At 38.5% G+C, this 72,089-nt stretch overlaps 1 protein-coding gene and 1 non-coding gene across 2 annotated transcripts; both read left to right on the forward strand.

Annotated features, from left to right (window-relative positions):
• Positions 1-26,950: 26,950 nt before the first annotated feature.
• Positions 26,951-29,325, forward strand: LOC127101531 (ubiquitin-conjugating enzyme E2-23 kDa). The gene is made up of 6 exons (XM_051038973.1): positions 26,951-27,136; positions 27,241-27,320; positions 27,674-27,788; positions 27,946-27,998; positions 28,139-28,267; positions 28,969-29,325. The coding sequence occupies exons 1-6, from the start codon at positions 27,093-27,095 to the stop codon at positions 29,100-29,102; spliced, it is 555 nt and encodes a 184-aa protein (XP_050894930.1). The 5' UTR covers positions 26,951-27,092; the 3' UTR covers positions 29,103-29,325.
• Positions 29,326-35,293: 5,968 nt separating this feature from the next.
• On the forward strand, positions 35,294-35,365 carry TRNAT-UGU (transfer RNA threonine (anticodon UGU)). Its single transcript has one exon. It is a non-coding gene; the product is annotated as a tRNA-Thr (tRNA).
• The last annotated feature ends 36,724 nt before the right edge of the window (positions 35,366-72,089 follow it).

A 72,089-nucleotide genomic window follows, 5' to 3' on the forward strand; every position in this document is an offset into this window, starting at 1 on the left:
GTCGACTCTCCACCAAAAGCTCAAGTATGTCTGGAACGACCAAATTGTGACCGTGTGTGGCGAAGAAGAGATTCTGGTGAGTCACCTTTCCTCGTTCAAGTATGTCGAGGTGGATGGCGAGATCCACGAAACCTTGTGCCAAGCGTTTCAGACTGTGGCTCTTGAAGGGGTGGCATGCGCTGATCAGAGGAAGCCGGGTGCTTCGATTGCTTCGTACAAGCAAGCCAAGGAGGTCGTTGATTCCAGCAAAACTGAGGGCTGGGGCAAGATGGTAGACTTGCCTGTCAAGGAGGACAAATTTGGCATTGGTTATGAGCCTCTCCAAGCAGAGCAGAGTGTGCAGACGGGTCCGAGTACCTTTACCAGCGTCGGGCTGATGAATCATGGTGACGTCTTTGCAACTGGTAGTGAAGGCTGTGACAGCGACTGTGATTTAGACATCTGGGTTCGCCCGTGTGCACCAGGGGAGTCTATCAACAACTGGACGCCTGAAGAAGTGGTCCAAGTTACTCTTCAAACAGAGTAATTTTCCTTTGTTTTTTCATTTTGCATGAAAACCCTACGTTCTGCCCAAGGCGTAGCGGTTCATTGTAGGGCCTCATCATGTTTTAATGATTATCATAAATAAAGGACGTTTTGCAATCAAATTTTGTGATCCCTGTCTTTCTATTTTTTGTTTTCACTTTTTCTAAAAAACAATAAAAATGGCAATGTTTTTATTTTTTTGTGACTTTTTTTGAACTCTTTTTCTAAAACAAGGCATTAACATGCAAAAGTGATCTCATGGAATCCACTGTGAACAATTCTGTTATGGCTCAGTATGATTTTGATAATCCCATCTACCAAGCCGAAGAGGAGAATGAGGAAGACTGTGAACTCCCCGCAGAATTGGTCAGATTGCTGAAGCAGGAAGAAAAGGTCATCCAACCTCATCAGGAGGAGTTGGAGATTGTTAATCTGGGTACTGAGGACGCCAGAAGAGAGATCAAGATTGGGGCTGCTTTAGAGGACACTGTCAAGAGGAGGCTGATTGAGATGCTGAGAGAATATGTGGAGATATTCGCCTGGTCATATCAAGATATGCCTGGGTTGGATACAGACATTGTGGTGCATCGACTACCCCTTAGAGAAGAGTGTTCGTCGGTCAAGCAGAAGCTTCGCAGAACTAGTCCTGATATGGCTGTCAAGATCAAGGAAGAGGTTCAAAAGCAGTGGGATGCAGGTTTTCTGGCTGTTACCAGTTATCCACCGTGGGTAGCCAACATCGTTCCTGTGCCGAAGAAGGATGGCAAAGTCAGAATGTGTGTCGATTACCGGGATTTGAACAGAGCGAGTCCAAAAGATGATTTCCCATTACCTCACATCGATGTATTGGTTGATAATACGGCTCAATCCTCGGTATTCTCTTTCATGGACGGTTTCTCGGGCTATAATCAGATCAAGATGGCGCCAGAGGACATGGAAAAGACGACATTCATTAGACCTTGGGGCACATTCTGCTATAAGGTGATGCCATTTGGGCTGAAGAATGCCGGTGCTACCTATCAAAGGGCAATGCCGACTCTCTTTCATGACATGATGCACAAAGAGATTGAAGTGTACGTAGATGATATGATTGTGAAGTCACGGACAGAAGAGGAGCACCTGGTTAATTTGCAGAAGCTGTTTGACAGATTGGTCAAGTTCAAACTGAGGCTGAATCCAAACAAATGTACGTTTGGTGTGCGATCCGGGAAGCTGTTAGGCTTCATTGTCAGTGAAAAAGGAATTGAGGTTGATCCAGCAAAAGTCAAAGCTATTCAAGAGATGCCTGAACCAAGAACGGAAAAGCAAGTCCGTGGGTTTTTAGGGAGGTTGAACTACATTGCAAGGTTCATATCTCACTTAACTGCCACATGCGAACCAATTTTCAAATTGCTCAGAAAGAATCAAGCAATCAGGTGGAATGATGATTGTCAGAAAGCTTTTGACAAGATAAAAGAGTATTTACAGAAACCTCCAATCCTGATTCCTCCAGTTCCAGGGAGACCATTGATAATGTACCTATCAGTGACTGAGAACTCGATGGGGTGTGTATTGGGACAGCATGACGAGTCTGGTCGAAAAGAGCATGCCATATACTACCTTAGCAAAAAGTTTACCGACTGTGAAACAAGATATTCACTGCTCGAGAAAACTTGCTGTGCTTTGGCCTGGGCTGCTCGCCGACTGAGGCAGTATATGTTGAACCATACTACCCTATTGATTTCTAAGATGGATCCAGTAAAGTACATCTTTGAGAAGCCGGCTCTCACCGGGCGCGTTGTTCGATGGCAGATGATTTTAACAGAATATGACATTCAGTACACGTCACAGAAGGCCATCAAGGGTAGTATTCTGTCAGACTACCTCGCCGAGCAACCAATTGATGATTATCAGCCGATGATGTTTGAATTCTCTGATGAGGACATCATGTATCTTAAGATGAAAGATTGCGAAGAGCCTCTTGTCGATGAGGGACCGGATCCGGATGACAAGTGGACACTGATGTTTGATGGGGCTGTGAATATGAATGGCAACGGTGTTGGGGCAGTATTGATTAATCCCAAAGGTGCACATATACCTTTTTCTTCCAGATTGACTTTTGACGTCACCAACAATGAAGCTGAGTATGAGGCTTGTATCATGGGGATCGAAGAAGCCATTGATTTGAGAATCAAGACTCTAGACATTTATGGAGATTCCGCTCTAGTGATCAATCAGGTCAATGGAGATTGGAATACGAACCAGCCGCATTTGATTCCGTATAGAGATTACACCAGAAGAATACTGACGTTCTTCAAGAAGGTGAAGCTGTATCATGTCCCCCGGGATGAGAATCAGATGGCTGATGCTTTGGCTACTTTGTCGTCCATGATCAAAGTTCATTGGTGGAATCATGTGCCACATGTTGCGGTGAATCGACTCGAGAGGCCTGCGTATGTGTTTGCAGCCGAGTCTGTTGTGATTGATGAGAAGCCGTGGTATGATGACATCAAGAACTTCCTCAAGACTCAGGAGTATCCTGAAGGTGCGTCAAAGAATGACAAGAAAACCTTGAGAAGGCTAGCTGGAAGTTTTTATCTGAATCAGGATGACGTGTTGTATAAGAGGAATTTTGACATGGTTCTGCTCAGATGCGTGGATAGACACGAAGCAAACATGTTGATGCAGGAAGTGCATGAAGGTTCATTTGGTACCCATGTTGGTGGTCATGCAATGTCCAAGAAACTATTGAGAGTCGGTTATTACTGGATGACTATGGAATCCGATTGTTTCAAGTATGCTCGGAAGTGCCATAAATGCCAGATCTATGCTGATAAGGTGCATGTACCACCAAGCCCGTTGAATGTCATGAACTCGCCTTGGCCGTTCGCCATGTGGAGCATTGACATGATTGGGAAGATTGAACCTACTGCTTCCAATGGACATCGCTTCATCTTGGTTGCGATTGATAACTTCACCAAGTGGGTGGAAGCAGCTTCCTATGCTAATGTTACCAACCAAGTGGTTGCCCGGTTCATCAAGAAGGAGATCATCTGTCGTTATGGAATTCCTGAGAGAATCATCACTGACAATGGTTCGAATCTCAATAACAAGATGATGAAAGAGCTTTACAAAGATTTCAAGATTGAACATCACAATTCTTCTCCTTACAGACCAAAGATGAATGGTGCTGTAGAGGCGGCAAACAAGAATATCAAGAAGATTGTGCAAAAGATGGTCGTTACGTACAAGGATTGGCATGAAATGTTGCCTTTCGCTTTGCATGGGTACCGTACTTCAGTGCGTACGTCGACCGGGGAAACCCCATACTCCCTTGTGTATGGTATGGAAGCAGTCCTACCAGTTGAAGTGGAGATCCCTTCTCTGAGGGTATTGTTGGATGTCAAGCTGGACGAAGCCGAGTGGATTCGGACAAGGTTTAATGAGTTAAGCCTTATCGAAGAGAGACGACTAGCAGCTGTGTGCCATGGGCAGTTATATCAGAGAAGGATGAAGCGAGCCTTTGATTAGAAAGTGCGTCCTCAGAGCTATCAGGATGGTGATCTAGTTCTGAAGAGGATCCTTCCTCCCGGTGCAGATAACAGGGGCAAGTGGACTCCCAATTATGAAGGTCCATATGTTGTGAAGAAGGTCTTCTCCGGTGGAGCCTTGATGCTTACAACTATGGATGGTGAAGATTTCCCGTCCCCTGTTAACTCAGATGTAGTCAAAAAATACTTCGCATAAATTGACCCGCTGGACAAAAAGAATAAAAGAGTCCAGGCAAAAAAGGGCATCCCGGCGAACCAAAAACAGAAAGAAAAGGTTCGGGCAAAAATTAGGGATAAAATGAAAAGAATTTGTACACCCGGTAAGTCGAAAACCCGCAAGGGCGGCTTAGGCAAAAATGGGTATCCCGGTGGATTGAAAACCCGAAAGGGCGATCCAGCCAAAAGAGGGATTAAAGAGAAGACTACAGTCTGAGTTATCTGTACCTCATCGCGCTTCATTATCTGCCATCTCGAAAGATGTGATCAGTCCAGTCATTCTTCTCAGAAAACAAGGGAGTTGGGAGAAAAACTGATGATCTGTGAGCTATAACAGAATTGGGAACTAGTGGATGTCGTGTTCACATTGCCATTAGGATAGTTTATTTTCCTTTTGTGCGCAATTACCTCTTTCTAGGAATTGCTTCCCAATGTATTCACCTTTTCAGGCACATTTTCAATCAATAAAAGTCGTTACTCAGATAAATAGCTCTTTGTTTTTATTTTTACTGTTTTGTTTGCAAAAACGTCTGAATTTTTGATAAGCATTGCATATAAGAACATGAAGGCTAAACAATAACGTGCAAAAGATCAAAACATTTGAAAATCATTTTGAATGTTGAGGACACTTGAGCGTATCTTGTCCATGTTTCCCCTGGGGCATCTGTTGTGCAATTGCAGGTCGTCATCTGTGAGCATTCCCCAGCAGTTATTTCCCTGAGCCTGTATGGAAGCTATCGGAGCTATGTTCCCCTGCGGCGACGTCTGTGGATAGTGCCTTCTACTCCCCAACAGATCTAAGGGTTGCCTATCCCCAGCAGGCATGTATTTGCCGATTTCCTCCCCGAGTGGAGCGAGTTCAATGAAGTTTTTCTCTAGCTATTCTCCTAGCTGTGGATTTGTTTGGGTCGTCCCCAACGGAGTGTTTTATTTCCCAGAGCGGAGTTTATCCTGCTTGTGGATTGGTTGGGCTCTCCCCAGTGAAGTCGCCGGTTTGTCCCTAGCAAGTCGCTTCATTACTCCCCGGTGAGTTGCCTTGTTTTCCCCTAGCGGAGTTGTATTGATGTTTTCTCAGCGCAGTCGTCCTGTGTATTCCCCGGCGGAGTGTTCATCCTTTGCATTATGCATATAGTGATCATTGCATCTTCAAACTACATAGCATTCCCATTCCATATGGAGCATTACGCCATAGAAAAATTCAAGCATATGCATTCATGTGTTAACCCCATCAGACCATATCCCCGGCAGAGGCGGATCATTTTGTTCAACATTAGTACATCATGTCTGCTACAGTTGCTCCTGACAGCATTCAAGACTGACTCTCCCAGAGAGGTGTATTTCCTCACCCGTCCGCGAACGGAAAGCTTGTTTCTCCCCAGCGAGACCCCAGCAAGTGGTCAGCCTTGCCTTGACGTACTTAAGATGTCATTCTTTTGATACCGGTAAGTGTCATGTCAGCACCCGCGTGTGTTCTTTCTTCGGATGTCGGTAAACATCGAGTCCCACCCCAGTTATCGGTAAATGTCTGGTCGTTTTTTCGGATGTCGGTAAACATCATCTTTCGATGTCGGTAAACATCGAGTCTCATCCCAGTCATCGGTAAATGTCTGGTCGCCTTTGTTTGATGTCGGTAAACATCATCTTTCGATGTCGGTAAACGTTGAGTTTTTTCCAGTCATCAGTAAATGTCTGGTAGTTCCCCAGCTAGAGATCCCCAGTAGAGTCGTCGGTAAACGTCCTGTCTGGTTTCCTGTTACAAGTATTTGTTTTTCCTTCCCCGGTAAAGTGTTCACATCATCTTTCGATGTCGGTAAACATCGAGTCTCACCCCAGTCATCGGTAAATGTCTGGTCATTTTTCGGATGTCGGTAAACATCATCTTTCGATGTCGGTAAACATCGAGTCTCATCCCAGTCATCGGTAAATGTCTGGTCGCCTTTGTTTGATGTCGGTAAACATCGAGTCTCATCCCAGTCATCGGTAAATGTCTGGTCGTGCGTTATTTTCTTGTTGATAAAATCGAGATCCCCAAGAGTCGTCGGTAAACGTCTTGTCTAATTCCATTACAAATATATCCTTTTCCTCCCCTAGTGGAGACACCATCGGTAAATGGCTCCGTTTTCTTCGATATCGGTAAATATCGAGTCCCCAGTTGTAGCAGACATCGGTAAATGGTCTTGTTGAAGTTGATATCGGTAAATATCAAGTTGCTTCGAAGCCACCATCGGTAAATGGTCTTGCTTCCTTTTAACATCAAGTTGTTTCCTAGCCGCCATCGGTACATGGTCTCGCTGAAGTTGATATCGGTAAATATCAAGTTTACAGTCTTTAGCCATCGGTAAATGGTTTCGCTTTTCTGAAGTTGTCGTGCAGCCGTCATCGGCAAATGACTTGGTTTTTCTTGTATCATATCCCACAGAGTGCAAATTTTTACGGTTCTTTGGTATTCAATCCCTGTGTACCTTGAAAGTCTGACAGCCGTTGCTCTCATCCGTTCAGGTTCCCAGCTGATTGAATAGGGGCAGCTGTAGCACCTCAAATTTGCACCTACCTTTTGTACATACATTCTCATATTAGGTCATTAACATAACATAGTCCATTGCATAGCATTGCATTGTCCTTTGCCAGAGTGCAAGTCCTCTTACAAGATTAGGTCAACTGATTAGGAGAATCAGTCAAACAAGCAAGCAAGGGCATTTATCAAGGAAGCAAGGCCCTAGGGTTGGTCCAACATGTTCACATGACCTAGGGGTCCTTTTGAAGTGGTATGGTCAAGGATTGGGTGCTCAGAAGTCATCAGTCATTGTTCAATCCACCAGAAACCCTAGAAAGTCAACTGAAGTCAACTGTGGTCAACTATGCTTGAAATCAAGGATTTGAAGGTGGGAGATGGTTTGAAAGGCTTCATTCATGTCCATGCAAGTCTCATTTGACTTTTCAAATATCAAGATTGGAGAAAATAAAGTCAGACAAAAAGTTTCCTAAAATAGCAGGTGACCTGTAATTGGAAACTGCCAAAAATGGAAAGTTTTTCTCCTCAAATTTACTTCATCATACAAGATTCAAGTGAATTTTTGTCCAACATGAAAGTTGAAGATCTTGCTCTCACCTTTCCAAAAAGTCCAAGAACACTCATTTCTCATTTGTGATTGGCAAGTTATGATCAAATCATTTCTAGAAAACGTTGAACTTCAAAGGACCATATCTCACAAACCATTTGGCCAAATTGAGTGAGGTTTTTTGCTACAAGTCACATTTGACATGCTCTATCCAAATCCTTCATCACATTTCACCAAAAATCATCCAATCAAAATGGCCTTTTTCAAGTGGTTTGAATTTAAAAAGGGAGAGGTGAAAAATTGACTTTCAAATTAATCATCGTCTACACTTTCTACCAATTGCAAATGATCAAAAACCACATTTGGAGTGTGCCTAAGCCCATTTTCGTGCACTGTAGCATGCACCCCCATGCATAATGAGTTGATTTATCAATTTGCACATAATGCTCATTTTCACTAATTACCAAGGCTTGGCTTAAGTTTGATTAACAAAATGCATTAACAGTTGGTACATATAGTTAATGGTAACAGAAAACACACTTAACATTCACCACAAACTCAGATCTAGATCTAGAAAGAAAACTCTCTCATTTTCTTCATCTTGATTTTTCTGAAAAATCTCCAAAGAACTCGTGCCCTTGTTCATTGATTCATCACCTACTATCATTTTGGAAGCTTTTGCAAGCATGAATCCACAACTGTAGAGTAAAAAACCAGCACTGTTCCATTGAACCTCTTCCATGGCAGTTGAACTTTTGAGCACGATTGAGCAGATTTGAGCCACGATTCTCCTTCCATTCACCTCCTGGAGCATCATTGAGCTACTGTTTCTACATTCCAAGGCCAAATAACCACGAAATCAACACTGTTCTTCAAATCAGGTGAAGTTTCGAACCTTGCCAATAGTGAAATCATGATATGCTTATTATAGATCTTGCCATGCTGAGTTCAATGAACTTTAAATCGTGAAATATTGTTGAGTATTAAGGGAGATACACTGATTTAAAGTTTGGTTGTCACATGTTATTTTGCTTATTTCTTCCATGATAGTTTGAATTAGGGTTAATGAGTGTTGGATTATTGATGTACACTGTGAGATGAGTTGAATGGTGTATCCATTTCCAAAATCTGGGACAAAAAGTTCATCACGATGATGAACATGATGAAGGTCGTATGAACCCTAAATTCTCCAACCCAGAATCGTGTTTGATCGTTTGGAAATTCCTTCTGCATGCTTTCCGCGTTTTTCCCCCATGTGACCAACCAGGCTGTGACACGCCCTTAAGTGAAACGCGGCGTTTCACTTAAGTGGCCAGTTAATTACCAAAATGCCATTGTCCGTGTTATATTTCATTTAATTAATTTCTTCATTTCAATTTTTATTTCATTTGGCATGGTGATCTTAGAAAATTCATAACTTTTCCAATACTTGTCCAAATAATATGGGATTTTTTGTGAAATGCTCCTCATGATCTCTAGTTTATTATGGTGATTTTTCCAGAATTTTTGCACGTGGGGATTTTTAAATGGGCTAGGGTTTGTTCATGTGTGTCCATTTTGTGTATGCCTTGCCATTTTGCTTGTGAAATGATGATACTTAATCCAATGCCTCTCAAATGTTTTGTGCTTAAACTAGACATGTTCATGGTGATTCTGGTATAGAGTTTATGATTTTATCATTGCTGGTTGATGAGATATGATTTTTTGAATAGAGGTGTGACAATTTGTGTCACACCATTCATGTCCAACTTTCTGATTTTTGTTACCATGCTTATTAAACTCAAAATGGTCTGGATTTTTACATGAAGATACTTGTGAATGTTGAGAATGCTTGTGAATTTTCCTGGAATTGTTGAATGCATTTTCTATTTGTTTGATAATTTCTCCCCTGTTTGACCAAATGTGAACTTCTTGTGAGACATGATTTCGTTTGATTTGTGAAATTCTAATGCTTAATTGGATGGACTTGAAATTGGATATGTGAATTGTAGACATCTTAAAGTTTGTCATGGTTTTAGTCCCATTCATTTATCATGTGTTGTTTCTGTTTTATGATTAATTGAAGTTGGTGCATGTTTTGATGCTTTGTATGAGTTTGCTTGAACTTGCTTTGACTTTCTGATTTTCATTGACCTACTTCCCTTGATCCAAATGAGCTGAAATTTGATGTGCTTATAATGTTATGGATGATGTTTGATCATGAATTTTCTTAGGATTTTTTGAAATGTTTGTGATTGGATTTGGTTTGAATCATTCTGTTGACTTCTGTGAGCTCCTATTTGCATGCTTTGTGCTATTTTGATCATGAAATGATAATGATGAATGATATGAACATGAGACCAATTGGATTTGATTTTTAATTGTTTGATCTTGATTTTGGATAAGTTCCATGTTCTGTTTTGATGATTTGATCTCATTTTGACCCTAGTCTTGAACTAGTGGTTTGTGCTCTCACTTTTGAGTTGTGTTTCAGGTTAATAGCACAAATGCTTATGCTTGATGATATGCCTCCATTGGAGTGGACTTGTGACTTGTCTATGGCTAACTTTGACTTTGTTTTGCAGGGTTTGATACTTGAGTTTGAGCCTTAGTGGCTTGCACCTTTGTGCATTGGCTTGTGTTTGTCTGTGTATAGTTAATTGTTAACCATCTGCTGTGTAATGTTGGTTTGTCTGAGTACTGATTGTATTTGATTGATTTCAGGTACATTAGTTGCTTTAGTTCCATTGAGAACTTGCTTTGCTTTGCTTAAGAGCATTTGCATTGAGGTATAACATCCTAACTCCATGTAGTCTGGAAGACCTGGCCTGTTACTTGGCCAGGCACCTGTCTGAAGTCCTCCTTAAGAGGCAATGTTTGTGTTTGTTTACATTTGTCCCTGTACATATTCAAAGACCTCCTAAGAGAAGAGGCATTGGCAGATACAAGGGATGTGCAATCCATCCCCTGCTATTCTGTGTGTCATCTGCTTTGCTCACACCACTGTGTTGATGCATTGCAGATATTAACCCAAGATCATTGTACATTGAGTCAATGTCATATGTGTAGAAGGGTTCCTACCTTCTGAACCCACACATTCTTGTCTTAAGCTCTCCCAGGCCAGGGATAAGAGCTGTGAAGTCTCATCTTCACTCACCTTTCATCAGCTTCACCCTAACTCTCAATGTTAGGGTTAAGAGCTAACATTACCCTGTTACAGTGGTTTGTTTGTTGAGGTTGATATGACCCCTCGACTAAAACCTAACCTTGATTGAGCCCATTGATTGCATATAGTGTGTTCTATTTGTGCTTGTGTGTTTGCTTTAGCTTGCTTCCTGTGCAAGTTAGGTTTAGTTTGGCTTGCTTCCTGTGCAAGTCATGTTTATGATAGCTTGCTCCCTGTGAAAGTTAGCTAGAAACCTTAACTTAGGGATGATTTTGCATGATAACATCTAGGCTCGAGTCGTAGTCTCCCTAGTTGTGTCTCCCTCTGTTATCTGGTTAGGCTAGTCTTTTATCCCTTCGTAGGGGAACTACGTCGCCCTGATCCTCATACCAGATGAGGTACGTAGGCAGGAGATGAGCTGATCTCTCCGGGCGCCCTTTTTGTTTTGTCTTTTGTGTGTGTTAGGAGATGGATGTAAGCCCAGCGATTGGCATTTCGTATCCTATTGCTTGTTGTGTGCTTGGAGTCCGGTATAAGTCCATCAAGTGGCATCTGGTTTCCAGTGTGGGTGTTTTGGTTCGGAATCTGATGTAAGTCCAGCGATTGGCATTCGGATTCCACGTTTGCCTGTGTCTATCGTGTTTGGTGTGTGTTAGCCGAGCTACGGATGCTCTGATTCTTCTTCGTCCGAGAAGATACGTATGCATAGGATGCGATATCCTAGCGAGCATGTGTTTCCCTAGTCCGAACTACTTAGACTCTGATGTCTATGCCTGATAGACTAAGTAGGCCCAGGATGCGATATCCTGCCGAGTTAGTTTCTTTGGTCTTTCCTGTGTCTCTTTCAGCCGGTGTTTGATGTTTGTTTGAGCAATGTTTAGCAACCTTTATCCTTCCTTTTGTGCGTGGATCCCGTCGAGTACGACGGATGCGTAGGGGTGCTAATACATTCCCTTCGCATAACCGACTCCCGATCCCATTCTCTTTGGTCGCGAGACCATGTCTTTTCCAGGTTTACTTCGAGCGTTTCCTTTCCCTCTTTTGGGATAAATAACGCACGGTGGCGGCTCTGTTGTTCTTGTTTTCCCGCCGGTTTTTCGCGTAATGCGACATGTGGAATGCTTTCCCCTAGAGGATCTCCCTAGCAGAGGGTTTGTATTGATGGTTTTCCCCAGCAAGTTCCCCGAGTGGATCAGGTTCGGCGAAAATTGTCTCCAGCAGAGTTTATCCTACCAGTGGATTGGCTGTTCTCCCCAGTAAGTTGCCATTGGTTGTTTCCCTAGCGGAGTCCCCGAGTGGATTGGATCTGGTGAAGGTTGTCCCCGGTGGGATTTATCCTTTTCCCAACAGCAATGCTTTTCCTCAGCATGAGTGAGAAGTTGGTGCTTTCCCCCCGCAGAGCATTTTCTTCAGACAGAGTCTCCCCACAGTGTTGGAGAATTCATCAGTTTGTGTGCTCGGCAGAGCAATCCGTTTGCTCCTCAACAGGAATTTCTATCATTTGCATTTTGCATGTAGTAATCATTGCATCTTCAAATCGCGTAGCATTTCCATTCAATATGGAGCATTACGCCATAGAAAAATTCAAACATATGCATTCATGTGTTAAACCTAATCAGACCATCCCCGGCAGAGGCGGATCGTTGTTCAACACCTGTACGGAACGTTTGCTACAGTTGCTCCTGACAACATTCAGGATTGATAACTCCCCAGAAAGGTTTATTTTCCTACTCGTCTGTGAAAGGAAGCTTGATTCTCCCCAGTGAGATCCCCAGCAAGTGTTTAGCCTTGCCTTGACGTGTTGAAGATGTCTTTCCTGTGATACCGGTAAGTGTCATGTCTACACCCGCGTGTGTTCTTTTTTGGTGTCGGTAAACACCATTTTTTCGGTGTCGGTAAACATCGAGTCCCATTCCAGTCATCGGTAAATGTCTGGTCGTCCCTTTATTGATGTCGGTAAACATCATCTTTCGATGTGCGTAACATCTATCCTTTCCCCAGGTCATCCGTTGATGTCTGGTCACCTCTCCGTTGGTGTCGATAAACGTTGAGTTTTTCCTATTCGTCAGTTGACGTCTAGTTGTACCCTTTTCCTATTCATCCAGTGAAGTGTTCACCTCTCCGTTGGTGTCGATAAACGTTGAGTTTTTCCCAATCGTCCGTTGACGTTTGGTTGTATTAGCTTTTTCCTTCCCCAGTGAAGGGTTCACCTCTCCGTTGGTGTCGATAAACGTTGAGTCTTTCCCATTCGTCCGTTGACGTCTGGTTGTATATCTTCATCCCCATTCATCGGTAAATGTTTGGTCGTCTTTTGTTGGTGTCGGTAAACATCATCTTTCGATGTCGGTAAACATCGAGTCTCATCCCAGTCATCGGTAAATGTCTGGTCGTCTTTTGTTGGTGTCGGTAAACATCATCTTTCGATGTCGGTAAACATCGAGTCTCATCCCAGTCATCGGTAAATGTCTGGTTGTTCCCCAGCCCGAGATCCCCAGTAGAGTCGTCGGTAAACGTCCTATCTGGTTTCCGGTTGCAAATACCTTTTTTCCTTCCCCAGTGAAGAGTTCACCTCTCCGTTGGTGGCAATAAACGTTGAGTTTTTCCCATTCGTCCGTTGACGTTTGGTTGTATCGCTTTCTTTCCCAGTCATTCGTTAATGTCTGGTCACCTCTCCGTTGGTGTCGATAAACGTCGAGCTTCTCCCGTTCGTCCGTTGACGTCTGGTCGAGTCTTTCCCAGTCATTCGTTAATGTCTGGTCACCTCTCCGTTGGTGTCGATAAACGTCGAGCTTCTCCCGTTCGTCCGTTGACGTCTGGTCGAGTCTTCCCATTCATCCGTTGATGTCTGGTCACCTCTCTGTTGGTGTCGATAAATGTTGAGATTTTCCCATTCGTCCGTTGACGTCTGGCTGTACCTTTCCTTTGATAACAAAATCAAACTCCCTAGTAGAGTCGTCGGTAAACTTCTTTTCTGGTTATTGTTGCAAATGTCCTGTATCATATCCCGCAGTGTGCAAATTTCTACGGTTCTTTGGTATTCAATCCATGTTTACCTTGAAGGTCTGACAGTCATTGCTCTCATCTGTTCAGGTTCCCAGTTGATTGAATAGGGGCAGTTGTAGCACCTCAAATTTGCACCTCCCATTTGTGTATACATTTTCATTTTAGGTCATTAACATTGCATTGTCATTGCATAGTCCACTACATGTCATCAGGCAAGACTGGTCAGGAGATTCAACTGTGCAAGCAAGCAAGAGCATTGTCCATGAGATCAAAGCCCTATGGTGGTTACCATGAGTTCACATGATTCAAAGATCATTTTGAAGTGATTTGGCCAAGTGTTGAAGGCTCAGAACTCATCAGTCCATGTACAAATCATCTGATACCTAAAAAGTCAACAGAAGTCAATTGTCAAGTCAACTGTGGATTTGGAGGTGGGAGATGATCAGTGATGCCTCATTCATATGTAAACAAGTCTCATTTGACATTTCAAACATCAACATTGAAGAATTTGAGGTCAGATCAAGACTTTCCAAAAATAGCAGGTGATCTGTAATTTGAACTTTCCAAAAATGGAAAGGTTTTGGACAAACTTCAACTCAAGACTACATCATCAAGAAAGCTTCAAATGAAATTTTGTCCAACATGAAAGTTGAAGATATTTCTCTCCCATTTCCAAAAAGTCCAAGATCATGGATTTCTCATCTGTGGTTGAGGAGATATGCTTCAATCATGGCAAAGTGTGGTTTAAACTTCAAATGAGCATAACTTTCAAACCAAAACTCCAATTTGGGTGGTTCTTTTTGCACTTTGATCCTTGTAACATGTATTTTCCAAGCATACTATCATTTGGCATGAAATTTTATTGCATGATCATTGGTGCATTCATGAAGATTTTTGAAAAAATTTCATAAACTCATCTTGGTTGAACATATGCATACCAAACCAATTCTAATATATGCATGAACTCATTTTTTGGCATTTTGGATCAATAACATGCACTGTTCACGTGCATGAAGGTGCATGAAGTAGAAAATGCATTTTTGCACTTACACCTTAAAAGTGATTAATCACATTTGCATTTGCCCTAAACACTTCCTAAACATGATTAGCATGAGGTATATATGCTTAATCATAACTGTTTTGATCAGAATCAACAATTCTAGATCTAGAATCACCAAATTCTCAAAAATTCTCTCTCACATTTTTTTCCAAAATCTTTCAAACAAAAACATTTTCTCTTGCTTAATTCATCATTATGAAGTACTGTTGAGTAGAATTGGACAAGAATTCAGAAGAAATCGTGGCTGTTTGAGCTAGGTGCAAAGAGTGAAGCATTCATGGCAAGTGAAGATTGAGCTGAATTCATGAGCATTTGAGCTTCCATTTCATCATCATTCATCTCAAGAAGCATATTGGAGAAGATCTGAAGCGTGGCAAGGCTTGGAAGCAAGTGATTTCAATTCTGTTCATCAAGAGGTTGGTTTTTCGACTTCTTTAATCTTCCAATCCATTATGCTAGTTGTATAGATATTTGAATGATGGTAAATCTGAGCTTTGAATGGAGTGATTTGGTGCTGATTTGAGTTAGTTACATGCATTTGAAGTTTTGATGATGATTCTTAATTCCTTCGATCCAAGCATATTGTGATGTTTTTGCATGAATGATTTGTGGATTCTTGATGTATGATGCATAATGATTCGAATGCTGTGCTCATTTTTCATTTCTGGACGTTTTGGATTTTTCTGGAAAATTCTGGATGAAGATCTTCATGATCTTCATCGTGTTCATATTATTTCCAGTTTTGCTGGAGATTTTCCTACGAATTTTGCCACGAAACGCATGTGATTTCGTGCGGAACGCATGTGCATTACCTGCGGATTTTTAAATCCATGCATGCGCGCGCTTAGGGTTTGTATGCTGAAACGCAGTCGTTTTGCATTAGGCGCGCTATGTAGTTTGAATTTGGCACCGGTTCGAGCCTGGCTGATGGCATTTCTCACATTGCCTTGCATTTTCACTAGTTCCTTCATATTTCATGCCATGCCTCCCATTTCATTTTTTATTTCTTCCATGAACTTCTAAAATTCACAATAAATTGAAAAATCATCCAAATTCATCCCAATTTTTTGCATTGTGTTCCTCATTTTATCTAGTTTTTTATGAGTATTAAAATGCAAGTTGTGCTTCGCTGAATATTTTTTGGTGCTAGAATGTTTGAGTACATGTCCATATTTGACCTTGCCTTGGTTATCATGTTGTGAAATGCTGGTCTTTGATCCAATGAATGTGAAATTTTGCATGCTATAACTAGACACATTGCTTGACATTTTGGTGTTGATTTGGTATTTTTATCAATTGTCAATTCTGTTTTATGAATGTGCTAAGTTGGTGTGACAATTTGTGTCACACCTTGTGATGTTCAACTTACATGATGTGTTTGCCATACCAAATGATCTCCAATTGTCCTGATTTTTTGTGTGATGCATGTTATAGATGTTGTGATTGCTCATGAATTTTGTTGTAATTATTTGAATCATTTCTGATTTAATTGAGATTTTTCATTCTGGTTGATCACATTTGAGCTTTAAAATTGCCTTGAACTTCAATTGATCATGAAATGCTTTTGGTTAATGATATTGATATGAGACCTTTTGGAATGTGTCAAGATGTGATTGAAGTTGATTCATGTTAAATTTAATGTTCTGTTTTGAATGTTTGACCCTCTTTTGACCCTAGGCTTTGACCTAGTGGTTTGGACTCACTGTTTGGATTGTGGATTTCAGGTTAAGAAGCACATTACCATGGTTGAAGTGGTTCATTCATTTGAGTTGATTACTTGATTGATGTTGGATAATATTGAGTTGTTTTGTAGGCTTTAAGAACAAGTTGCCTAATGGTTTGTGCCCTGCTCATTGTTGCCTAATGCTTTGTCTGACTGTGTACTATTGCCTGATGACTGTTGTTGTCTGTTTGCTTGAATTGTAAACTGATTAGTTTAGATTTTTCACAGGTGCCTAAGTTGCTTTGAGTTCTTTTGAACTTGCTTTTGCTTTGCTTGGTTGCTTAACCATTAAGGTATAACTCTCTGACTTCATGTAGTCTGGAAGACCTATCCTGTTATGTGGGCAAGCACCTGTCTGAAGCCCTCCTTAAGAGGCAATGTTTGTGAATGTTTAAATTTGTGCCAAGCAGGTAAAGACCTCTTAAGAGGCAATTGGCAGATAAAAGGGATGTGCAATCCATCCCCTGCTATTCAGTTGTGTCATTCACCCTGCTCACACCATTGTGTTGATGCATTGTGGATAATAGCCCAAGATCTTTGTTGTGTCAGTCATATGTGGAGAAGAGTTCCTACATTCTGAACTCCCACACTTTCATTTGTCTGAAGCTCTCCCAGGCCAGGGGTAAGAGCTGTGAGGTCTTACCCTCACTTCCCATTTCATCTGCTTCACCCTAACTCTCAATGTTAGGGTTAAGAGCTAACCACACCCGATTTCAGTTGGCTTGTGTTTCACAGCCTAACCTTGTATGAGCCCCATTGTTTGCATATAGTGTGTGTGCTTGCTTTTTGTACTTGTATGTATTTGCTTGTGCTGTTTAGGATAGCTTGCTCCCTGTGCAAGTTAGGTTAGAAACCTCAACATAGGGATCGTATGCATGATAACTTCTAGGCTCGAGTCGTAGTCTCCCTAGTAGTTTGTGTCTCCCTTTGTCTCTGGTTAGGTTAGAAGTTCTTTCCCTACGTAGGGGAACTACGTCGCCCTGATCCTCATACCAGATGAGGTACGTAGGCAGGAGATGAGCTGATCTCTCCGGGCGCCCGTTTTATTTTTCAACCCCTTTGTGTGTGTTGGAGTCTGACATAAGTCCAGCGATTGGCAGTTGGTTTCCTGTGTGTGTTCGTTGGTTCGGAGTCTGACGTAAGTCCAGCGATTGGCAGTCGGTTTCTTGTCTTTGTTTTGTTTGGCGTGCGTTAGCCGAGCTACGAGTGCTCTGATTCTTCTCTGGTTAGAGAAGATACGTATGCATAGGATGCGGCATCCTAGCGAGCACGTTTCCCCTGTCCCGAACTACGTCGACTCTGATGTCTATGCCTGACAGACTACGTAGGCCCATGATGCGATATCCTGCCGAGTTAGTTTCTCTTGTTTTCTTGTGTTTCCTTCCAGCCTTGTGTGGTGTTTGAGCAGTTTTTAGCAACCTTATCCTTTCTTTTGTGCGTGGATCCCGTCGAGTACGACGGATGCGTAGGGGTGCTAATACCTTCCCTTCGCATAACCGACTCCCGATCCCATCTTTCTCTGGTCGCGAGACCATGTCTTTTCCAGGTTTACTTCGAGCGTTTCCTTTCCCTCCTTTGGGATAAATAACGCACGGTGGCGGCTCTTTTGTTTCGTTTTTCCCGCCGATTTTTCGCGTAATGCGACACCCGCGCCGAGAATAACAAAGAGAGGAGAAACATCCAGAATCTCATCATCAGGGATGCCCATGGAAGGAGCACTAACCTTTGGAGTAGACTTAGTATTTTTAGAAGCAGATGTATGTTGATGTTGTGACATTTTGGAGTTTTTCTGGAAAAGGTAATGTTGCCCTAATAGAGGAACACAGAGAAAGAAAAGGAAGATGGGAGAGTTGAAGTAGGTAATGATGTTATGGGGGTAGCGTGTGAGGATGGTATTTCCAAAACAAGGTGAAGATTTACCATAATAGGGGCATTTTATTTTAGGCACATAGACAATAATTTGATTACTTTTTCCACTCCATATTAATTGCTACAAGTCTTCATAAATGAAAATCCCTAATTTTACTCTCAGGAATTCAAACTGATTTGCGTCCAAAGCCTTTGTAAAAATATCAGCTAACTGCACCTCAGTAGCAACATGCTTTAAGACTACAGTCTTATCCTCCACAAGTTCTCTAATATAATGGTGACGAATATCAATATGTTTGGTCCTGCTGTGCTGAATAGGGTTCTTTGAGATGTTTATAGCACTCAGGTTATCACAGTACAATGTCATGACATCTCGTGTGACATTGTATTCAGTCAACATTTGTTTCATCCATACCAGTTGAGAACAACTACTTCCAGCTGCTATGTATTTAGCTTCAGTAGTAGACAGCAAAACACAATTTTGTTTCTTAATAAACCATGATATTAAGTTGTTCCCCAAGAAGAAACATCCTCCTGATGTGTTTTTCCTATCATCAGCACTTCCAGCCCAATCAGCATCACAATATCTAGACAACACAGATTCAGATCCATGAGTGTATATCATCCCATAGTTACAAGTGCCATTGACATATTTCAGGATCCTTTTCACTTGGTTGATATGGCTCACCTTTGGTTCAGGTTGATATCTAGCACATACACCTACTGCAAAAGCAATGTCAGGTCTGCTAGATGTAAGATATAACAGACTCCCTATCATGCTTCTGTAGAGACTTTGATCCATACTGACCCCATTTTCATCTTTAGACACCTTCAAATGAGTAAGAGCATGTGTCCTCTTGTGACTTGCATTCTCCATGCCAAACTTCTTAACAATATTCTTGGCATATTTACTTTGAGATAGAAAGATAGAATCTTCCATCTGCTTGACTTGCAGGCCAAGAAAATAGGTCAGTTCACCAACAAGGCTCATTTCAAATTCGGACTGCATTTGCTCAACAAAATGTTGAACCATCTTACTTGACATCCCACCAAACACAATATCATCCACATAGATTTGAGCAACCATGAGCTTTCCTCCTTCATCTCTGACAAATAAAGTCTTATCAATGCCTCCCTTTTTGTACCCATTGTCAATGAGAAACACTGTGAGTATATCATACCAAGCTCTAAGAGCTTGTTTCAATCCATAAAGAGCTTTCCTCAACTTATACACATGCTTTGGAAGATTTGGGTCTGTGAATCCCTTTGGTTGTTCAACATATACTTCCTCATTCAAGTAGCCATTTAAGAAGGCACTTTTCACATCCATTTGGAACAGTTTAAACTTCAGAATACATGCCACTCCTAGCAATAATCTAATGGACTCCAGGCGAGCTACATGAGCAAATGTTTCATCAAAGTCAACTCCTTCAACTTGAGTGTATCCTTGTGCTACCAAACGTGCCTTATTTCTAGTAACCACACCTTTTTCATCAGATTTATTCTTGTAAACCCACTTTGTTCCAATAACATTTATTCCTTCAGGTCTTGGAACCAATTCTGATACTTCATTTCTCTTGAATTGGCAATTCATCAGTCAAGGCTTCTTTAACATTCTTAGGCACAATCTTTGACACAAAACAGGCATGTGAGATCACTTCCCTTGATCTAGTGGTGACCCCTTTATTTGGATCTCCTATAATGAGATCTTTATGATGATCCTTCTGAACTCTGCAAGAGGGTCCCTTATTTACTTGATCAGCTTCGGGTTCAGCTTGAGTGGACTCACTCTCACTACTTTTATCAGGGAGTTCAGCTGGGGCATCATTCAGAAATGTTTCAACATCGTCTGTGACATCAGTCTCTTGATCATCAACAATAACATTGATAGATTCCATCATAACTCTAGTTCTGGAATTAAAAACTCTAAAGGCTCTGTTGTTTGTTGAGTAGCCCAGAAATATTCCTTCATCACTCTTGGGGTCTATTTTCCTTCTTTGTTCACGATCAACCAGGATATAGCATTTACTACCAAACACATGGAAGTATTTGACAGTAGGTCTTCTTCCCTTCCAGACTTCATATAAAGTGGTCGAGGTCCCTTTTCTTAAGGTTACTCTGTTGTGAACATAACAAGCAGTGTTCATAGCTTCAGCCCAAAAGTGGTAAGGCAACTTCTTAGCATGAATCATAGCTCTAGCAGATTCTTGGAGAGTTCTATTTTTCCTTTCCACCACACCATTTTGCTGAGGGGTAATGAGAGAAGAGAATTCATGTCCAATCCCTTCAGATGAACAAAATTTAGTAAATTTATTGTTCTCAAATTCTTTCCTACGATCACTTCTGATTCTGATAACATGACTTTCTCTTTCTCTTTGAAGTCTTTGGCAAAGGTCTTTCAACACATCAAACACATCTGATTTTCCCTTATAAAATTCACCCAGGTATATCTGGAGAAGCCGTCCACCACAACATAAGCATACCTTTTTCACTAAGACTTTCCACCTGCATAGGCCCCATCAAGTCCATGTGGAGAAGTTCCAGCACTTTAGATGTGGCGTCATGTTTGATCTTCTGATGTGACATCTTTGTTTGCTTTCCAATTTGGCATTCACCACATACTCTTCCTTCTTCAATCTTTAATTTTGGGATTCCTCTGACAGCTTCAACATATATGATCTTCTTCATTCCTTTAAGATGCAAATGACCCAGTTTTTGATGCCATAGTTTCACTTCTTCTTCTTTAGCTAGAGCACATATTAATGAATAACTAGTTTCTTGAGGAATCCACATATAGAGGTTGTCCTTAGATCTGACTCCTCTCATGATCACCTCATTTTTTGCATTAGTAATTAAGCATTCAGTTTTTGTGAAGTTCACATTGAGACCTTGATTGCATAATTGACTGATGCTGATCAGGTTTGTAGTCAATCCTTTAACAAGCAACACATTATCAAGGTTAGGAAGTCCAGAGAAGTTCAGCTTTCCAATCCCCTTGATTTCACCCTTTGCTCCACCACCAAAAGTTACATAGCTGGTGACATGAGATTGAAGGTTAATCAGCAGATTTTTGCTTCCAGTCATGTGTCTGGAGCATCCATTGTCAAAGTACCAATCTTCTTTGGCTGAGACTCTGAAGGAAGTGTGAGCTATCAAGTTAGTAGCACCAACCTTAGGAACCCACTGTTTTCTATTAGAATAGATGTGTTGTTTGGGTCTAGGTTGATAAGTAGGACTATGATAACCATACAGCCTGAAGCAGAATGGTTTTATGTGACCAAATTTCCCACAGTAATGACATCTCCATCTTTGGTGTTTTCCTTTATGTTGTCGTCCCTTGTGATGTTGAGACACCTGATGTGACATCTTTGGTTTGCTATCAGAGGGATTACACTCAGGAGAAGATTCATTGAACCCAAGGCTAGTCATGTCTCCTGTCATCTTTCCAGCATGGAGGATTTTGTCCAAGGTGTCAGATCCTCTGTTTAGCATTCTGACATACTTCGTCATCTCATCCAGTTTGGAATTCAGGAACAAGGCTTCGATCTTCAACTTAGAAATGGTTTCTAAGTGTTCTGTCTTCTCAGCCTCTAGGTGGATTATCGGTTTCTTCTGATTCTCCACTTGTTGACACACTTATTCACTTCTGAAACACAACTTCTTGTAAGAATTAGCTAATTCATCAAAGGTTAATTCATCATCGCTAGAGTCTTCATCAGGATCCCATCTCCTAGTCAAGGTAATCACAAGATTGACAGATTCTCCTTTTGTTTCAGTTTCAGAATCATCATCAGACCAAGTAGCAGCAAGACTCTTCTTCTATTTCTTGAGATAGGTCCCACATTCAGCTCTAATATGACCATACCCTTCACACTCATGGCACTGAATTCCTTTGCCCTGTTTGGATTTTTCTTCATTTTTTGTTCTTCTTCTAGCATCATTGGGCCTACTGATGTCAAATGAGTTGTTCTTGACATTAGACTTTGACCTCACATCCATCCTCTTCAGGATTTTGTTGAATTGTCTTCTAAGTAACGCTAAGTCATTTGACATACCTTCATCAGCATCCTGACTACTTTCTTCATTTTTATCTTCAGTGTTTGACACAAAGGCTGTGCTTTTGACTTTCTTTTCATATCCATCACTCATTCCCAACTCGAATGTTTGAAGGGATCCAATTAGCTCGTCCACTCTCATCTTGCAGATATCTTGAGATTCTTCTATGGCTGTCACTTTCATCGCAAATCTTTTAGGGAGTGATTTGAGGATTTTCCTCACAAATTTTTCATCTGACGTCTTCTTACCCGGGGCTCCTGAGGAATTAGCAATCTCAAGAATATTCATATGGAAATCATGAATACTTTCATCTTCTTTCATCCTCAAATTTTAAAACTTAGTAGTAAGAAGCTGCAATCTAGACATCTTCACTCTCGAGGTACCTTCATGAGTGGTTTTGAGAGCATTCCAAGCATCTTTAGCCACCTCACAGTTGTTCACCAGTCTGAAGATGTTCTTATCAACCCCATTGAATATAGAATTCAATGCTTTAGAGTTTCCAAGAGCTAGTTCATCCTCCTCCTTGGTCCATTCTTCCTCGGGCTTCTTATCACATGTGACTTCTCCATCCTTAGTAATGAATGGATGTTCCCAGCCTGTTAGAACAGCTTTCCAAGCCTTATTGTCCAAAGATTTCAAGAAGGCTACCATCCGAGGTTTCCAGTAGTCATAGTTAGATCCATCCATAATTGGTGGTCTGTTTATAGATCCTCCGTCTTTGTCCATAGTACCAGAAAGTAATGTCCCAAGATCTCATCCAGAACCAGAGCAGGATGCCTGCTCTGATACCAATTGAAATTCTGGTATTAGATATGAGATGTCGAAGATAATGTCACGACACTAATATCTGAACAACAAATGAAATATAAACAAAATAAAAATATTAAACAATTGAAACACGACACCTGCAATTGTTAACCCAGTTCGGTGCAAACACATCTACGTCTGGGGGCTACCAAGCCAGGAAGGAAACCCACTAAACAAAATTAGTTCAAAGACTCTCAGTAAACAACTTCAAGTTACAATCTTTTCACCTAATCTCTACCCGTGTGACTTCTATCTAAGAACTCTTAGATATAAGACCCTACGCACTCCCCCTCAATCACAACAGTGATACTAGAACAAATACCACAAAGAAAGAAGACACACTTCAATGACACACACTTGATCTTGCTTAAAAGCTTCAATCAAGTAAACAAATACACTCGTACTTCAAAGCTTAGAGTGGACAAATTACAACTCAAGACTCAGACCAATTCATACATCAACAAGATGAATGAATGGATCACAATTCACAAACGTACATTAGGCTAAAACCCTAATACTCACTCACTTCAACATTCGTGTTTTCTGTCCATCACACGGGGTTTACATGGTCTTTAAATAGAAACTTTATGAATGGGCCAGGGCAACATGAAACCCTAATCCTATTTAACGCGTATTCCCTAGGAATTAGTAACAAATCATTCCTCTTTAGGAAATAGAATATTTTGGCTTTTAAATAGAATTACTCCTTGAATAACGCATGCAATCTCCACATAAGCACACAAAGACTTGCATGAAAAGCGCAACAACAAAACACATAACATTCAGGCTGAATGTTCTGTATGCACATGTCTTAACATCGGGTCTGACATCTTGAATAAATCCTGCATAACCATATTAAACAACCTGCAGAAAACCGATATCACATGTCAAGACTACAAGCGTGACATCTTGTGATAACACTAAGTTTTACCAAAATTGATGCCAATACATACCAAAATTGATGCCAATACATAGAACCAACAATCTTCAACTATGGATAGAAAATATCTTGCACCTGAGTGTGAAGGATTTCTTGCCTTTGTTGAACTTCACTCTGCAGGCTTTACCAAACACACAAGGTTCATAGAACTCCAACTATTTGACCTTTACACCACCTAGCAGATTTTGTTTCCCCAATTCGACCATACCCATTTCACTAACATGGTCCAATCTCATATGCCATAACTCAGTCTTCGACACAGGTTTCATGGATGCAATACCAGTTGAACCACTTGTAACCTTAACCTCAAGGTTATACAAGCCTTTCTTTCTTATGTTTCTCAAGACTTCCTTCGACCCCTTCATGACTCTGAGGATACCATGTTCTCCATTGAAAACATATCCTTTATTGTAGAGTTCACCAAGAGAAATCAAATTTCCCTTAAGTTCAAGTACATACCTGACATCAGTCAATAGCCTTAATGATTCGTCATGGAGGTTGAATCTTACAAATATAATTCATGCAATCTTGCAGTCTCTATTGTTTCCCAGCATCACTGATTCACCATCTTGATCACATAATTCCTCAAACACGTCTTTGTTTGCAGTCATGTCCTAAGTATAACTTGGATTCATAATCCACTCCGAGCTAGAGTTGTTGCTTGAAACCACAAGGACATCATATGATTCATAATGGTTGTGTTTCAATTATCCTTACCATCTATAATCATTCAGACGTTCAGGGCACACCTTTGCTATGTGACCTTCCTTCTTATAGTGGTAACACCTAATTGTAGGAGTATTACCGCCATAATACTTTTGTTGACCTTTACCCTTCTTATTCTCAAACCTTCCATCTTTCTTTGAGAATTTTCCTTTAACAGACAATCCTTCACCAATAGACGATGGTTTGTGCTCCTTTTGTTCGTTCAAATCCTTAGAGTACAAGGCTGATTAAACTTCTTCAAAGGCCATGATTCTCTTCCATACAAGAGTGTTTCTTTGAAATGAGTATGAGATTTGGGTAAGGCATACAACAACAACAATGCTTGATCTTCATCACCGATGATAACATCAATAATCTCTAGATCAAGAATCAGCTTGTTGAACATAACCAACTACTCCATCAAGACTTTGTCTTCACTCATCTTGAATGAATATATAGCTTACTTTAGGTAGAGACGATTGACCAAGGATTTGGTCATGTATAATTCTTCAAGTTTTAACCACACACCTACGACGATTTTCTCCTTCGAAACTTGCTAGAGAACCTTATCACCAAGGCTCAATATGATTGTATTGTGGGCTTTCTCCACCATCGTCCTCTTCTCCTTCTCCGTTATGACACCATCCATGGCTTCGACACCCCTCAACGCTTCTAACAAACCATGTTGAACAAGAAGATTTCGTATCTTCAAGCGCCATAATTCGAAATCATTTACTCAGGTGAATTTCTCAATCTCAAACTTCGTTAACGACATCTTGATCCACGCTCATTGCACCATCTTGTTGAGACAAACGATGCAACAGAAACAGAGTAATCTTGTGAGAAAGAGAGGTTTTCTTGAACAAACACAAGAAACCTGTTCAGTTACGAAGAGAGCGAAGAGAGAGAAGAAGATAAAGTTGGTTATAACAATTTTTCTATTCACTTTCTCCAAAATTAGGGCTTATAAATTACAAGTGAATAACAACTTAACCACCACCTACTATAACAAACTAGAGTATAGTCTATATATATACTCCTAGTATATGTATGACATGTATGATGATAACACCCATACATGACATAAACAACTATTACATAACAAAGTACATAACTAACTTAAGTCATTTGCATGCTCGAACTGACTTCGACCAAAGTAAGCACATCTTTGACTACTGCATACTTGAATTGACTTAGACTACAACATACACATCTCAGTCGAACCATGAAGCTACCCCTGTCAAGACTAGAGTTTGATCCAAAATACTACATTTTATTTCTTGAATACGAGTAAATCATTTCACCATATTTGAAAAATCTAACCTTGAAAAGTCTTATTTATTTATTTTAGTTTGAGCAAAACATCAGTTTTTTAAGAATTAAAAAAAAGGACAAACATATCTTATACTTAGTTTAAAAATAAATTAAATAGAAATACACCACTGTAATATTAAATAAATCACAAATTTGCAGACGTAGAGATTCAAATCCAAAACTGTTATAAGATTTTCCCGCAGTTGATATATCCAACTATGGTAAAATAAAATGTAAATTGTTTTTAATTTAAAAAATAATATAAAGATACCTGATTTTTATATTGTCACAACCGTTGTAAAAATGATGTCATAATATTTATTATTTGTAGTAGTGATGACTCGATTTAAAATATTTCAAGAAATTTTTTAAAAAATATATGAATATGTTTAAATATAAAATATAAAATTTTATAGTAAAACTTATATGAATAAATATCTCAAAAGGAAATAAAATTATATCTATAAAAATTCAATTGGATTTAATTGAAATACACTGACAGTGTAAAATGATTTTACACCGTCAGTTAATCATAGACATTGGATATTAAAACAAGTTTGACTTTTATTTTAAAAACCTATAAAATAATACAAATGGGTGACAGTGATAAATCGATAGTGTAAATTTTTTTACACTGACAATGTATAATAATTAATCTTTTCGGAAGCATATTTGTATGCAGTGACTAAAGTTTTCTTAAAATTTCAACATTGTAAAATAAAGTGTGGGTATATATTATAAAAAATGATCAATAATAAATAATAATAATAATAATAATAATAATAATAATAATCAATTAAATGACCAAATTAAATATATTATATAGATCTATGCATAGTTTTAGTCAATGTTAACTATTATTATTACTTTTATTAATATCTTACATACTTTATTATCTTTCAACATATTCTCCATTTCTATGTTTTCAACGTGGAAAAGTAAATAATGAATAAATGTTATAATAAATCACCGAAAGTGAAAACTTTTTACACCGGTTCAGTTAGATTCCACGTAAGAAAAATAAAACTGGGTCACAAAATTTTCCTTTTCTTTCTCATTTGGTCTTAGTCACGTTTCTTCAATGTGGACTCTGTACTAAGCATCTCACTGAGAGAAAGAGAGAGAGGAGAGAGAGAGAGAATGTCTTCCCCAAGCAAACGCCGAGACATGGATCTGATGAAGCTGTTTGTTTTCTTTTCTTCTTCTTTTTTCTGATTTCTTATTCAGTTTTTTTGTTTGATTTTCTTATACTTTACTAATGGGTGTGTGTTGGATTTTCGTGAATCAGGATGATGGCTGATTACAAAGTGGAGATTATCAATGATACCATGCAAGAGCTCTTTGTCGAATTTCACGGACCTAAAGACAGTAAAGTTCTTTTTTTTTTTTGCATTCCTTTATCAAATTTTCAATCCTTTTTTTTTTGTCTCACCATTGAAAGATTGAAATGTTTTTCTGTAGATTGTATGTGTTTGAATTCAATGTGAGGTTTTTATGTGTTTGGATCAGTATTCAACAGCTGCTACATATGGATATGAGGGTCTTGTAGTTGTGCTTCAATTTTGTAGCTTAACTGTTTGTCCATTTTCTTCAATGAGGGTGAATAGCATTAGGATCTATTTTTTGATGTTCAAATAACACATTTGTGATTTTAAAGGTAGAACTGAAGTGGGTTTTTGTTCTTCGATTTTTTGACTCACTTTTGTTGGGACTTATTGCAGGTCCTTATCATGAAGGTGTGTGGAAGATTAGAGTGGAGTTACCTGATGCTTATCCTTATAAGTCTCCTTCTATTGGTTTTGCCAACAAAATTTACCATCCTAATGTTGACGAAATGTGAGTTGTTCACGGCAACTAAAGCTTCTTTGTTTTGTATTGTATATAAGAACCGCCGTTGTCCTCCGTGGAACCTATATTGGTTGTTGCATCTGTGCACACAAATTGTTATTTTCAAACTCAACAGCTGATCAAAATGTTTTTCTCTGATATTCAGGTCTGGGGCAGTTTGCTTAGATGTTATTAACCAGACTTGGAGTCCAATGTTTGGTAAGCATTATTAACAATCTATAGTTTCCGACGTATATTGATGGTAAAGAATATTACTAAAATTGCACTTGCTATGCATTTAATTCAACTTTGTTTGATTGTTAGTTTTGCTATCTTACGTTTTTCTTATTTTCGTTCAGATCTTGTTAATGTGTTCGAAGTGTTTCTTCCTCAACTTCTTATGTACCCCAATGCAGCAGATCCATTGAATAGTGATGCCGCTGCCTTGATGATGCAAGACCGTGCTGCATATGAACTAAAAGTCAAAGGTAAGTAAAAGTATTTGAAGGCTCTAGATTGTGCAAAATGATTTATGTGCCATATTCAAATGTGTCAACTCCTACCCAATAGAATTCTGCCTCTAAATCTCTGTCGATGCCTTAACCTGTATTTTTTCTCAATCTCCCTCTGCCTCTAACTATTGGACTATTCTTCCTCTAGTCTACTCCCTGCAATTTTGCTCTAATCGGTCCTCTCCATACGTGCCAAAACAGCTTAAGACGAGATTTTACCATTTTCTCTACAATAAACTCTACCCTGATTTTTTTTTCAATGAATGTTTTTCTAAGCCTATATTAGTCTTGTGTGATCACTCACCCAAGACTTTCTTGCTTCATCTTTTGTTTAAATAAACAGTAAGCCGAATGATCTGAGTACTTGAATTAAGAGCTTTTAATTTCAATACTCAAAATAGTGCGTACACCTTATGTTACTTATATCGATGTATTGCTGGATATGATATTGACAGCTAGAGTAATAAGTAATGTTTAACAAATGAATGTGAAACAATTTCTAGGTTCTGAGTTTCTGATCGAAGCAACTCGTTTCCAATTCACTGCAATATAATATACCTTCTACTTAGCTATTCTGCACATATATTTTCATATTAGTCTAACATCAGGTCTCAAAATGTTGCTCTATTCTGTGCATCTATTTTCATTGATATTAATTTGGGAGAAACATTGAACAGAATACTGTGAAAAATATGCCAAGCCAGAAGATATTGGAGCTTCTAAGGAGGAAGATTCTAGTGATGAAGAGCTGAGTGAAGATGATGATTATGCCTCGAGTGATGACGGCATTGCTGGCCAACCTGATCCCTAAATTGTTATACATACAATGTCTGCATTATTATATTCATGCTTGTACATTACTACATGATATGATATTGAAGTACTTGAATTAAGAGAAACAATTTCTGAAGGTTGAAGGAAAAATCCTCACCTTTCTATCTGTCTATTATTCCTTGGGGGGTTTTGTAAATTTCTTAATTGTTTAAGTGTTTCATATATTTACTTCTGTTATTACAAGGTTCAAATTCTGAATATTCAAGCTGGTTTTTGCATATGAATGCATTAAATTTGAAACTGCTCCATGAGAACTCAGAAAATGTCAATGACTTTCTCTTATATTATGTTTGGAAAAAAGTTATTTTATAAGAAGATTATTTCTAACTAATCAATTAGAGATGTATTTGCCTGTGATAATATTACCTTAGAGTCCTGTCTATTGTTTTTAGTTAACAAGAAATATGATGAAATGTTTTGATATAAGGATATGAGTTTATGATTGTATAATACTGTAGTATATATAAGCTTGAGATGATTTTTACATACTTATCACACTAAGTATGACCAACAACATCATTAAATTGTTTTATTTATGTTATTAGGGTGATGCTCAGTTTTGGAATAACAAATAGCTAGAAGGTATACTTATTCATTAAGGGCTTATAATTAGCTTTAGAAGCAAATAGAAACCTAGGACTGGTTGGAATTAAACCCCAATTTTGGAGATAATTCGAATCAATCTTTCTGATTGATCATCTCTAGTTCTTCACTCGTCATTTGAGTGATTCAACCACATCTTAATTGCAAGTTGATTCCATTGCACAATGATTTGATTAGAGAAGATAGTTTGAGAGAGAAAAGCGAAAAGATGAAATTTAGGGTTTGGAGAGAATAAATAATTTTTTCTTGAGTTCTAACTGAACTGAATTCTGTATTATACAAATGAGGGTGTCTCTCTATTTATAGTTGAAATTACTTACACATCAAATAATCTCTCTTTGATTAATTCAACTCTTAAAAAAATATTAAGTTTAACTCTATTTAAGTTAACTACTTCGAATCTTTCGAATGTTTAACACAAAGAATTACATATTTAATCAAAACGTGGTGAATAATTTGAAAAATAAACGAAGTCTATTTTTCCTAATGAATAGATCTTTCATGTAAACAAAAAATTCCTAAGCTAACAGAAATAGATATATTATTTTAAACAGAATAAACTACCTAACAACCCCTCCTTCAAGCAAATTCATATGAACTTAACTTATTTTAGTAAAATGCGTAACTCAATAAGATGCCTAACTCCAAGCATCTAACGAAACTTTTCAAATTGTTTCAATTTCAATGGCTTCATCATAATATTTACGGTGATAAAACTTTTCAAATTGTTTCAATTTCAATGGTTTCATCGTAATATTCTCAATTTATTTCTCATATATACAATAGCTAGGCTTGATAACTCTATCATTCACTAGTTTCTAAGAAAGTAACATTTCACATCAACGTATATTTACTTTTTCCCGTAAAACACGTGATTTTTGGATAGTCATATAATAGGATTATTGTTGCACATGATCACAAAGAGTTATGGAAAATACACATCAACTTTAATATTTTTCCATAACTCTTTTTAAGCCAAACACATTGACACGCATATAAAGTCGTTGCTATGTATTCTGCCTCCATGGTAGAGATAGCGACACTGATAGAGATAGCGACAACCGGATGTTTCTTTGAAGCCCAGGAAATTGCTCATGATCCCAATTTAAACACAAATTTAAAGTGCTTTTTTGATCGTCTAAGTCATCGGCCTAATCACTATCGAGTTATATATTTTCTTCTTCTTTCAAGTAGAAGGTATCCTGATCAATTGTACCTTTTAGGTACCTTAAAATCCTTTTGGCCGCAAGTCAATGTGTCATAGTAGGACTACCCATGAACCAACTTATCAAACTAACACCAAACATCAAGTTAGGCTTAGTTATAGTCAAATACACAAGGCTTCCAACCACTTGTTTGAACAAAGTTTCATCAACTCTATCGCCACCCTCATCTTTGCGTAATTAAGTATTTGATATTATGGAATTTTTCACAAAATTATTATGCTCCGTACCAAATCTTACTAAAACCTCCCTTGTATATCTTCTTTGACAAATGAAGATTCCACCTGCACATTATTTCATTGTTGTTCCAATGAAATGCTTCATTTTCTCCAAGTCACGCATATCAAACACCAACATCATTGAATTTTTTAACTCATCACACATGCTTATAACATTCCCGATAAAAATTAAACCATAAACATAAATATTACAATTAAGAGTTTGCTTTCTTTTGATTTTGTGAATAGAGTATGCTCACTGGAACATCTTTCAAATTTTTCTCATATGAAATAAGCTTTGTTCAGGTGTATCAAGATCATGGTGCTTGCTTGAGACCAAATAATACATTTTTCAATATGTAAACTTTCTCTTCTTCTCCTTTCTTTACAAACACCTCATGTTATTCAATACAAACTTCTTCTTTAAGCTCACCATGAAGAAAATTGCTTTTTACATCAAGTTGAAAGACGTCCTAACTAAATTGTGCAACTCTTGCAAGAATTACACAAATAGTATTGAGTCTTGTCATTGGAGAAAATACCTCAGTATAGTCAATACCACAGAGTTGTGCATACCCTTTTACTATCAGCCTTGCTTTGAACTTCTCCACAATACGATCTTCATTTAACTTTGTTTTAAACACTCACTTGACTCCTATATGTTTGATTTCTTTAGGAACCATAGTAAGTTCTCAAGTTTGGTTCCTCTAAATGAATTTATGATGACATTGTTTCCCTCTATTTTTTGCATTTTACTACTTCTACAAACGTCCTTGGGTCATTCTCAATTGCCATCATCATTGCATTCAAATTTTCATCATCAGATAGACCTTACCCTGTTTTATAATATGCCATTCATATTGGTTCTCTTCTTCCTCGCACGCTCCTTGTGGATCTATGTGCTTGTAGGTACAATGTCTGAAATAGTCAAATGATCGCAATGGTTTGACGATGACAAAGCTATGATGTGAAGTCTTCATTTGAAGTTATGATCAAGATGCTAAAGTTGTTTTGCTTGTGAGATCAAGATGTCAAAGTCAATCTCTCTAAAGACAACACCTGATGTCAAGCGTCGTTCGGTGGAATCTATGATAATCTATGTTAAGCAATCTTTGGTGATATTGCCTATCAAAGAAGTCATATCAAGCCTCAATCATATATAAAATGTCAAGTCTCAAATGAAGTGTTGAATCAATACTAAATCAAACAAGGCATCTAGAAGCTTCAGAGTTATGAAAAAGAGTAAGTGTGAAAGCTTGACTAGTCTTATGTCTGAGTGATCAGTGTATTGTAAAGGCATAAGAGTACTCCCTCCGGTCTCAAATACAAATACAAGCAACAACAAAAAATCAATGGTCTTAAATATAAGTAAAACTCATCCATAATTATTACATTCAATGTCAATATTCCACATATACCCCTACCTTTTCACATTTTCATGGTTTTTATAATTTTCAAAGAAAAAAATAGAGATAAAATTAGAAAAAATATAAGACTTAAATGCATTTAGACATTTTTCTTAAACGTGAGTTTTTTTGTTGTTGTAAATTTGCTTTATCTATGAGATATGAGGAAGTAATATCTAAGATAATAAGATAATGTAACTCACAGACACCACGTTTGGTCTTCTATCTAAGTGATCAATGTAGTCCATATTTTTTTATTCTTTATAAAGTTCTCCATCATCAATTACCACTAATTATAATGGCCATCAAACTTAGAAATAATCAGTTGTGCAAACTTTTATGAAGTTGTTATTTTGCACCCACACTTTAAATTTGGTCATTTACAAAACTCATATTAAAGAAGTAATATGTTATATTTAGAGTATATTTGAATCAGGGATATTCGTGGTTTATAAACTGCACTGAACCAAATCATATTTATAATTCAGCTCAGTTTATAATAATAATTTCAATAAAAATATAATTAACGGTTAAAATGATTTCAATTCAGTTTAAAATTAATTTATAACCAGTTTGTATTTTTAAATTAGTTTATAATCAGTTTTCAATTATAAATCAATTTTATAATTTAAACTCTTTAAAAATCGTTTTTTTTAATTTTCATAAAAAATAATTAATTTAAAATTCTTTTTTTATAATATTTGAAAATATTTTATTTTTTAAAAATATTTTATTTCTAAAAATTAAATTAAAATTTTTATTTTTCTGAAAAAAACCAGAATAATTTTTTTTAACATTTCAGGCAAAAAATAATTTTTAAAAATCCAGAATAAATATTTTCGAAAAAATTAAAATTTTAGAATGAAAATTTATATATAATTTTTATATAAAAAGTTTCAGAATAATAAATTTTAAAATTTGGGAGGAAAATTTCACTACAATTTTTTTTTTATTCTGAATTTTCAGAATTCTTTTATTTCCAAAAACAATAATTTTTTATTTTTCTGAAAAAATATATTTTTGATTTCAAATTAAATTATATATTTTTAATATATTAAAAAAATATTTTTTATTTTATGGAATAAAAATATATTTTATTTTCAGATTATTTTTCTAAAAAATATATTTTTTTTATAATTTTATTTTTAATTTTCAATAAAATATTTTTTACTTTTCATAATTATAAATATTTTTAATTTTAATTTTTTTGTTTTCATTCTCAATAATTTTATTTTTTTTTATAAAAAAAAATATTTTTATAGTTAAATCAGTTTATAAAAAAAATTGATTATGAACGGTTTTAAACTGAATTGTAGTTGTTTAATTTAAATGGTTCAGTTTATTAAGACTTCAAATGGTTCAATTATTTTATGGTGTATTACAATTCAGTATAGTAATATAGTTTGGTTAATCATATTTTTGCACACCAATAATTTAAATTGATGTAATACAATAAAATTAAATAAAGTGATATTTAATCAAATTCTATTATTTAAATTTATAAATAATTAATGAAGTAAAATAGGATCCTTCAATTTTCATTTTATTCAATTTAAAATATGTTAATTTAGTTTATTTCGTTCCGTTAAATTATTAAAAGTACACGAACAATAAAATAGAATCTCTATACCACTTCAATCCACTTAATTTCATAATGTTTCATTCAATTTCGTTTCTTTCTGATACATCAATTCAACCCTAACTTTATAAATTATGTGGCACTAGCCTTAGCTAATAGTGCATTCCATAAGCAATGACAATTATTCAGTACTCTAAGCATTAATAAAACATAAAAAAAAATATGTTAATCATTTATAATATTAAATTTTTTATTAAAATAATTATTTTATAATTTTAATAGTTAATATTTTCATGCTTTTTAACCGTAATAGTTAAATTAATATTAAATTAAAATTAATTATAAATATATATAGGGCCAAGATTAAATTATTTATAAACAACCAGAAAACAAAAATAAATTAAATCAACTAAAAATGTTTAAATTCTACGTGATAATTTGATCCTTTGTAACTTAATTCAACCACTTATTTTTATTATTCACCCTAATAAAAATGCTCTAACAAATTTTCACTGCTTCTCAATTGTCTAATACTATAGTAGCATCAAATTCCAAATCACTTTCAAATTAGTACTCTTTTTATATTATTTATATGAGATTTTTTTATATTTATTAAATAATCATGATACATTGATTTATTCGATAAACCAAAAAATAATTTCTTTTTCTTATAAATAGAAAGAAGGAGTAGTAATATTTAGTATTGTTGACTCTTGCTTTAAATAATTAATTGATTTATGAAAGATCAATAACATCCTTGTCTTTTTTTTATCACATTCAATATCTTAGTCTAAAGGTTACATATCTATATTTTTTAATATATAGTATTATATAAGCGTTGTTTGACTTGATTTTTTTTATATCGGTTTAATAATTAAATGAGAAGAGCTGTTTTATTTAATTGTAAAATTTCAAATGTGTCATTTAAAATTATTACTTTATATTTTCTAATACAAAGAGATACATCATCATCATTTATGTAAAAAAAAAAATAAAAAAAAATCGTAAGGTTGTTAAAATTTCAAAAAGATGTGTGTGTCTTGTAAAAATTTACACAATCTTCTGCGAATGAAAATCAAACTCCTAAAACTACAATAAGTTAATACTAAATTATATTTATTTAAGATTAAAATCAACAAGCCCTTATAGCTCAGTGGTAGAGCGCCAGTCTTGTAAACTGGAGGTCCGCAGTTCGATCCTGCGTGAGGGCAATTTAATACGTAGTCATTTTTGGTAACGGCATTTGTTTCTGTTTCATAGAAATAAACTTGGATCAAATAGGTCACACAAAGACGAATCATTGCATGACACGTGAGAAATGTCTGAAATCGTCAAAACAAAGAATACGTAATATTTATGGAAAATTTGTCTTATGTTTTTTTTTTATATAAATTAATTAATATCAAATGTTTGTCACATAATTTTTTATATCAATGAAAAATGTGTTCAATTGTTTTTTAAATATTTAAAATCCACAAATATAACTTTTGCGTTCAATAAATATTTATCTCATACTTTTTAATAATATAGTGATAATTAATTGTCTCACTTTTTTTTATGTATTTATTTTGTTAAAGAATTAGAGTTGATAAGAGGTCAAAGGTTGTTGATTGTACCAAAAGATTTGAGTTTTCGATATAATGAGATAGAAGTTGACATGTAAGCTTAACACTTCAATGCTCAAATTAATATAAAAGTAAGATGACTTAATGAAATTTGAATTTGAATTGTACTGATAGATCCTAGGTCCGAATCACTTGTTCTTTAACTCAACATATCGCTCATGTTCTATGGTGAATTTATGAATTACCATGTTTCTTTCGGTCGCGGTTATTGGACTTTCTGACCGGTCAAGAACAACTGCCCCTAAGCCCTCACCCCTGCTTTGTAGGATGGTGGTGTTGCATCTCGAAAAATACGACCTCATAAGCCTTCACGCGCTCACGAAATTGATTGAACAAAGTCGTCATCGAAATTTATTTATTCCAATGAATGAAACGGAAATTATCGATAAAACTCTAAAAAGAAAAAAAAAAGATAAGATGATCGTCGCAACCATATTCAGGTTCAGGAGTCGATTACGCAAAGGGGAGATATTAGTCTCTCTCACGTCCGTTGTACTCAACAGAAACCTTTTAGTTAAATTTGTGATTGATCGTTAGTTTATGTTATTTATTTTCTTCGATTGATAAAAGAGTACAAAAGGGAAATAAAATGGGTCGCAAAAAAGTTTTAATTAAGGTGTTTGACGAGATTGCGGGTCAATGAGAAATTCAAAGCTATATAGTTCTTCGTAGAAAAATACGTGTTGGTTGGTTTGATTTTTGTTTGATAAAAGAGCTAGATATTAGGTAAAGCATTTTTTTATTTGTGTTGCAAAACGAGTTACGAAAATGGTTTGAAGTGAACCGGATTTTGAAAATCCACTTGACGTTGGATCAAGTGTTTTTAACTTAGAAAATACATTTATTTATCATTATTAATTATTTATTTAATTTAATCATGTAATTAAATAAATAAACAAATAATAATAATAATGAAATAAATATAATTCTAAATAGGGTACAAGAATTAGGGGTGGCAAAACGGGTCCGGCCCACCAGGCATGCCCGTTTTACCCGCACTTTAGTGCGGAGCGGACCAAGGATTTAGGCTCTTACCCTCTAACGTGTCCGCCCCGCCCCGCCCCATTTTTTTCGCGGGCTTTTACGGACACATGTATTTACATAAATTTTCACATTTTTAGACTTAAAGAGTGCAGTGCCCGCGGGCTTTCCCTATCCCGCCCTCACTTTTTGCGAGGCGGACTTAAGTTTTAGGTCCACATCCTCAACTATGACCGCCTCGCTCCGCTCGATAATTTTGCGGGCTTTTGCGGGGAGGGCATGTCCGTTTGCCATCCCTAGCAAGAATGTGATGACATGATCACGATATATATATATATATATATATATATATATATATATATATATATATATATATATATATATATATATATATATATATATATATATATATAATGAAGCAAATAGCAATTAAATATGATGGGCAATATTTAACTAGTTAACTAAAATTTGATTAAATCCATTAATTAGGTTAATTAAAATTAATTGTCATAACTAATTGAATAAAAGAATTCATTTAATCATTAGTTAGATCAATTAATTTTAATTAATAAAATTGATTAATTTTAAAATAAAATTTAATTAATTAACTTCATAAAAATGCAAAATAGATGGAGGTGTTGATAATTAAAAAAAATAATAATAAGTGAGATAAAATGGGGGGTTATGAAAAATATAAAGGGGCTACTGACCCAGGACTGAGCCCAAGGTGATGACCTAGTTGGAATGGCATTTGAAATCAAAGAGGGGTGTGTGTTAGCAGAAAGGGGGTGAGAACTCGCCATATGCAAGTTTAGCCCAAAGGAAAACACACCAAAAATGAGGGGGAGGTGCGCTGGAGTGGTGGGATGTTGGAAATGATTTGGGACAAGTTTGGCCCAATGATCCAAACCCTTAATAATGCCTAAAAAACCCTAGAGGGACCCTTCCGCCCCCTTCACTCAAACCATTGTCTCTCTCTTGTTTCCATGTCTGCAACTCTCTCTCGCTCTCCTTCCTCGCTGGAGACGACAACGTTGGCGACCCAAGGTGGCTGCCACCGTCTTCTCCGGCGACCCCTGCCCAAAATCACAAATTATCAAGGGAGCCTCCATAACTTTTCACCCTCGTCTTGATTCTGGCCTTTAAATCCTCTAAATCTCAAACAATTGGTTGGATCGAAGACCACAACTCACGAGTCAAAACCTCTCCAAACATAAAATCTCAAACAATTGAATCATAACACTATTATAGTCCTTATGCCTCTGAAGATCTCAGCACTTTGATTCTAAAGAGAGTAACTGGATCGATTCTTCTCTTATAGAGCTTTCCATGGTAATGAGGATTCACGGACCGCAGTCTTTGCCTTCGAAAAATCCCTAGCTTTTGTCTAGAATGCCCTTTCAGGTTTTCAGTCCACCGGGATACCCATTTTTGTGGTGTTTAATTTTAAAGTTTGCGCACAACTATTATTAGTAATGATCTTGTTAGGAACCCCCATAATGACATATTATATTATTCTTTAGGAAGTGGGCAACAACTTATTTGGTGATGTTGGCGTAAGACGCAACTTTGACCCATTTGGTGAAGTAGTCTATTGCAACCAATATAAACCTGTGTTAATTTGAATCCTTCAGTTTGATGAGCCCAATCATGTCTAGTCCCCACATGGAGAAAGATCATGGTGTTATTAGGACGTTTAGAGGAGTAGGTGGCACATGCACCTTATCAGCATATATGTGGCATTTGTGGTATGTCTTGGCATAATGGTAATAGTCAATTTCCATGGTTAACTAATAATAGTCTACCCTCAGGATTTTTTTGGCCATCGCATGTCCGTTTACATGAGAGCCAAAAGATCTTTCATGGATTTCTTTTATGAGCACGTATGCTTCGTGTATATCCATGTATTTGAGCAGGGTCATGTCATAGTTTCTTTTATATAGAGCGTCTCAATTCAGGAAAAACTTTGATGCTAACCTCCTAAGAGTTATTTTATCTATGCTAGAAGCACCTGTTGAATACTTTTGCTTCTCAAATATCGCTTGATGTCATAGAACCAGGGTTTGTCATCTAATTCTTATGTTATTGCCAAATAGTGAGCACGTTTATTGAAACACCTGATTATGATAGAAGGATGATGGTTGGGCCAAATCAATTTGTATATAGATGCTAAAGTTTCCAGAGCATCTACCATCTGATTTTCTTCTCGAGGAATATGGGAGAATGCAACTTTTTCAAACATAGGGAGTAATTTCAATATGTAATCCTGGTATGGAATTAGGTTCAAATGTCTTGTTTCCCAATCGCTTCATATTTGATGTATTATCAGAGTCGAGTCTCTATATACTTTAAGGATCTTGATCCTCAAGTCAATGGACTCTTCGAATCCCAATATGAAAGCTTTGTATTCAGCAATGTTGTTTTACAATCAAAGCAGAGTTTAGCAGTGAAATTAAAATGATAGTTCTTGGGAGACATCAACACTGCCCCAATCCCATGGCCCATTGCGTTAGAATCATCGTCGAACATAAGAGTGCATTTTCCCCCTAGTTCGGGTCCTTCATCGTCACAAATGATTTTTTCATCACTCATGGCCATGATATCCTCGTCTGGGAAATCAAATTTCAAAGGATGGTAATCCTACACTGGTTAGTGGACAAGATGATCTCCCATCACATTGCCCTTGATGGCTTTTTGTGTGACATATTAAATGTCATATTCTGATAACAGCATTTGCCAATAGGAGATTCTATCAGTGAGATTTGGTTTCACAAGTATATACTTTATTGGATCCATCTTGGAGATTAACCACTTTGTATGGGTCAACATGTATTATTGGAGGCGTCGAGCAGCCCATGTGAATGCATATCAAGTCTTTTAAAGTAGTGAGTATTTGGTCTTATAGTCATTGAACTTCTTGCTTAGATAGTAGAATGCATGCTCTTTCCTACTTTTTTCATCTTGGTTCCCCAACACATAACCCATGGATTCATCAAGTACTGTTAATTACATGATAAGAGGTCTTCCCTGAACAGGGAGTATCAAGGTCGGTGGTTCTTGCAAATATTCTTCTACTTTTTCGAAGGTTGCTTGACATTCATGGTTCCACTTGATGGCTTGATCTTTTCTCAATAGTTTGAATATTGGTTTGCATGTGACTGTGATATGTGAAATAAATATGGTAATGTAATTCAATCTACCCAAGAAGCCACAAACCTCTTTCTCTCTGTTTTAGGTGCATGCATATTTTAGATTGCTCTAAATTTGTCAGGGTAAACCTCAATCCCTCGTTGGCTTACAATGAATCCTAGCAATTTATCAGATTGAACCCCAAATGTGCATTTGTCAGATTGAATCCCTCGTTGGCTTCCTCAATGAAGAAAATAATTTTTGCATAAAGGTAACATGATATTCTTCTGTTAGGATTTAGCAATCATATCATCAACGTACAACTTAATCTCTTTATGAAACATGTCATGAAAGAGATTCATCATTGCCATTGATATGTTGCCTCAACAATCTTCAATCCGAAAGGCATTACATTGTAGCAGAAGGTCCCCCAAGTGTAACACCCCAATTAAACTAAGCTAATTATTTAATTTAAATTAATATTTTATTTATTAATTTAATTGAATAATTGGAAGTTTGGATTATTATTATTTTATTATTATTTGTGGAATAATAATTATTGGGATTATTATTATGGGATTATTATTTTATAATTGGAATAAAAGTGGAAATCAGTAAAAAGGCCCCATTTGGTAAAAAGGTTTATTGTTTTCACGTGAAAAAGGAAAAAGAGGCAGAACGTGGAAAAGGGCAAAAAGCCAGAAAACGAAGGTTGAAGGAAGGAGAAGCTTGGAGCTCAGAGGCTGCCGGATTAACTCAGGTAAGGGGGGTTTATCATCGATTAACGGGTATTATGGGATGATATGTACTGGGTAGTAATAGACCATTTGTTTTACCTCTGATTGGATGATATATGCTGAATTGTGAAACTTTTGGGATGAACGAAAATTTGATTATAATTGACGAAATTCGAGGGAATTTGAGATGGAAAGGTTAGCAAATTGTGAAAATCGAAAGTGTATGATTAGTGATAGATGATAGGAATGAAGTGTGTGTAAAATTTGGACTGTAGAAGGTTGAATTGGGTAGATCTCGTAGCAGAGAAAGCCATTGCAGATCTGTGAGCTCTGGTTTCTGGTCATACGCGTATGGCACTAGGCAATACGCGTATGAGATGTTGGTACGCGTATGGGGGGAAGCCTTACGCGTATGGATGAGGAAGATGATGTTTTTAACGTAAAATGGTCTCTGTTGGTACGCGTATGAGAAGTTGGTACGCGTAGCATACGCGTATGGACGTGGGCAATACGCGTATGGCTTGGTCAGGATTTGGGCAATACGCGTATGGGCATAGGCAATACGCGTATGGGCAGGATTGTGATTTCCTGTGCTGCTGTTGTGCAGTTTTTGACTGTTTAGGCTGAGTAGTGAGACTTAGCTGAGGTATGATGTTGTAGGGATCATTTCCCGTTGTTTTGAGTGGTATAGGTATTAGTAGAGTGTGCTAATACTGTGTTTGATTATGTGGCATGATATGATATGCTTTTGTGATTAAGTATGTTGATAATGTGTGATGGTATATATGATGATGTGAATGTATACGTTTGTGAATAGACTGTATTATGGCTTAGAGTGTGAGCATGTGTCTATTCTTGATTATTATTGATGTTGCATTGCTAGGTGATTAGCATGCATGTTGTGGCCCATTTGGGGTGGTAGCTAATTCCCATGGTGAGGAATTAGTGAGTAAATCATTTTGATTGTTGTTGTTGATGTTTGCATGCTAGGTGAGTAGCGTGCATTTCATGGCCCATTTGGGGTGGTAGCTAATTCCCATGGTGAGGAATTAGTGAGTGAGTCACTATGTCTCAAATGAGTGGGACTAGTGAGCTTGGTAGCCGTGCCTGGATTTGGACGGTGAGGTTGAACTATATGTTCACAAATAGTCGGTACCGCATGCATAGAGTCTCATTGCATAATGAATGTATGGCATATGATATGAATGGATGTATTCCAGTATCATATGTGTGTAGGTGCGTTGTGTTGTTAATGTTGAATATGGTTGAGATTATATATATGCTATATGTTATTGTTGAATATGATGTTTGAACGGATACTGCCGTTGCTGAATGTGTAGTCTGGTTAGGGTGAATTAATGTGTTAATTACTTAGCATTACATGTTGTTCTATAATGCTTGTTATATTGATTGAGGAACTCACCCTTACACCTATTTTTCAGGTAACGAGAAATGAGTTGAATAGAAGCAATTGCTTGGAGTCTAGAGTAGTTCTTATGGGTCATGCTCTGATAGATGTAACATCGGGAGGGGATGTTTTAATTTATTTGATTTCTGTTGTTGAATGATTGACATGTATTGTGTCATATGTTTTACATTGATGTTGAATTATTCCGCTGCGATTTATGCAAAGAATCTTATTTGATCAAAGAAATGAGCATGACAGATCATTTTGATAATTGTTGTGAAATGATTGTGTGACACCCTTCGGGGCATAATTACTCTGATGAATATATATTGTTATTTTAATTATAATAATTTGGGGTATTTAGAAGGGTGTTACATTAGTGGTATCAGAGCATAGTCGGTCGTGTTGAGTCGTAGTTATTCTGTTCCCCTGTACGGGATAGGTGTTGTGTAACCCTATCAGTACTTATTTGTTTTAGTTGTTGGGTTTTCGGAATAGAGATGGCTGGAAGAGGTAGAGACGATGCTGCGATTGCTGAGGCTCTGGGTATGCTAGCTGGAGTACTTGGAGGAAATCCAAATGTTGTGGGAATGGGAGCTGCTCGTCAGTTGAGTGAGTTCCAGAAGAACAATCCTCCAATGTTTAAGGGAGCATACGATCCAGATGGTGCTCAGAAGTGGTTGAAGGAGATCGAGAGAATCTTCAGAGTAACTGAGTGTGCTGATAACCAGAAGGTCAGGTTCGGTACTCATATGCTATCAGAAGAAGCTGATGATTGGTGGGTTGCTACCCGCACTGAGTTGGAAACTGCTGGAGATGCTGAGATTTCTTGGGCTGTGTTCAGAGAGAGATTTCTGAGGAAGTATTTTCCCGAGGATGTCAGAGGAAAGAAGGAGATAGAGTTCTTGGAATTGAAACAGGGTAACAGGTCGGTTACTGAGTATGCTGCGAAGTTCACAGAGCTGTCGAAGTATTATACTCCCTATGCTGAGGCTGCTGGGGAATTTTCCAAGTGTGTGAAGTTTGAGAACGGGTTGCGTCCCGAGATCAAGCAGGCAATTGGATATCAGCGAATCAGGGTGTTTTCTGATTTGGTTGACTGTTGCAGAATATTTGAACAGGATTCCAAGGCAAGAGCTGAGAGCTATCAGCAGAGAGTTGATAGGAGAGGCAAGAATCAGATGGATCGTGGAAAACCGTATGCAGCTGACAAAGGTTTTCAGAGGCAGAGTGGGATGAAGAGGCCTAGTGGGGGAGATTCTAGTGCTCCTGTTAAGTGTTACAGGTGTGGTCAGGCTGGACATCGTATCCATGAGTGTACCAGTAATGAGAAGAAATGTTACAAATGTGGAAAAGGTGGTCATTTGGCTGCAGATTGCCGGTTGAAGACTGTGACTTGCTTCAACTGTGGAGAGGTAGGTCATATCAGTCCGCAGTGTCCTAAGCCGAAGAAAGAGAATCAGTCAGGAGGCAAGGTTTTTGCTTTATCAGGTCTGAGACTTCTGCAGATGATCGTTTGATCCGAGGTACGTGTTATATTAATGGCTTTCCTCTTATAGCTATTATTGACACAGGTGCGACTCATTCTTTTATATCTTTGGATTGTGCTGTGAAGCTTAAGTTAGAGATATCTAAGATGTTTGGAAGTATGGTGATTGATACTCCTGCGAAGGGTTCAGTAACTACTACTTCAGTTTGTCTAAGTTGTCCCTTGAGTATTTTCGGTAGAGACTTTGGGATAGACCTTGTGTGTCTTCCACTAGTGCAGATTGATGTTATTCTGGGTATGAACTGGTTGGTGTTTAACCGAGTTTCTATCAACTGTTTTGATAAGACAGTGATATTCCCTGAGATTGAAGGAGAAAAGAGTTTGTTTCTATCAGCAAGGCAAGTGAATGAGGAAGTAGCTGGTGGAGCAGAGTTGTTTATGCTGTTAGCGACTTTGGAGGCTAAAGATAAACTGGTGATTGGCGATCTAGCTGTGGTGTGTGATTTTCCTGATGTGTTTCCGGAAGAGGTGAATGAATTGCCGCCAGAGCGTGAAATTGAGTTCTCGATTGATTTGGTACCTGGTACTAGACCGATATCGATGGCTCCGTATCGTATGTCTGCTGTTGAGTTAGCTGAATTGAAGAGTCAGTTGGAAGATTTGTTGGATAAGAAATTTATTCGTCCGAGTGTGTCACCGTGGGGTGCACCAGTGTTGTTGGTTAAGAAGAAAGAAGGTACTATGAGGTTGTGTGTGGACTACAGGCAACTGAATAAAGTGACGGTCAAGAATCGGTATCCTTTACCGAGGATTGATGATTTGATGGATCAATTGGTTGGTGCTAGTGTGTTCAGCAAGATAGATTTGAGGTCTGGGTATCATCAGATACGTGTGAAAACTGAGGATATTCAGAAGACTGCTTTCAGAACGAGGTATGGACATTATGAGTATTCTGTAATGCCTTTTGGTGTGACTAATGCGCCTGGAGTATTCATGGAGTATATGAATAGGATTTTCCATCCGTACCTAGACAAGTTTGTTGTGGTGTTTATCGATGACATTTTGGTGTATTCGAAATCTGAAGAAGAGCATGTTGAGCATTTGAGAGTGGTTTTGGGAGTTCTACGAGAAAAGAAGCTATTTGCTAAACTGTCTAAGTGTGAATTTTGGTTAGAAGAAGTTAGTTTTCTTGGGCATGTGATTTCAAGAGGTGGTGTTGCTGTTGATCCTTCTAAGATAGAAGCGGTGTCTAAGTGGGAAGCTCCGAAGTCAGTTCTGAGATAAGGAGTTTTCTTGGACTTGCAGGTTACTATAGGAAGTTTATTGAGGGATTCTCTAAGTTGGCATTACCGTTGACAATGTTGACCAGAAAGGGGCAAGCGTTTGTTTGGGACTCAAAATGTGAAGAAGGTTTCCAAGAGTTAAAGAGAAGGTTGACTACTGCTCCTATTCTGATATTACCGAGTTCGTCGGAATTATTTGAGGTTTACTGTGATGCTTCATTGTTGGGTTTAGGTGGTGTGTTGATGCAGAATAAGCAGGTTATAGCTTATGCTTCGAGACAACTAAGGGTTCATGAGAGGAACTATCCGACACATGATTTAGAGTTGGCAGCTGTGGTATTTGTTCTGAAGTTATGGAGGCATTACTTGTACGGGTCAAGATTTGAGGTTTTCAGTGACCATAAGAGTTTAAAGTATTTGTTTGATCAGAAAGAGCTGAATATGAGACAGAGGAGATGGTTAGAGTTTCTGAAGGATTATGACTTTGGTTTGAACTACCATCCGGGTAAAGCAAACGTAGTGGCTGATGCATTGAGTCGGAAATCATTGCATATGTCTATGTTAATGGTTAAGGAATTGGATTTAATTGAGCAGTTTAGAGACTTGAGTTTGGTGTGTGAGAGTACTCACAATAGTGTTAAATTGGGAATGTTGAGGTTAACGAGTAATATTTTGGACGAGATCAGAGAGAGTCAGAAATCCGATATGCTTTTGGTTGATAAGTTGACTTTAGTAAATCAAGGTCAAGGTGGTGAATTCAGAGTTGATGAGAATGGTGTTTTGAGATTTGGTAATCGAGTGTGTATTCCGGATGTTACTGAGCTTAAGAAGAGTATTCTTGAGGAAGGACATCGTAGTGGCTTGAGTATTCATCCTGGAGCTACGAAGATGTATCATGATTTGAAGAAGTTATTTTGGTGGCCGGGAATGAAAAGAGAAATTGCGAGTTTTGTTTATTCCTGTTTGACTTGTCAGAAGTCAAAGATTGAGCATCAGAAGCCGTCTGGGCTAATGCAACCGTTGGCTATTCCAGAGTGGAAGTGGGATAGTATCAGTATGGACTTTGTTTCTGGTTTGCCGAGGACGAGTAAGAATTTTGAGGCTATTTGGGTGATTGTTGACAGATTGACAAAGTCGGCTCATTTCATTCCGATCAGAATGGATTATCCGTTAGAGAGATTAGCTGAGTTGTATATTGAGAAGATTGTAAGTTTGCATGGTATTCCGTCTAGTATTGTTTCGGACAGAGATCCTAGATTTACATCGAAGTTCTGGGAAGGTTTGCAGAAGGCTTTGGGAACTAAGCTGAGATTGAGTTCTGCATATCATCCGCAGACTGATGGTCGGACTGAGAGGACGATTCAGTCATTAGAGGATCTTTTGAGAGCTTGTGTTTTGGAGAAGGGAGGTGCTTGGGATGGTTATTTGCCATTGATTGAGTTCACCTACAACAATAGTTTTCATTCGAGTATTGGTATGGCACCGTTTGAAGCTTTGTATGGTAGGAGATGTCGGACACCTTTATGTTGGTATGAGTCCGGTGAGAGTGCTGTAGTTGGACCGGAAATTGTTCAACAGACTACGAAAAAGATTAAGATGATTCAGGAGAAGATGAGAATTGCTCAGAGTCGTCAGAAAAGTTATCATGATAAGAGGAGGAAGTCACTTGAGTTCCAAGAGGGAGATCATGTGTTTCTTCGTGTTACTCCGATAACTGGTGTTGGTCGAGCTTTGAAGTCGAAGAAGTTGACACCTCGATTTATTGGTCCTTATCAGATTTTGGAGAGGATAGGAGAGGTAGCCTATCGTATCGCTTTACCGCCGTCGCTTGCGAATTTGCATGATGTTTTCCATGTGTCTCAGTTGAGGAGATACATTCATGATCCGTCGCATGTAGTCCAAATAGATGATGTACAGGTGAGAGATAACCTGACTGTTGAAACATCACCTATGAGGATCGAGGATCGAGAGTTGAAGCAGTTGCGGGGTAAAGAGATTGCCTTGTTGAAGGTAGCTTGGGGAGGACCAGCAGGTGGCAATGTGACTTGGGAACTTGAGAGTCAGATGAAGGAGTCTTATCCGGAGTTGTTCGCTTGAGGTATGTTTTCGAGGACGAAAACTCTTTTAGTGGGGGAGAGTTGTAACACCCCAATTAAACTAAGCTAATTATTTAATTTAAATTAATATTTTATTTATTAATTTAATTGAATAATTGGAAGTTTGGATTATTATTATTTTATTATTATTTGTGGAATAATAATTATTGGGATTATTATTATGGGATTATTATTTTATAATTGGAATAAAAGTGGAAATCAGTAAAAAGGCCCCATTTGGTAAAAAGGTTTATTGTTTTCACGTGAAAAAGGAAAAAGAGGCAGAACGTGGAAAAGGGCAAAAAGCCAGAAAACGAAGGTTGAAGGAAGGAGAAACTTGGAGCTCAGAGGCTGCCGGATTAACTCAGGTAAGGGGGGTTTATCATCGATTAACGGGTATTATGGGATGATATGTACTGGGTAGTAATAGACCATTTGTTTTACCTCTGATTGGATGATATATGCTGAATTGTGAAACTTTTGGGATGAACGAAAATTTGATTATAATTGACGAAATTCGAGGGAATTTGAGATGGAAAGGTTAGCAAATTGTGAAAATCGAAAGTGTATGATTAGTGATAGATGATAGGAATGAAGTGTGTGTAAAATTTGGACTGTAGAAGGTTGAATTGGGTAGATCTCGTAGTAGAGAAAGCCATTGCAGATCTGTGAGCTCTGGTTTCTGGTCATACGCGTATGGCACTAGGCAATACGCGTATGAGATGTTGGTACGCGTATGGGGGGAAGCCTTACGCGTATGGATGAGGAAGATGATGTTTTTAACGTAAAATGGTCTCTGTTGGTACGCGCATGAGAAGTTGGTACGCGTAGCATACGCGTATGGACGTGGGCAATACGCGTATGGCTTGGTCAGGATTTGGGCAATACGCGTATGGGCATAGGCAATACGCGTATGGGCAGGATTGTGATTTCCTGTGCTGCTGTTGTGCAGTTTTTGACTGTTTAGGCTGAGTAGTGAGACTTAGCTGAGGTATGATGTTGTAGGGATCATTTCCCGTTGTTTTGAGTGGTATAGGTATTAGTAGAGTGTGCTAATACTGTGTTTGATTATGTGGCATGATATGATATGCTTTTGTGATTAAGTATGTTGATAATGTGTGATGGTATATATGATGATGTGAATGTATACGTTTGTGAATAGACTGTATTATGGCTTAGAGTGTGAGCATGTGTCTATTCTTGATTATTATTGATGTTGCATTGCTAGGTGATTAGCATGCATGTTGTGGCCCATTTGGGGTGGTAGCTAATTCCCATGGTGAGGAATTAGTGAGTAAATCATTTTAATTGTTGTTGTTGATGTTTGCATGCTAGGTGAGTAGCGTGCATTTCATGGCCCATTTGGGGTGGTAGCTAATTCCCATGGTGAGGAATTAGTGAGTGAGTCACTATGTCTCAAATGAGTGGGACTAGTGAGCTTGGTAGCCGTGCCTGGATTTGGACGGTGAGGTTGAACTATATGTTCATAAATAGTCGGTACCGCATGCATAGAGTCTCATTGCATAATGAATGTATGGCATATGATATGAATGGATGTATTCCAGTATCATATGTGTGTAGGTGCGTTGTGTTGTTAATGTTGAATATGGTTGAGATTATATATATGCTATATGTTATTGTTGAATATGATGTTTGAACGGATACTGCCGTTGCTGAATGTGTAGTCTGGTTAGGGTGAACTAATGTGTTAATTACTTAGCATTACATGTTGTTCTATAATGCTTGTTATATTGATTGAGGAACTCACCCTTACACCTATTTTTCAGGTAACGAGAAATGAGTTGAATAGAAGCAATTGCTTGGAGTCTAGAGTAGTTCTTATGGGTCATGCTCTGATAGATGTAACATCGGGAGGGGATGTTTTAATTTATTTGATTTCTGTTGTTGAATGATTGACATGTATTGTGTCATATGTTTTACATTGATGTTGAATTATTCCGCTGCGATTTATGCAAAGAATCTTATTTGATCAAAGAAATGAGCATGACAGATCATTTTGATAATTGTTGTGAAATGATTGTGTGACACCCTTCGGGGCATAATTACTCTGATGAATATATATTGTTATTTTAATTATAATAATTTGGGGTATTTAGAAGGGTGTTACACCAAGGGGTGATGAAATGGTCTTTTTCATGTTGTAACATCCTAAACCCCAAAACTTATATATTAAGCTTTACATGATAACTAAGGTGTCACCACCTTTAATAAATCAAACATTTAACAAACACGCAGTGGAAAATATTAACGTCATACAACACCTGTCATCGTACACTCACCTTCACTTAGGGTATCATTGCGCCAGTATCGTTTATTTCAAATAAAAAAACATTTCAACTTAGACTTTTAGTCTCAATATTCAAATCATGATAAATTATTTTCAAAGTAAAGAGTTATCATATCCAACTCTTAAACAACTCCAACATAAACTGAATAAATAATTAAACTCCAACAAACATAATAAGCGAACAAACGTTCCCAACCCCAATGTTACAGGATCAGAGCAAAACTTCTAAAACAACGATGAAACTAAACGAAGTAACTCCAGGAGCTAACTTCCACTTACAACAACAAACTCTACTCCTGAGTATCTATAAGATGTCGATGGTGGACAACATGAAAGCAAAGGGGTGAGAAATAAAAAACCAATATAAACAATGTAAAGAATGCTAAGGTAGAGAATACACATCAAGCACACGTTCATTACACAACTATCAACAACATATTCTCACACACAGTCCATGATAGCAATTATATAATCACATCCAATCATCAACATCATGAAAAATCAACAACATAAGCAATCATATACGCAAATTTACTCCACAACTGACTCAATATGCATGCGGTACCATTCATGAACACTCAGGTTCATCTCGCTCCCAATCCCCACCATAGGAACATATCACATCAAATCATTACCATCACCAGGTAACGTTTCACTAGTTCCCACCTGAAACCAACTAATTGCTCTGGATCTCCACCATAGAATTATCGCACACTAAAATTAGACTGAATCCCGTACACCATGATGCATGACTCTTTACAACATGCATTATCACAAAAAGGTTTACCAAAAGAATCCACATACACATCTCACCATTTATGCATCACATCATTAATCATACACAACAATAAATTCATGTTACAACATCAATAAACAACAACAAACAACAACACCTCAACATATGTAACTTCATAGACATTCGTTCATGTTACTTCACCAAATCAACAACATATCATCATATAAACATAATGATACGTTAACCGATCATACAAGTCAGTACAAACATCCCAATAGTAGGCATATTAACACCTCTCAACTATCTCACCAAGAACTACCACAATGCATCTCTGAGTGTTATCTTTCTAACGCTTCAAACGACGCATCATTTAGACCTACAGATCAAAAGTTACGGCAAAAAACGTTGGGAGATAAAACAAGTTTCAAGTTCATCATTTCTTTCAAATATTCAAAGCATCAAACATTTATCGTTATCATCCTCTGAAAACATTATAACTTGAAAGTATGACGCGTTAGCTTTCCAACGCTTCGAACCATGTCTCAAAAGGAGTCACGAATCTCAAGTTATGGTGAAAATAAGGGGAACATGCTAATTTCACAAATCACCACGTCATTGTTGACATCCTGGAAGAAAACCTCGCCCCTCAACGGGTTGACGCCCATTAGACCTCCATGGGTCATCTCTTTCAGCGCGATGACAGGTTGACCGTCAATCGGGCTGATGTCCGTCATCGCTGCACATAATGCATAAAATTTTGCATATTCCACCATAAAAGCCCTTATGGACCTCTGATTTCGATTCCATAAAACCCCATAATCTCAGAATTCAATGTACTAAAATTATCTAATAATTAAAACAATAATTTAACACGTATGATTCTCAATTTTCTCGAAACCATATTAACCCCAAATCTTTAAACCTTCAACAATAGTGGAAAATATTAACAATTTCAAAACAATAATCACATACCAAATTACACACGAAAATACACATCAATTCAGCCAATCAACATCATAATAACATAGAAACTCAAAATTTCATGAACAACCCAATTCCATATTGGAGGTTAAGGACTCCACTATCCTACCCATATGCAATAGACATAATTGGTAACCGTTCTCTCCCCTTACCTTAAATTTCCAGCAATTGATGTTGAATTAAGAAATCTCAATGGTTCATTCTTCAAGATCCTAACTTTTACTCTTTTCTCTACTTTTGCCTCTTTTCTATGTATGCTAGATGTTTCCTCTAAAACCTAGTTTTCTCCCTATTTTTAGAATATATAGTTCCTCAACACTTTGCTTAATTATTAACTTTGTCCAACTCAATACTAGTTTCTCTAATCCCACCACCTATTTCCTCCAATTCTCACTAATGACCCAATTCTATCATTTTATTATTTATTTAATTAATTCGAATAAAACACTATATATTCTAATAATTAATTAAAATTCTAATAACTTATAACCAACTAAACCTACCTCTTACTCTTTTCATACCTCTATTCCAAGGATACTTACCCTCCATAATTCCACAACAATAATAAAAAAAAATACCAATTAATCAAATAAAATTCTAATTAACTCAATTAAATTAATTAGTCAAATTTGGGGTGTTACACATGTCCTCCGGGGCCATTTTGATCTAGTTATACCCGGAGAAACCATCCATGAAGGAAAATACCGAGAACTAAGTCGTGTTATCCACCAATACGTCAATGTGAGGTAATGTAAAATCATCTTTTGTGCTCGCTTTATTTAAGCCTCGGTAGTCTACACACATTCAGACTTTTCTGGCCTTCTTTAGTACCAACACAATGTTGGCAACCCATTGTGAGTACTTGGCCACTTTTAAGAATCCAACGCCGAACTTCTTTTGAACCTCTTCCCTTACCTTGAGGGCCATGTCTGGTCGAGTTCTTCTTAGCTTATGGTTGACATGCAGGCATTCTTCCCTGAGCGGTAACTTGTGCATTATAATGTCCGTATCCGACCCAGACATATCTTGATATGACCAAGCGAATACGTCTACGTATTCATGGAGAAGTTCTGTTATCTTTTTCTTCTCGACATCTTGTAGGGCGTCACCTATCTTTACTTCCTTCTTTTCTTCCTAAGTCCCAAGGTTGATAACTTCCATGGCTTCGTGGTACGGCTGAATGATCTTTGATTCATGCTTGAGCAGTCTGGCTAACTCTTTAGGGAGTTCACAATCTTCCTCTCCTTCTTCTTTGACTTGGTTGATTGGATAATCAAAGTCGCATGGGACCATATCAACGTTGTTATCAATGGTCTCAGGGGGTGATTTTGCATGTTATGATTTATGTAGTTTTTAGAAAGTGACCGTGCACAAGACATTGTCATTTATTTTGCATGTTACGCTTGTAAAGGTTTCGTGCACAGGGAAAAACTGCCCCTTGATAGCTTGATAATCCCTTTCATCTAAAGATGGTTGGTATCCCAACCCAAACCGATATTTCTTCTCTGGGATTTCTATGAGCTTTCCCCAACCTTGGACATTCCCATATTCCATGATGGATTTGGCTCATTGCCAATAGGCCATTGATAGTTCAGACCTAGGTTGCTCATATGTTGGTTGGACGATCACCACACTCACCATTTCCAAAGCTTGAAAAGGGGTTTCAACAATTTCACTATCAACCTCAATGTACTAGAAGGAAGATATGTTATTGACCAGGATGTCTTCTTCTTCTCCGATTACAATCATCTTATCACTGGTGATAAACTTGAGCTTTTGATGTAACGTATATGTGTTGATTCCTGAGGATTGGCAGTAATTTTAGAAAACAAATAATGTAATCATCTCTGTTGTTTTAATATGTTGGGTTGAAGAAAGTCAACATCTGGACCAACATGTCATGTACGATGTCACGACATCAGGTCTGTGACATCGCACATGTGTAGGAAACTGAATTAATTAATTCAGTATATGTCATGGGATCAGCAAGGATATCTGGTGAATATCCTAACTCCCATGTGGAGGTCTTGAAGACTAAATCAGAATATATATAGGCTCTAAACATGGAGATATATATGGAGAGAGTTTAGGAACTTGAAGACCTTGTTTGTAGCAGAATTTTTCTGCTGAAGTTGCAACAGCAAAGAACAAGTCTGCTGCAGCTTTCTGAAGGCCCAAATCCAGTTGGGTGATTAGGTTATAAATAGCTGATTGTAATCTAGTTTTTGTAAGCCTCTTAGAATGAATTTTTAGGGGTGTGTGTAAGGTAAACCTCCCAATCTGTGGGAAGGTTACCATGTGTCTCTCAGTGGTAAACCTGAGAGTGTTTGTTACTCAAAGCCTGTAGGCAAGAGTAATTATGTTCTTGAATGAAGCTGTGAAGCAAGTTCAAGGTGTTTGCACATTACATTGTATTTGTAGTGATAGGAATGGAAACTGGAGGTTTCTATCTAGGAGTTCCTAGGTATAGATTGCATTGGGTAGGGATTAAGTGAGGAGTTGTAAACGGGGGAGTTTAACTCTGAATTGATACTACTAATAGTGGATCTTCTTCCTGGCTTGGTAGCCCCCAGATGTAGGTCATGTTGGACTGAACTGGGTTAACAATTTCCTGTGTTTGATTACCTCTGCATGTTATAATCATGTCTGCCATAATTCAGGTTGTGTTACAGTCTGCCAATCAAGTTAATAACAAACCTGATACATAGCCTTTTGTTGGAATGTCAATCAGAATGTTTTGACATTCATCAACAACAACACATACTGTTTAATAAGCTGATGAATTCAGTTCAGTATGTAGTGAAGTCTGGTTTTCAAAAGCATATCAGACAAGGCCAAAAGAGCTGTGTGAAACTGTCAAACTGGATGTCTTGACAGTTCTTCCAGTAAGCTGATACTGAAGTAGAGACTGGTTGGTCTTTTACAGTACAGCAAATTGAGCAGTCTGTGTTCAGGAACTAAACAGACTGAGCATATGGTTCTGGGCTTGGATGTCAGACGGAATGTTGTGACATTCATTCTTGACAGCATATGCTATATTGTTGGATGGTTAGTTTTTCTGTTTCAGGATTTTTCTCAGGCTATTCTTCAGGAATCCACCAGCTGTTCTAAAATCTAGGAAACTAACAACTAAGCCACAATTAATGAACCTAACAAATAATCTATTTGTTAGCTCCTTAATAAGTGGAGATTAGTTTAACTTGTTACAACCTTTAATCTAGGAAATACAAGTACATGACCAACAAACTGGAACAATGTAACAGATGATGTTCAAAACAGGATTGAGACATCATGATGACAACTGTGCAGGAAAACAACAGTGGTGAATGTTATGGTGCATATAACTAGGTGTTCCTCCATTCTAGGATGACATAGAATGAGAGGATGTGACACTGAAAAAAAAAAAAAAAAAAAAAAAGGGGGTGTACATTAGTACAGGGTGTAATAACTGTCTTGCTGTATGTACAATGTTAGATCAGATGTCATGACTTGAAGTAGAACATCTGAATACTGACTACACCAAAATTTCAATTGGTATCAGAGCAGGCATCCTGTTCTGTCTCTGGATGAGATCCATGGGTGATACTTTCTGGTAGCTGGCAAGGAGTTATGTTAGTACTGAAGCTGGAACCTGGGTAAGGTTCTGAAATTCCCTGAATGGTCCCTTGAAGTAGGTGGATGGACTGTTCATAACAGGAATGGTGTGTACCTGTCTCTGGAGATTGGCAATTGGGCTGAGTGTGAGACAGCTGTGCCAGTACTTAATCACATTCAAACCTGGTATGGTCTTGGAGGCCAATCTGGTGAAGTGTGTGTTCACAGGTTGAGTTGTATTATGATTTCCGCTGCATAATACCTGGCAGAACTCAAACTCTGATGTAGTTTCCCCTCATGTGGATGAAAGGCTGCTGTGTTCAAGATCTCATCATAATCTACTGAAGATGTCAAAGATACTTGAGTCTCCTTAAGTCCACTCATCATGACGTTCTCACTTCAGGATGGTAAGAGTCACTTAATTACTGATTCTCTTACTCTCTTGAGTAGTGTATATGAAGACCTTGAAGACCTTCAAGGAAGGTTTGTTCCAAGGAGGTGGAACCAATGTTCTATGTGATGTTAGAACATGTTGTTCAACAAGTATGCAGCTACTGGTTGAAGAGCAGATGTATTAGGGCTCAAACAAAGGGATAATTCTGTTTGGAACCTACTCCTGACCTGGAAGAGGAGACATCTGTGTGTGCTAAGTTGACAAGGGCAGAGTCAACTGGGTGTGAGCTCAAGAAGGTCATCCCTAGAAGTTGAGCTGGTTGAGATGTGACATTGTGCAATCTCCTGCTGTTAGGCATCTTCCTGCAATTTGATCAGGATTGGATAGTTGTTCCCTGAAGTACTATGATGTGTTGGAAGACAAGCCTCCTGGATGTTAGCAGTCAATAATGGGGTAACCTGATTGTGATATCATTTAAGGGGGTTGGAACCATGAATCTTGTTATTCAAACACCACGTTCAGAAGTGGCAGTTCTTACTAGGAGAGAGAATATGAAGATTCAGAGGTTGGTTGAGGTAATATGCTCTGGCAATGCATATCTACTATTGACTGGTGTGTGTCTCACAAGTACTTATGATCAGCTGAAGCCTGATTGGTGTGATTGGAGGAGTTAGTTGCCACCGGTAAGGGATGGTGGATGTCATGTTGAGACATTTGTGTACAATGCATGGATATTGGTGTGGAGTTTCCATGATTGTTGATTTGAGGGGGAGTTTTGGTCAACCCCCTCACGTTTGGTCAGCCTAGGGTCAGGTTGGCTGTTGACCTGTGTCACATGGGTTCTGGTTGATGTGTGACACATTTGCAAGGAAGGATTCATCTCTCTCATTCCTAAGGGTGAATCTAATCTTGAAAGAGTCTCAAGACTGTTGAGGTGCTTGCAAGCAGAAGATGTTGACACAAAAAGAGTACCTTCAAAGTATTCTTATGGTGGAAGTATCTGAAAGGATAATTGGGAAAGGATTTAAGATCAATGTCTACTTGTGTCAAGTACAAGTATTTAATTGATTATCCTTGGAGCTCAAGACAACTGATGTTCTTAAAGATGCTGGAACATCTCTTCTTCAAGACCCTGTGCAGAATCACAGGAAGGATAGTACATTGGCTTTGATCTATCTCTTTGGTGGCAGCAAAAGCGTATGATCTCTGAAAAGGTTTCCTGGCAAGAAACATGTTCAGGCCTGGTGTGTACAAGAAGAAGAAGACATCATAGTCTTGATGGTGGTTACTTGGATCAGTTTATTTCTGATCTAGGTAAGGAAGTGCATTGGCTAATGCACACTGTGGAGTCAAGAACTAGTGACAGCAGTCTTGACATCATGGAAACAGCCCTGCTTTAGGAAGAGGAATCCTTGGCATAGCTGAAGGGTTAGTTTCTAACTGGTCCTTCTGAAGACTCATACATCAGAGTGTCTGATGTCTTTGGAGAAGAAGCAGGGATTCATCAAGGTGTGAGCTTGGATGACTTAACTGCAAACCTGCAGGATGGAGGTTGTTTACTCAAACTTGGTTCCACAATCAAGTCTATGAGAACATTGAACTCTTGTTCTGTGAAGGGAGGAAGTTCTTTCAAAGTGGCAGAAGAAGGAGCTGAATTCAACAGCTAGATGTCAAAACACAATGTTGTGACATTTGGTTCAACATCAGACGCTTAGTTGGTGAAGTGGCACATCAACTTGAGATAGAAAGGTCTACAGGGTTGTAGATTGGATACTTCAAAAGCTTGAAGTTCTATTCTTACTTGGAAGGTCAGAATATCTTTGGGAGAAGTCTGATAAATTTGGGGAGGTCAAAAAGCAGCATTTGACCTTTTCATGTGAGGATTCATGAAGGAGGTAATCAACCAGTGGCATTTGGTCTATCTCAGAAGTGAGTTCTAAGAATCAAGATAATCAACATATGGCAGCAGATTATTCTTGAGTAAGGTCTGAGACTAATTACTTTCGAGTAGAAAAGTAGGAAGTTGAAGACAAAAGGAGGGGCTTCCATTCATCCCTTGGAGCTTGTGGTAGAAGTTCTGATCTATCTATGGAAGACTGTCTCTGGTAGTGGGATGAGAGTGTATATATCCCAAAGTATGTCTGGATTCCTCTGGCCCAAGATGAGGACTCAGTAATATCTGAAGTCTATCAGATAGTGCTCCCTGTGATGCTGTGAAGGAAGTCTCAGCTGATGTTCAAACATCTTGTGAAGTGATCTTCTGTTCTGGTTAGAAGAGAAATTGACACAGAAAGTGGATGTGTTCAGCCAAGAGGGTTGGACAGAGGGTGCGCTCTTGAAGACATGAAGATGCGTCTTATGTTTTCCTTTCATCAAGTGGTCTGGAATCTCTTTGAATCAGGAAGTATGTGAAGGTCCAACCTAGGGGTGTTGGATATGATCATGTGTGACCTCCAAGAGAGTAGGTTGTCCATGACAGGGGGAGTTGTGCCTTTGTGCTGCAAGCAATCACCAAGCTTGTGGTCTGTGTGTTCTCAGATGACAAGGCAGTTATCAGGATGCTGTGATGTATGTCAAGGCTGAGTGAGCAGAAGAATGTCTGACCGGATGTCATGACCTTGCCCTGAACATTGCTGTTAATTCCTTCTGAATTTTCAAGTCATTAGTAATTATGAGGGTGATGTGGCTAAGTCTGATAAACCAGAATAAGACTGATGGCTACAGCTGTGTGGTACAGGGGGAGTAACCATCAACTGAAGTGTGGAAAGTTGGTTGTAGCAGTGCTAGGTGTCTGGAGGTATGACAGAGGTCTAAGTTGAATACTGGCTGAATGCAGGAATGTTAAGACATCGCGTGCAACGTGTCTGACTGCATATATGGAATGGTTTCCATGCACTGGAACGGCTGTTTTGGAAAAGAAACAGTCAAGAGCCATAAAAGGTATTCAAAGATAGTCTGAGATTTTGTTGGTGATTCTCTGACTGTTTCTCAGCAAAAATAAATGCATCTTGACCAAGCATTTATTTCTACCGGAAATTCCTAGGCACAGGCAGGGCTATTTAAAGGGTGCAATAGCCCTCTTCCTCTCACAAGAAAAACACTCCATTATCAGAATCATGGGGTATGTTAAGGTTTGGGCAAGCTGCGCCTGGATCTGGTTTTGTGAAGGCCGCCTTTACAAATGTTTAGCTAAAAAGGGGGAGAGAAATATAGTCCTGGGGTTGAGAATGTACCAGAAGAAGAAAGCCAACTATGGAGGTGGCAGCAAACAGAAGTTGGCATCAGGCACAAAATCCACCAACTGGGGTTTCCACTTGTGTCTTGTGATCTGAGTTAAGAAGACAGTTGTGCCTTGTGATCTGAGTTACATTGTCTAAGTACTCAGCATTACATATTCTTCTGGAAGCTCTCCGGTTGAGGGGAAGGGTTCTGGTACAACTAAATCTTGTCCCTCTTCTTCCCCATGTACACCAACCTTGGTGTTTGTGATGGTGGAGCCAATGACGGAGATGAAGAGCATTCCCAAATTGGGATGCTTAGTCCGGTGTATTGTTTATTTGTTTTAGCTAAAATTTGCCAAAGGGGGAGATTGTTGATTCCTGAGGATTGACAGTAATTTTAGAAAACAAATAATGTAATCATCTCTGTTGTTTTAATATGTTGGGTTGAAGAAAGTCAACATCTGGACCAACATGTCATGTACGATGTCACGACATCAGGTCTGTGACATCGCACATGTGTAGGAAACTGAATTAATTAATTCAGTATATGTCATGGGATCAGCAAGGATATCTGGTGAATATCCTAACTCCCATGTGGAGGTCTTGAAGACTAAATCAGAATATATATAGGCTCTAAACATGGAGATATATATGGAGAGAGTTTAGGAACTTGAAGACCTTGTTTGTAGCAGAATTTTTCTGCTGAAGTTGCAACAGCAAAGAACAAGTCTGCTGCAGCTTTCTGAAGGCCCAAATCCAGTTGGGTGATTAGGTTATAAATAGCTGATTGTAATCTAGTTTTTGTAAGCCTCTTAGAATGAATTTTTAGGGGTGTGTGTAAGGTAAACCTCCCAATCTGTGGGAAGGTTACCATGTGTCTCTCAGTGGTAAACCTGAGAGTGTTTGTTACTCAAAGCCTGTAGGCAAGAGTAATTATGTTCTTGAATGAAGCTGTGAAGCAAGTTCAAGGTGTTTGCACATTACATTGTATTTGTAGTGATAGGAATGGAAACTGGAGGTTTCTATCTAGGAGTTCCTAGGTATAGATTGCATTGGGTAGGGATTAAGTGAGGAGTTGTAAACGGGGGAGTTTAACTCTGAATTGATACTACTAATAGTGGATCTTCTTCCTGGCTTGGTAGCCCCCAGATGTAGGTCATGTTGGACTGAACTGGGTTAACAATTTCCTGTGTTTGATTACCTTTGCATGTTATAATCATGTCTGCCATAATTCAGGTTGTGTTACAGTCTGCCAATCAAGTTAATAACAAACCTGATACATAGCCTTTTGTTGGAATGTCAATCAGAATGTTTTGACATTCATCAACAACAGCACATACTGTTTAATAAGCTGATGAATTCAGTTCAGTATGTAGTGAAGTCTGGTTTTCAAAAGCATATCAGACAAGGCCAAAAGAGCTGTGTGAAACTGTCAAACTGGATGTCTTGACAGTTCTTCCAGTAAGCTGATACTGAAGTAGAGACTGGTTGGTCTTTTACAGTACAGCAAATTGAGCAGTCTGTGTTCAGGAACTAAACAGACTGAGCATATGGTTCTGGGCTTGGATGTCAGACGGAATGTTGTGACATTCATTCTTGACAGCATATGCTATATTGTTGGATGGTTAGTTTTTCTGTTTCAGGATTTTTCTCAGGCTATTCTTCAGGAATCCACCAGCTGTTCTAAAATCTAGGAAACTAACAACTAAGCCACAATTAATGAACCTAACAAATAATCTATTTGTTAGCTCCTTAATAAGTGGAGATTAGTTTAACTTGTTACAACCTTTAATCTAGGAAATACAAGTACATGACCAACAAACTGGAACAATGTAACAGATGATGTTCAAAACAGGATTGAGACATCATGATGACAACTGTGCAGGAAAACAACAGTGGTGAATGTTATGGTGCACATAACTAGGTGTTCCTCCATTCTAGGATGACATAGAATGAGAGGATGTGACACTGAAAAAAAAAAAAAAAAAAAAGGGGGTGTACATTAGTACAGGGTGTAATAACTGTCTTGCTGTATGTACAATGTTAGATCAGATGTCATGACTTGAAGTAGAACATCTGAATACTGACTACACCAGAATTTCAATATGTGACTGCCCCTGTTGCATGAATCAAGGGTCTCCCAAGCAAGCATTTATACATTGTAGAGATGACCATGACCTGGAAGGTGATGGAAAAATTAGTTGGACCAATATTGATTGGAAGATCCACCTACCCAATCACAACACGTCTAGAACCATCAAAAGCTTTCACAATTAAAGTGCTCGGCTTCATAGCAACTCCCTCAAAGGATAACTTTAACAAAGTGGTATTCGGGATGACTTTCAGGATGATCCCGTGTCCACCAGCACTCTGGATAATAATGTATTTTCACATCTTAAAGAGATATGTAAAGCCTTATTATGGGTCATTCTCTCTTAAGGTAGCTCGTCATCACTAAAGCCTAAGAAGTTTCCAATAGTGATATTGGTCATTACACCGTAAAATTGATCTACGGTGCTATCCTTAGTGACATGTTTTTCACTTAAGACCTTCATTAATGACTCTCTGTGAGCCTCTGAGCTGAGTAACAAAGACAACATTGAAAACTTCGACGAAGTCTGATTCAACTGGTCAACTACTTTATAGTTAATCTTCTTTATAATCTGAAGAAATTATTCAGCTTCCTTTTGTGAGGAAGTAACTCTATGAGAATAAGTTTCTTTCTGAGATCCAATGTTCTGGGTAGGATTTAGAGTATCGGTAGCAACTTCCTTCCCTTTATCCTTAGCTAAAGGCTCAACCATTCTAGGTGAGAACACTCGACCACTACGGGTCATCCCTCCAGGTCTGACAATAGAGGTTACATTGGGCTCATTGATTACCATGGGTTGGTCCTCTTGTCCCTACTTTTAAACATTGGGTTCATATCTCGAAGCTAATGAGTGATTTAAGATGCAAATGAGAGATATTAAAACAATTTAAAATGAAAATATTTAATCAAAGTTAAAATAGTCAAACCTTTGACTTTTGGCTTTATTTGACTGTATGCAGATGAATGGTTTTTAGTTGATGAAAATGAATGATCAAATGCAATGATCATGTTGATGCAGATGGAAAGAATTTAAAATTATGAAATTCAATTGATGATATGACAAAATTAGGGTATGATGGATGGCTTTTATGTGTTTGCCTTGTTTTGCGGGTCGTAGCCTAACTTGAGTGGAAAGTCAAGATGTGACATTGTTATCACTAGGAACTTGAGCCTTAAATGTGCCTTTTATTTTAGATGTCTTTTTGTCTATTCTATCATAATGATATTTGGAAACAAGTACTTGAGTTTTTTTCCAAGGCCATTTGGACCGTTGATAATGCCTATCACTTTTCTTTTGGTAAGGCGTTGCACAATCTTGGTGGAGTTAGTTGCAAATTTTCTTGGGGGTTGTTACCTTTGTTCTTTTCTTCATTCGTACTTCCATAACATACTATTTTCTCAGTCTATAGAAGTGGTGTCCACCATGAGTAAAAAATTGAAAGAGAGTACTTTTATCTTTTAGGTTGATCTCGCAACTTCAGTAATTACTTACACATTTGCTCGCAAAGGTACCCTCGAAGAGGTTTTCCTTGACGTGGGTCCTTCTTCTAACTGGGGCGCATTGATTCTTGAGGATGATAAAATAATTTATAGTGAATATGGCGAGTGCATTATTCCTTTTTATGAGTGCATTATTTTCGATCATGTGCCCTATCGCAACTGAACCCTATGAGTTAGGCCTATATCAAAATCTTCTAGTACTGGTATGTCTATCTGGGAGGAAATCCATCTTTCTAACTTTTATTTCATATTTTTAGGGTATAATGCAGCTCAACAAACCATGCACATGGCCATGGCTTAATTACATTGGCGTAGGTTACCCGTTATTTTGAATCATTCTTCGATACCAGTGAAGCATTTTGAAGATCTGTTTTTTTTATACCCCTCTCAACGAAGAGGCTCATGCAATAATATGTTCCGTAAAAACCGAAATGGAGAACATATGTATAATTCTGTTTAATAACTTTTGGAATTAATGCCACTTTTTAAGCGAAATGGATCATATGTCTACAAGGAGAGTGTCATTTCCCAAGAGAAGCTTTACCTAAAGAAACAACTAATCACTTTCTTCAAAGAGTTGGATTACGTCGGGTCATTGTTCTTGGGATAAAATCTCAAAGAAACTTTGAAGCAGCTCATTGAAACCCATCTGTTGATGGACGTCGACACCAAGGAAGATAGAAAGGTTATCTTTAGTCTGGTGCCTTTGTCTCCCATTGTCAGCTATTTTCTTGCAATTCTTGATATTTTGATAATTGTCCTATACATATTTGAAGAAGTATGAGAATATAATTCACCAAATGAATAAGGGAATTGAGATTGTTTCAGGGACTGCTGGTCCTTCAAATGATCAAGTGCCAGTCAATGCTCATGCCTCAGTCGGGTTGACAAGAAGGTCATCCCGATCTTCTTAGTCAGACCATCCTCGGGTGCAGGGAGGTAATTCCTCAGAGGCTACTCCTAATGTTGATATTCTTGGTAGTGCTCGAGGGGTTCCATGGGCCATAGTGTTCTTGGCTCGAACATGGCTGTAAGACCCCAATTTTGACCCTAAGATCCCTCATGCTATCTCATCATATACATTAGCTTTGGGATCACACCTTGACATCCTCCTTACCTGATCAGTCACCATTTACATTGAGTTTTCATTATTGATCTGACGCGAAACAGAGACATTTGACACACTGTGCAAGCATTTATGGTACATTCTGAGTTAGTTTACTTCCGTCATTTTATTTACGCGTTTTTTTTATCTTTGTTATGTTTTACCTTTTATTATCTTGATTTTATGCGTGGGATAGCTGTGTTTTTGTCCGACAGATCCAGGTAGAAGAACCGGAGAACTTAGAACAAGACAGTGCAAGATTCTGGCACGCAAAGGAGCAGAAAACACCGGTACAGGAGGCCTGACACGGCCACCCGTGTCACCTGACACGGGCCGTGTCAGGGAAAGGGAAGACAAGTGAAGAAAATAGTAGCCTGACACGGCCACCCGTGTCAGCTGACACGGGCCGTGTCAGGCAGAGCCCTCAACCGTGTCACCCTTGCCATGGGCATGTCAGCTTAAATAGTAGGCTGACACAGCCACCCGTGTCAGCCCAAGCCCAAAAATTCCAGTTTTCTTGGGCTTTTCATTCGTCGGGCTTTTTAGAGACATCTTTGGACCTGTTCAACTGCTGCTAGGAATTTCACTATAAAAGGAGGTCTTCTGCCAAAGGAAAAATCATCTTGGAATACGGCAAAACACAGTTGTGAAGCAATCAAGTATTACAGAGATCAAGGCATTTGGAGAGCTGAAGATATTCATGAGCGGGAGCGATTGAAGATCAAAGTCATCCAATTACTTGTAATGTGTAATTTTTATCTTGAATTTGTTTTAAACAATATGAGTAGCTAAGCCCCCCAATGCTAGGGGGTGTCCCTGATTTAGAATTGTAATGAATTTGAGTTTACATTTGCATTTATAATATTGTTTTTACGGTAACCTTTTGATGTGTTTATTGCTTTCTCTTTCGGACCAATTGAGATTGATTTGTGGTTATCAATTAGGCTGGACCGCCATTGATAAGGTTTTTATAAGGTTACTCTACAGTAGATATCACCTTGGACCAGGGGTACCCTGTATGAACCAGAGTATTCTTGATATTATACAACTTAACTTCACCCTAATTGGCTATGGACATAGGAATTAGGGTAGATTGATTAAAGGTTTTCTCACCAAGGACTTGAGAGAAAATACCCTTGAGAACTGGTAGTAATTGATATTTGTTGATGCAATAATGACTCAAAGTTATTATAAGGATAAATCATACACCTTCCCTGGCATTGTTCCTTTTTCTCTATAAACCCCTATTTTCATATTTCTTTACCTTTACTTTTATTATTATATTTTTACACTCAAAAACCAAATTAATACTTTTTGTTTAATTGAATGATAATTGAAACTCAATATTAACGTGCAGTCCTTGAGATCGACATTCGGGGAATTTCCCCATCATTACTATAAAAGGCAAAATAGTACACTTGCTATTTTCCCGATCAAGTTTTTGGCGCGTTGTTGGGGACTGCCAAAAATATAGAGTTTAATTTTATTTCAATTAAAATTTTGTTGCTATGTAATAAAATTATTTTTCTGTCATTTATAATTTACTAATTTGTGTATGCGAGGAGAACCCTTAGCTGAATTTCTTTTTGACGCAGAGATCGAGAGAACCCTTCACCGAAGACGCCGAGAACAAAGAGTGGATTCTACAGAAGAAAGTACCTCAGATCAACCAGAAGTCAAGGAACCAATGGCTGAAGTTCCTCCAATTCCACCTCCTCCACCTCCGGAAAGACTCCTGGGTGACTATGGAGGTGCAAATGCACCGGGTGGTCGACTAACCATTGTTAACCAATCGGTGAATGTGACAAATTTTCAACTGCATCCTAGCACGATCAATCAATTGGAAAGAAAACCTTTCGTCGGAAAGGTTAATGAAGATACCAATAAACACCTGCAAAGATTTCTGACCATGAGCACCACCCTGAAAATTGATGGTCACACTGATGAAGCAAAAAAATTAAGAATGTTCCCGTTCACTTTAGCTGAAGACGCGGAAGAATGGTTCTATTCTCTCCCTGTCGGTAGTATCACTTCTTGGGAGGAGATGGAAACTGCATTCTTAAATGAGTATTTTCCAGCATCAGTATTCCTGAGAAAAAGGTATGAAATTCTGAAATTCAAACAGAAGGATGGTGAATCATTGGGAGACACTTACAAAAGATTCAAAAGAATATTAGTCGCGTGTCCCACTCATAATATGGATCAGACAGAACAAATGCAGATGTTCGTTAATGGGCTGAAAATAAAAACAAAACAGTTGATTGATACAGCAGCCAGTGGCTCAACAAAATTCTCAATAGCCACTGGTATCAAGAGGATTATTGAAGCAATAGCTGCCAATGAGCATCTAGAGCTATATGACAGGTGTACCAGTCAGCCAGATGGGGTGATTGATCTAAAATTAGAGACAAATAAAATTTGTCTGGAAGACACTGTTGCTGCCGAAGTAGACAAAAAGCTGAAACCTATGAATATAGGTACTCAACAGATAGCACAGGTTCAGCCAGCTCAGGCGAGCACGTGTGTAATCTGTAATGGACCTCATCAGACAGACTATTGCTTTGCAACTCCCCAACAAATTGAAGAGATCAAATTCTTGAAGCAGAATAATCCCTATTCTAACACTTACAACCCAGGTTGGAAGAATCATCCAAACTTCTTCTGGAAAGATCAGAGAGGGAATGTTCCGCAACAGGGTACAGGGCAATATCAGACTCAGTATCAGCAACAACAACAGGCACCTAAAAAGGCTGAATAGGATATTGCCATTAAAAAGTTAGCAGCCCACAACATACAGTTTCAAGAAGAAACAAGGACTAATCAGAAAAACACCACAGCCTCCATTAAAAATCTTGAAGTTCAAATGGGACAGATAGCACAACAGTTAGCTTCAAACTCTCAAGCCCCGGGCACCCTACCTAGTGGTACGGTGACAAATCCGCGGGAACATAACACTGTTAATGCTGTCATAACCCGAAGTGGAAAGTTAATAGAGGAAAATGATATAGAAAAAGATGGATTAATAGAGGTGGATTTAGAAATCAAGGAAACAAAAGTCCAAGATGAAGAAGCAATACCACCTCCTGTCAAGGAGAAAGAGAAGGTTCCTAAACCCATAATCAAACTCCCTTACCTTCCATGACAGAAAAAGAAAAATCAACATGAGAAGAATTTTGAGAAGTTTATGGAGATGTTCAAAAAACTTGAAATCAATATCCCTTTTTCTGAAGCATTGGAACAAATGCCAATACATGCCAAGTTCATGAAAGACATAATTTCCAAGAAGCGTTCCACTGATACGGAACCGATCATCCTGACTGAAACATGCAGTGCCATTCTCCAAGGCATGAAAATCCCAGTGAAAAAGAAAGACAGGGGATCAGTTACTATCCCTTGCACTATTGGTGATAGAAAATTCAAGAAGGCTCTGATTGACTTAGGAGCAAGTGTAAGTTTGATGCCACTGTCCATCTATAAGAAATTAGGCATCGGTTCTGTTCAAGATACTCGAATGACCCTTCAGTTTGCGGATCGTTCTGTTAGGCGACCCTATGGTATTGTGGAAGATGTTCTTGTAAAAATTGACAAGTTTGTCTTTCCAGTCGACTTCGTCATTCTGGAAATGCCGAAGGATGAAGAGATTCCTCTCATATTGGGAAGACCTTTCTTGGAAACAGGACGGTGTATGATATATATTGAGGAAGGAACTATGACCCTCAAGGTCTATGATGAAGAGTTAAAGATAGATGTGAGAAATACAATGCAATACAAAGATGATATCGGCACTAGAAACACCATGGAGATAATCAACCAAGTAATTGCTCAAGAAAATGACCAGTATAGACCCCGGTCAGCTCTAAACCGGGTCTTAAGCTTGTCCATTTTTGAAAGTAATGAAGATGAAAAAGAATCTGAGGTGCTTGCTCTGATGGAAAAACAACCTGAATGGATTAGATCTAAACCACACCGGTGGGAAGATCTAAGACCACCACCATCCGATGTCACTAAAGAACCAAAAAAAGGGGTGAATCTGAAGTAGTTACCAACAAATCTGAAGTATGTATTTCTAGATACTGAAGAAAAATGTCCAGCCATCATTAATGCTAGTCTATAGAGTGTCAAAGAGGAAGAACTCATTCAAGTGCTAAAAAATACAAGGGTGCAATCGGATGGGCAATTGAGGACTTAAAAGGTATAAGCCCTATTGTTTGCATGCACAAGATCTTAATGGAAGATAACCACAAACCAGTAGTGCAATCACAACGAAGACTTAACCCATCCATGAAAGAAGTGGTGCGCAAAGAGGTTGTAAAACTCTTGGATGCGGGCCTAATCTACCCTATCTCCAATAGCTCTTGGGTAAGTCCAGTCCACGTGGTACCAAAAAAAGGGGGCACAACGGTAATAAAGAATGAAAAGAATGAGTTGATTCCAACCCGCACTGTTACAGGTTGGAGAGTGTGCATCGATTATAGAAGGCTAAACATGGCAACAAGGAAGGATCACTTCCCGTTACCATTCATTGATCAAATGCTGGAAAGATTAGCCGACACGGTTACTATTGTTTCCTAGACGGTTATTCGGGGTATAACCAGATTGCGGTTGCCCCTGAAGACCAAGAGAAGACTGCATTCACATGCCCCTATGGTATTTTCGCTTATAGAAGAATGTCATTTGGCTTGTGCAACGCACCGGCCACCTTTCAAAGGTGTATGACTTCTATTTTTGCTGACATGCTCGAAAAGCATATGGAAGTATTTATGGATGAATTTTCTATATTTGGTTCTTCATTTGATAATTGTTTGACTAACCTGTCACTTGTGTTAGAAAGATGCCAGCAAACAAATTTGATCCTGAATTGGGAAAAATGTCACTTCATGGTCCGGGAAGGAATAGTCTTGGGACACAAGATCTCCAACAAAGGTATCGAAGTGGATATAGCAAAAGTGGAGGTAATAGCGAATTTACCACCACCGGTGAATGAGAAAGGCATCTGAAGCTTCTTAGGACATGCGGGTTTCTACCGCAGGTTCATAAAAGATTTCTCCAAGATTGCCAAACCGCTGACTAGTTTGCTGGTAAAAGATACCCCGTTCTTATTTGACAAAGAATGCAGGAAAGTCTTCGAGGCCTTGAAGAAGGAGCTGGTGTCAGTGCCCATAGTTATTGTCCCAGATTGGTCTCTTCCTTTTGAGATAATGTGTGATGCAAGTGATAACGCAGTAGGGGCAATACTAGGGCAACACAAGGAGAAGCTCTTGCATGTGATTTATTATGCAAGCCATGTACTCAACCCTGCTCAAATGAACTATGCAACCACAGAAAAAGAACTCCTGGCGGTGGTATACGCGTTTGACAAATTCAGATCCTATCTGCTGGGATCAAAGGTAAATCGTATATACTGACCATGTTGCTTTAAAATATCTTTTTGCTAAACAGGAATCAAAGCCAAGGCTGATGCGATGGATCCTCCTACTACAAGAATTCGACCTGGAAATCAGAGACAAAAAGGGTAATGAAAACACTGTTGCTGATCACTTGTCTCAGATGACTCCGATTCAAGAAACAGAAGAAACGCACCCATCAGAGATTAGTTCACGGACGAACTTATTCTAGCCGTTACGCATATCCCGTGGTTCGCCGATTATGCGAACTTTGTGGTAGGTGGACTGATATCTGATGACTTTGACTCTAACAGACGAAAAAAGTTTTTGCATGATTGCAGGTTCTATGTATGGGACGATCCGTTCCTTTACAAAAAGGGATTAGATGGCCTAGTCAGGAGATGTGTTCCAGAGGAAGAGCAGAGGGACATTTTAAAAGCCTGTCATAACTCAGAATATGGAGGACATTTTAGCGGAGATAAAACCGCAGCCAAAGTCCTCCAGTCTGGATTATACTGGCCTACATTGTTCAAAGATGCACAAGCAGTGGTAAAAGAGTGCGACAGATGTCAACGAACATGCAACATATCCAAAAGAAATCAGATGCCTCAGAATGCCATGTTAGAAGTCGAACTGTTCGATGTGTGGGGGATAGATTTTATGGGACCCTTCCCACCTTCCTTTGGAAAGCAATACATTCTGGTTACGGTTGACTATGTGTCAAAATGGGTGGAAGCAGTTGCACTGCCCACGAATGATGCCAAGGTGGTAATCAATTTCCTCAAGAATTGTATCTTCGCACGGTTTGCGGTACCAAGAGCACTGATTAGTGACGAAGGTACCCACTTCCTAAATAAATTGATGGAAAACCTACTGCGGAAATACAATGTCAAGCATAGAATCTCCACACCATACCACCTCCAGACTAGTGGACAGGTTGAGGTATCCAATCAGCAGATCAAGCAAATCCTAGAAAAAACTATCAGTGCCTCAAGAAAGGATTGGTCAATCAAGCTCGATGACGCACTCTGGGCATACCGAACAACGTTCAAAACACCAATAGGTATGTCCCCGTATCAGTTAGTCTATGGTAAAGCTTGTCACCTACCACTCGAACTTGAGCATATGGCATTTTGGGCTACCAAATTCCTCAACTATGATCTTGCCAAAGCGGGTAAATCTCGGATCCTCCAATTATAAGAGCTGGAAGAGTTCAGGAATCGAGCGTATGAGAATGCCAAGATATACAAAGAGCAAACCAAAACCTGACATGACATGCGCATTCAGAAGAAAAACCTTCAGGAAGGACAACTGGTGTTATTATTCAACTCAAGGTTGAACTCTTCCCAGGGAAACTAAGGTCCCGATGGTCGGGACCCTTTGAGTTACAAAAAGTATTTGTGCATGGAGCCGTTGAACTAAGAAATCCAGCGAACGGAGACACGTTCAAGGTGAATGGGCAGAGACTTAAACCTTACATACAAGACTGGGAGGGTGGTCCTATAGAAAAAATCCGTCTCACCTAAGCAGACGGAGAACCGTCGAGCCATGCGACGTTAAACGATGCGCTTCATGGGAGGCAACCCACGCTTTTTATTTCTAATCAGTTGTGTGTGTCTGTATGTTTATACAGGAGCTCTACAAGGAGGGAACATCTCATAGCCAAAGGAACCAGCAGTTGAACTGACAAGAAAACCAAAAAACGGCCAAAAGGACAGCCTGACACGGTCACCCGTGTTAGCTGACACAGGCCGTGTCAGGAGAGGAAACATGTATGAAGGATTTTGGAAAACAGTGGCCTGACACGGCCATCCGTGTCAGCTGACACGGGCCGTGTCAGGAGCACCGTAAGAAATTGGATTTTTGAATTTTGTAAACAGTGGCCTGACACGGGCGGCCGTGTCAGCTGACACGACCCGTGTCAGGAGCACTGTAAGAAAAATTTTGGAACATGGTAAACCAGTAGCCTGACACGGCCACCCGTGTCAGGCAGGCGGAATTTTTGAAATTTTTTTGAAATTTTTGATTTTTCGTGGGGCCCACCCATTTAATCCACTCTTAACCACACATTTTCCCCAATTACCTCATCATTATCTGATTTTCACTCCACACATCATTACTCTCTCTCATCATTTTTCATCTTCTTCTCTCACACTCTTACAACTTCCATTAAACCTCACTAACCTCACCACACAAAACCTTCCATAACCCCAATTTCCACTCACCTATCTCCAAAACACCCTTCACAAATATTACTCCACTCGTCGTCCCGGTCCTAACCACGGTTTCAGATTTTCCTAACTCGAAGGTTCAAAATCTTTCTATTTTTTTGCAGGTCCAAAATGCCCCAGCGGAGAATCCTCACCGGAAAGCAACAACTTGCAGAGATGGCGAAATCACGGAAGCGCCCGAGCCAGAATCCTAATCCACACAACATCGTGATTGACAATCCGGAACAAGAACGGCGATACCAAATTCACCGGAAGCGCAGACTCATGCCGACAAGGTATATGTGTGAGCATACTCTAAATGCTCTAGGGCTGAAAATTGAGGTAGATCGAATGTTCCATGTTTTGGGAATGCTCGAGTTTATGAGTTTGGAAGCGCCGACCTACGAGCGCATTACTCTCGAGTTCCTTAGCACGTTGGAATTCCAGCTGGAAAAGTGGTGGATTGACACAACCAGGTATTATTTCGGCACCTTATGTTTCCGGTTGTTTAACAATTATCATGAATTGTCTGTTGAGGAGTTAGCTGCAATACTCTGACTCCCTTTGAACGGACTTGGAGCGGTCCCAGACGGGTTCTCACCCAAGGATTTCTGGATCTCCATAACAGGGAGGACGGATTACTCCTCCAAAGGTGCGAAAGCCTCGGGCATCCAGAATCCATGTTTCAGGTACGCTCAAAAAGGTTTAGCCTATACCTTGTTTTGAAGAGGCGATAGCACTGGGGTAGCTACTCAAAGAGAGCTATTCTTTATGTACTCAATGGATCAAACCAAAACCATAAATGTAGCTGCCTTTGCAGCAGACTACCTGGGCAAAATCGGCCGAGCAAACTCCTGAGGCATATCCGTAGGAGGAATGATCACCCAAATTGCATTGCATTTCAGGTATCAAGCTGTTTTACTCGAGGACACGCCAATTGCAAGTAACACAAAAATTGACATGTCTGCTCTAATTTCCCAAGGTATGATTGTTGTTTCCCCTACTTACTATTATGTACTCATCCATAAGAGGTTTATCATCGCTCTGCCGGATCCGTACAGAGTTGCTATTACTGACTGTGCTAATTGGTTGTATGTGAGCCCCGATCCCGATGCGGATGAAGGCCACGAAACTGACCATTTTACTGTAGGCGAGCATTTTGTGGATGACCAGGCAGAAGAAACGGAAATAGAAGAAGATCCTCAAGCACCTCATGAGAAGTTTGTCCCACAACATCAGGAACTCACCCAGCAGGCGACGAGTTCTTCATCTTGGTCAACTGACCAATGGAGCTGGGTACAGACCGAGATAGGTGACTTGAGGACTGAACAACAACGACAAGGCATCGAGCAAGCCCGTCAGGGAGCGATGTTGGATGAGATGAGCAGCATGATGCGACAGTTGATGTTGCATTTCCCACAACCTCCTCCTCAGTAGGACCCTGTGAGTACCCTCCTCCGCGCTTGTTCAAAAACATTGTGGACAATGTTGAGTTCAAGTGTGGGGGAGATTTTATGTCTTTTATTAGTATTTGATTATTGTGTTATTTTTACTTTTTACTTTTGTAGTCTATATTTAAGTTGTCTGTTGAAGGTACATTATGCTACAAGTGTGTCAAGTCTGTGTTGATAGGTTGGAAAAAGTAATGATCACGGTTGAGAG

Source organism: Lathyrus oleraceus, chromosome 7, assembly GCF_024323335.1.
Source record: "Lathyrus oleraceus cultivar Zhongwan6 chromosome 7, CAAS_Psat_ZW6_1.0, whole genome shotgun sequence".
Classification (NCBI taxonomy): domain Eukaryota; kingdom Viridiplantae; phylum Streptophyta; class Magnoliopsida; order Fabales; family Fabaceae; genus Lathyrus; species Lathyrus oleraceus.

Excerpts from the sequence above, each read along its gene's own strand:
- LOC127101531 (XM_051038973.1), top strand. The coding sequence starts at position 27,093 with ATGTCTTCCCCAAGCAAACGCCGAGACATGGATCTGATGAAGCT. Across the intron at positions 27,321-27,673 it reads ATTTCACGGACCTAAAGACA|GTCCTTATCATGAAGGTGTG; the intron begins GTAAAGTTCTTT and ends GACTTATTGCAG. Across the intron at positions 27,789-27,945 it reads CATCCTAATGTTGACGAAAT|GTCTGGGGCAGTTTGCTTAG; the intron begins GTGAGTTGTTCA and ends TCTGATATTCAG.